The 72089-nt window shown below is 45.5% G+C and overlaps 2 protein-coding genes and 1 long non-coding RNA gene across 8 annotated transcripts; 2 read left to right on the top strand and 1 right to left on the bottom strand.

Annotated features, from left to right (window-relative positions):
* The first annotated feature begins 10134 nt into the window (after window positions 1-10134).
* LOC120711950 lies at window positions 10135-12441 on the top strand. Of its 6 annotated transcripts, none has more exons than XR_005690557.1 (6): window positions 10135-10244; window positions 10315-10493; window positions 10576-10771; window positions 10932-11478; window positions 11556-11674; window positions 11773-12441. It is a non-coding gene; the product is annotated as an uncharacterized LOC120711950 (long non-coding RNA). The 6 variants fall into 6 exon arrangements; XR_005690556.1 differs by having other exon boundaries at window positions 11781-12429; XR_005690555.1 differs by having other exon boundaries at window positions 10315-10458; window positions 10549-10771; window positions 11556-12429.
* A 46635-nt stretch (window positions 12442-59076) lies between these two features.
* Window positions 59077-60649, top strand: LOC120639121 (transcription factor MYB36-like). The gene is made up of 3 exons (XM_039915156.1): window positions 59077-59302; window positions 59446-59575; window positions 59688-60649. The coding sequence occupies exons 1-3, from the start codon at window positions 59167-59169 to the stop codon at window positions 60352-60354; spliced, it is 933 nt and encodes a 310-aa protein (XP_039771090.1). The 5' UTR covers window positions 59077-59166; the 3' UTR covers window positions 60355-60649.
* A 2845-nt stretch (window positions 60650-63494) lies between these two features.
* LOC120711948 (aspartate carbamoyltransferase, chloroplastic-like) lies at window positions 63495-70607 on the bottom strand. Its single transcript, XM_039997623.1, has 5 exons — window positions 70052-70607; window positions 69416-69555; window positions 65700-65873; window positions 65372-65608; window positions 63495-64205 (listed from the first exon to the last, which is right to left on the bottom strand). Exons 1-5 carry the CDS (start codon window positions 70494-70496, stop codon window positions 64098-64100), a joined length of 1104 nt encoding a protein of 367 aa, XP_039853557.1. The 5' UTR covers window positions 70497-70607; the 3' UTR covers window positions 63495-64097.
* Window positions 70608-72089: the final 1482 nt, after the last annotated feature.

Below are 72089 nucleotides of genomic sequence, written 5' to 3'. Positions count from 1 at the left end.
TCCGGCCGATGTGTCAATGATCCCCCTTGATGCCGTAGTGAGGCCTTGATAGAACTTCTGGACCACATCCTCCCTTGAGAACTTGTGATGAGGTACGGCGCGGATGTAGTCGTTGAAGCGCTCATAGGCTTCCGCAATAGTCTCCGTCGGGGCTTGCGCGAATGTTGCAATCTTGTTGCGCAGAATCTGGGTCTTGCCCGGTGAGTAGAACTCCGTCATGAACTCCTTCATCAAGGAATCCCAATTTTGCACCGTGCGCGGTGGTAGAGAATGAAACCATTGCAACGCTCTCCCAAGTAGAGAGAACAGAAAGAGCCTCGCTCTTATTTGATCTTGAGTCATCCCTTGCATGTCGAAGGTGCGCCATAGTTGGAGGAACGCTTGAAGATGTAGATTAGCGTCTTCTTTTCCAGTGAAGGGCGAGCTTTGCACCATCCTTATGATTGAAGTCTTGATCTCGAACGGAACTCCGATGTTGTCGAGATTTTGGATCGGCAAGTCCCGAATATCCGGAGTGCATAGCTCTCCGATCGTACGCTCCTGCTCCGGTAGCGCCATCCCTCGGTGAAGTGGTGCCTCCTTTGGACTTGTTGGTGGAGTCGCTTGAGGTGAAGACGATGAACCGTCGGCTTCGACTTTTGGATCTACTAGTTCCGGCTTCCTTGATCGTGCTTCTCGTCTCCTTTGCCTGTAAATTTTTTCTGGATCATCCACAAAATTTTCGGGTTTGTTGGAGAGGCTCCCGTCCATCTCCTGTTAGGGGTTAGTGAAAAAGAAAAATATATACCATATCTAAAAGATGAATATACAAGATCTAAAACATGAAAGAAAAATAAAGCAAACTCTAGATTAGATTGATTTTCGTGGAATAGATCCATTTTTTTAGTTAGCTCAGAAAAATAAGAGATCTAAAAAGGTCAAAAAGAAAAATCAAGAAAAAGAAATATTTACGAATGCAAGTAAGATTGGATCTTAAATCGATGGTTCCCCGGCAACGGCGCCAGAAAAGCTTGTTGATGCTCCTTAGCGCCCCCGATTTGTATACCACAAGCACACAGTTCGTGTAGCTTTTCCCTTAGAGTATTCCCCCAAGGTTTATCAATCCACGGAACCAAAGATACAAGAAACAATCTACTAGCATAGAGATTCCTTTGTGTTGAGATGGTGAAAAACGAATCTAATCTACTAAAAACAACAAACACCAAATGTAGCAAGAGAAAGTTAGAGATAACCAATCTAGATCACCTAGATCATGCATATGTTGTAGTTCCAGCTAGATGTAGTGAAGTAAGATAGATGTGAATCTCAATGAAAAGCATCTTTAAACTCAAAATGTCCAATCTGATCCCTCGATACCCCACCTACTCAGTGGCAATGCCCTGTCACGACGCCCCCCTTTGGATGAAAGTACCCTGAAGCAAGTCGAACCCCCTTTGGTAGTTCCGCCATGAACCTCTAGCCACCATGACTACAAGATCATGCTAAGCGATCTATCTCGATAATAGATCTAGGATGAAGCAAACCCAAAGAAAAGAACGAAATCGAAAGAGAGAACATGGTCGCTAAACATTCGGAATCACAAATAACTTCACCATGAATGATTGTACATCACAAGATCACAACCGGGGCCCTACCTTGATCTTGATGATCCTAGCTCCAGAACTCCGACGTGGTCTTCCTTGCAAGGTTCCCACATCGGCTAGGGCGAACCCTAGACAACTAGCACGACCCTCGGCTCTCCGAGAGGTGTCCCTCTATCTTCTCTGCTCCTTGGCATCGTCTCCCGAATTGATATCTGCGTGAACCTTGGGGAGGGGTCTTTAAATAGCCTCAGGGAACCCTAGGTCAAAGGGGAGGTCGAGCCGACCTAAAACAGGGGATAAAATGGATACTTAAGGAGCGCCAACAGGGACCACTTGAGATAACCCCACAAGCCCCACCCGAGAACCCTGAAAGGCCTAGTACCGCCGATGAAGGGGAAACTGCTACGCCACCCTTGGCAAATGGAAACCTAGAGGACGGCGAGCAAGGACTACTCGCACACTTCGCCCCAGTAGAAGGCTCGCCCCGCGAGTAGAGTACCCGACGCCATCATAGTGTTGTACCCTCCCAGCACCCCTGGCTTAAGTTGTACCCTGAAGTGTGAACTTGTACCCAGTCATGTAGTACGCATTTTAGTCTTGCCCCGTGTTGTACCCCCCCTTGCGGTAATAAAGTTGTATGTGCTTGTTGTGTGCTTGTTAGTTGTGTGCTTATCAGCAGAAGGTAGATTCTGCCCTTTTCAAAAATACGAACTAAACAACTTAAACATCACTTAATCCCAATCTCATAAGAACTCTACCCAATTTACAGATGGCTTCCCGAAGCGTTACAAGGGCCTCCCGCATTCGGAACCCTGCAGTCGCTGGTACGGGAATGCAGCCTAATGGACAGAACCCTCCCCAGGATGAACAAGAAGTGAGCCATAACCGAGGAGAAAATCAAGGCTAAGTGCCACTGCCACCACCTCCACCCCTCGGAGACCTGGCACAGATAATCCACAACCAGACCCTCATCCTAGAAACACTGGCCAATGCCCTTGTCAACAAGCGGCCACGAGAGCAAACCATGAACGACAAGCTGATGGCTTTTCTGAGGACCAAGCCGCCCACTTTTGCCGGATCCAGCAACCCCTTGGATGTAGACGACTGGCTATGTGAGATCCAGAGGAAGCTCGAGCCGTTTGAATGCCAGGATCGAGACAAAGTTCTTCTGGCAGCACACCAACTCACCGGGACTGCCTTGCCTGGTGGGAGAATTACTGCGCCGCCGCCGAAGATGCCTCCACCATCACATGGAAAGAGTTTGTGAAGGAATTCCGCCGATATCATATTCCCTCGGCCACCATGAAGCGCAAGGCGGATGAGTTCCGTGCTCTGCAGCAGGGAAGCATGTCGGTGGAAGAGTACACCCATCAGTTCATGGAGCTGGCCCGATATGCACCAGAAGAAGTGAATGACGATGAGAAGAAGCAGGATATGTTCAAGAAGGGACTGAACCCAGAACTCCGGACCTTGCTTACCCCACAGATCTACCCGGATTTCAACACCCTGATGAACAAGGCGATTCTTACAGAAAGAGCCAAAATTGATGAAAGGAAAGATAACAAGCACAAGTTTCTGGAAAGCAAGTCCCGCCAGCAGGATTGCTTCCAGAAACCAAGAAGCTTCAGATACACTACACCAAAGTATCAGGCCCCAATGCAGTATAGGACTCAACCTCAGGTGACAGGCCCACAGGCCTCTAACACACAGTTCCGGAGCCAGAACACCGTGAAGGCCCCGCAGAGCAATGCCAGTCAAGTCACCACCAACAACAACAATGCTAGGGTCTGTTTCAACTGCCGAGAGACAGGGTATTTCATTGCCAACTGCCCATATGCCAAGAACAAGCCTGCTACATCAGCCTTCTCCAATACAGTGAATGGACCAAGGCCAGTCCTGTCAGGTGCCAACTGAGTGCCCATCCGCAACAACAACAACACCAACAACAACAGTCAGCAGATGAGGCAGCCTCAGCAGTCATTTGGACGAGCCCGCGTCAACCACATCAACGCGCAGGAAGCTCAGGGAGCTCAGGGCATAGTGCTCGGTGAGTACCTAGTCAGCTCAGCTCTTGCAACAGTATTATTTGATTCTGGAGCATCACACTCATTTATATCCTCGAGTTTTGTGGAAAAGCACAACATACCTACAGTACTACTAAAAAGACCCCTAATAACCCGGACGCCTGGAGGAGACATCAAGTGTCAACTGGGTTGTCTACGGGTAAGGATCAATTTAAGTGGGGTAGAATTTTTAGCAGACTTAGTAGTACTTAAGTCTAAGGGGATAGACGTGATCCTTGGAATGGACTGGTTAAGCCGACACAATGGTCTCATAGGTTGTACTGACAAGGTGGTACACCTAACAAACCCGGAAGGAGTACGAGTGACCTGCCATACCCGGGTAAGTGGATCAAACCCAATGGTGTTTAGCATGGAAGCCAAGTCCTTAGAAGAAGTCCCAGTAGTAAATGAGTACCCATATGTTTTCCCAGAAGAACTCCCTGGAATGCCACCAGACAGGGACATAGAGTTTGTTATTGACCTTGTCCCTGGAACCGCCCCTATAGCCAAGAGACCCTATAGGATGGCAGCCTCCGAATTGGCAGAATTAAAGAAGCAACTAGAAGAATTACAATGAGTTGGCTTCATCAGACCAAGCTCGTCACCTTGGGGAGCCCCAGTACTATTTGTCAAAAAGAAAGATGGGAGTATGAGGTTGTGTGTAGACTATCGGGCGTTGAACGAAGTAACCATCAAGAATAAGTATCCCCTCCCCAGGATCGATGACCTTTTTGATCAGTTAAAAGGAACCAAGTACTTCTCCAAGATTGATCTAAGGTCAGGATATTTTTCAGCTTAAGATTAGAGAGAGCGACATCCCAAAGACAGCCTTTGTCACCCGATACGGGCAATTTGAGTTCACTGTGATGTCCTTTGGACTCACAAATGCTCCTGCCTATTTCATGAACCTCATGAACAAGATATTTATGGACGAGTTAGATAAGTTTGTCATAGTCTTCATCGACAACATACTTATTTACTCGAAGAGTGTTCAGGAGCACGAGCAACATCTGAGAGTAGTTCTGGAAAAATTAAAAGTACACAGGCTATATGCCAAATTCAGCAAATGTGAATTCTGTCTGGAGAAACTAGCTTTCCTTGGTCATATTTTGACCGCGGAAGGAGTAGTAGTAGACCCCGAGAAGGTCGAAGCAGTCTCCAACTGGCAGCAACCGACCAATGTCAGTGAGATCAGAAGTTTTCTCGGATTAGCTGGGTATCATCGGAGGTTCATTGAAGGATTTTCCAAGTTAGCCCGGCCCATGATAGAGCTGCTCAAGAAGGAGAATAAATTCACCTGGACAGAGTCATGTGAGAGGAGTTTTCAAGAATTGAAGAACAAGTTGACGACCGCCCCAGTGCTGACCCTACCGGACATTCATCGGGATTTTGTCATCTATTGTGATGCATCCCGACAAGGATTGGGTTGTGTACTCATGCAAGACGGGAAAGTCGTTGCATATGCTTCCCGCCAACTCAGACCTCATGAGCAGAATTATCCAACCCATGATTTGGAACTTGCATCCGTAGTGCATGCCCTTAAGATTTGGAGACATCATCTGATCGGAAATAAGTGTGAGATTTACACCGACCATAAGAGTTTGAAGTATATCTTCACTCAACCGGATTTGAATTTAAGGCAAAGAAGATGGTCAGAATTGGTTAAGGATTATAATTTGGAAATCCATTACCACCCCGGAAAAGCAAACGTGGTAGCCGATGCCCTAAGCCGGAAATCCTATGGGCCCAAGAATGATCATCTACGAGAGGAAATGGCACGATTGAATGTGCACATTGTTCCTTGAGGTTCCAGCCACGTGCTGAACGTTCAATCCACACTAGAAGACAGAATCAGAAAGGCTCAAAGTTCGGACAAGGGGCTGATGGAAATCCGGAGGCAGACTGGAGAAAATAAGGCACCAGACTTTAGAATGGATAATAGGGGAACCTTATGGTATAAAGATAGAATTTGTGTGCCCCAGAAAGGAGACTTCAGGCAAATGATCATGGATGAAGCCCATAACTCGGCCTACTCCATCTACCCAGGATCCACCAAAATGTATATGGACTTAAGACAAAAATATTGGTGGAATGGGATGAAGGCGGATATTGCACGATTTGTCGCCCGTTGTGATACTTGTCAAAGGATCAAGGCCGAACATCAAAAGCCAGCAGGGCTATTGCAACCCCTACCCATCCTGGTTTGGAAATGGGATGAGATAGGAATGGACTTCGTAGTGGGTTTGCCCAAAACACAGAAAGGACACGACTCCATATGGGCAATAGTGTACCGACTCACTAAATCGGCTCACTTCATACCCGTACGAACCAACTACGGCGGGGAAAAGCTAGCCAAGCTCTATGTAGAAAACATAGTAAAGCTGCAAGGTGTGCCCAGCCGAATTGTCTCAGATAGAGGGACCCAGTTCACCTCTAGGTTTTGAAAAAGTCTACATAAAGCCATGGGCACCAAGTTGGATTTCAGCTCCGCTTATCACCCACAGATGGATGGCCAGACAGAAAGAGTGAATCAGATCGTGGAAGATATGTTGAGAGCATGTGTCCTTACCTATGGCAAAGATTGGGAGCAGAGTTTACCCTATGCCAAGTTTTCATACAACAACGGGTACCAAGCAAGCTTGGGCATGTCACCGTTCGAAGCTCTCTACGGAAGAGAGTGCAGAACTTCGCTGATGTGGTCAGAAGTTGGAGAACGTGCTCTAGTCGGGCCCGCACTTATAAAGGAAGCGGAAGAAAGAGTTGCTGAGATTAGAGAAAAGCTAAGGCAGCCCAGTCAAGGCAAAAGAGCTACGCGGACAAGAAAAGACGGGAAATAAGTTTCAACCCAGGAGATTTCGTTAATCTCAAGGTGTCACCCATTCGAGGGACCCGAAGATTTCAGGTACAAGGAAAATTGGCCCCCCGATACATTGGACCATACCAAGTCCTGAAGAAAGTTGGAGCAGCAGCGTACCGTCTAAAGCTACCCGAAGAAATGTCGGATATACATCCAGTGTTTCACGTCTCGCAACTAAGAAGATGTTTGAAGGTACCCGAGGTAGAACACGTGTCAATAGAAGCAATAGATCTGCAGCCAGACTTGCGATATCAGGAAATACCAGTCAAGATTCTGGACACTGTCACCAGGAGAACCAGAAACTCCGAAGTACGAATTTGCAGAGTCCAGTGGAGCAGACACGGAGTGGAAGAAGCTACGTGGGAATGCGAAGATGCTCTGAAGGAGTTTCCCCATCTGTTTAGGAGCTAGCTGAATCTCGAGGACGAGATTCATTTTAAGTGGGGTAGGTTTGTGACATCCCGAAAAATCAACCAAATTAAGACATGCGATAAAAATAATTATTTGCAAAACTTTTCATCGTTGATCTCAAAACCGTCCTGACCCCCCCCCCCCTCCCTTTTCTCTTTTTCCCATTTTTTCTTCTCTTTTTCTCCATTTCTTTTTCCCTTTTTCCTTTTCTTTTCTCCTTTTTCCTTTTTCTCTTTTCTCTCTTTCTCTTTTCTTTCCCCTCTCCTTCCTTCCCTCCCTCTCTCCTTCCCCGAGCGCGGCTCAGCCCGGCCTGCCCCTGCTTTGCACACCGGCGCGGCTCCCCGACCTCGCCCACCCGCGCGCGTCCGAGCCACGCCGCCCGCCCCAGTCCCTGTGCGCGTGCACGCCTCGGCCTGCCCATGCGCACGCGTGCTCCACGTGGCCGGGCCACCCACTGCTCCGCCGCCGCTCCGCACGCCTGCCACGCCACGCACCGCAAGGCCGTCGTCACCGCCGCGCCGCTCGCCGCTTGCCTGCCTCGACGCCCGAGCCCGCGAGTAGAGCCCATGTGCATGACCCACCCTCGCTGCCGACTGCCCCTATGCACGCTCACGCACGACACGAGCGGCACTGCTCGCCGCGCCCTCCGCCGTCATGCCGCACAACGCCACCGGCCCCGCTCGCCGCCTGCCTGAGCGGTCGCGTCATCCTGTGGCTGTCTCGCCGCCCGCGCTGCCGCTTCACGACACCGCGGTAATGGCCAAGCACCATTAAGATCGGCCGCGAAGCTCGCCGAGCCGCCACCAACCCGCCACCGCCCACCGCCTTACCTCGCCCTTAAATAGACCCCTCATGCAGCATTCCGCCATCACCACGACCTCCACCGCCATCCCTAGCCACCTCCCCGAGCTCTCAGTGCCGTCACCACCGCCATAGCCGCCGAGCACACCGGCCACCGCGGAGCCGCTCCCTCGTGCTGCCTCTGCCCAGGGTAAGAGGTGCATTAGGACCTCCTCGCCTCCCTTTCACTCCCCCTCCTCACCTTGGCCGCCGGCAAGCCCCACCGCAGCGTCACCATGGCCGCCGCCGCATGCTGCCGCCCGCCGCCACGAATCCCCGCCCTGCGGGCCACCTTCCCCAAAATCGAGGGGGGGAATCGATCCCTTGAGCCTCTCTCCCTCTTTTCCCCCTCCTCCTGGCCGCTCCCGAGCCCCAGAGCCGCCGCTCGGGCGCCGCCGGCGACGCGCCGCCCCCTCCCCTGTTCCTCAGCACGAGGGGAGGAAGAAGACAGGGCACTTTTTCCCATAACCCCCTCCCCTCTATTCTATTTAATTAAGAACCCTTCCACCCTTTGGTTTCTTTCAAATAACACCCTATCCTTTATGATATTCACAAACAAACCCTTCCACTATGCAACATATTTATAAATAAACCCCTGACCCTTTTTAAAATGACCCAAATAGTTTCTAAAATACAAACCAAGCCCCTACCTTCTCAAATATAATTACAAACAAGTCCCTAGACCCTTATTTAACCCCTAAACCTTCCTGTAACCTATCATTTCATGCGCCAAACGACCTCGGATCTACCTAAAACTTTACCACGCCTCTCATGACATAGTTTTGTCCATGCCATTAGGAAACCACATGAAAATATTACTCCGAACTCCATATCTTAATTATTTCCGATTCGGGCTCAACGATAAAACTTTTATTTCTTTTCTTGATTTTGTGTTTGTTTGTATGCGTCGTAGACCACAGTGTGAACAAAGGAGAGCCTATTGACGAGTAGTACTGCGAACCAGCAAACGAGGACCAGTTCCGCGACCCCGAGCCCGAAGGACAGTGCTTCGACCAGGACCTCCCCGAAGGCTTCGAAGACGGCAAGTTCAATCCCATCCTTTGATGCATGTTTTGTCCCAGTTTTTATAAACACAACCTATTGGCCTGTTTTACAAAATTGCATATGTTTTGCCTGCTGAAAACATGGTTGGATAGCCACCCCTTGATTTGTTATAACCATTCCTTGACATCCTAGGTTAATGTCTGAATGTGTTGTTTGGACGTTAATCACTGCTAGAATGCTTAGGATCTCATACTCAATACAACTTGTTTTATAAAGAAAATGTGTGTGTGGGGGAAGGGATAAAAGTGGAAATTTTTGAAAGATGAGTCTAGACGGGATGGATGGCATTTCTATGTGATTTGCCGTTTGGTGTGCTTGTGCCTGTGTGGCAGAGCAAGGAAGGGAGATATCTATCTTGTCACCACTAAGGACCGAGTTGGTGTGTCATCTCACCTAACTCCACTATCGTGCAAACCACTCGACCGTTGTATGGGCAACGGCTTAGCATAAACCCCACTAGTTAGTCTGATAGCCATTAGGAGAGCTGAGAGCAGTGGGTAATCAAGGAGAAGGGATTAGCTCTGTGTGACTTATGCCCCGGTTACAACCTCTGTGATAGGTCAATGACCCCTTGGTGCATCCCGTGATGTCTAGTCAGGTCTAGCTAAGGTGGGTAATGGCTTTGTTGGGATCTGCACCGACACTAAGGTGATCGAGTTGTGGCACCGCGCTTGTGGGTAAAGTTGCACACCTCTGCAGAGTTAAGAATTTATTCGAATAGCCATGCCCACGGTACTGGCCGAGTTACGGTGTAGTCATATAACTAGTGTTTATTGTGGGATGGGCTGGCGTGAGTTGTTCTGGAAATGTGTCCGGCTGTTGTGCCGTGTGCTACGGCGGATGAGGAGTCCGGTAGCAGCTTAATAGTTGGATCCTGTGTGGATCAACCCCTCGTGTTACTCGGTTCAAGAAAACTGGTTTTGGAAGTGTTCTCTTTCAAAAGGAACCTTTGCATAAAATATTGCTTTCCGCAAAAGCAAACCCTAGCCTTATCCTTGAATTACCATGTGCATTATATTCTGTTTATACCCCCTCCATGGCTGTGGTTGGACTTGCTGAGTACGTTTGTACTCACCCCATTCTTAATTTTTACAGAGGAAGACCCCGACTTCGTTCCAGAGGACGTTGAGTAGGGTACCGTCCTGCACCCAGCCTTGCCTGTGGATTTGGGTCACCCGCAGGAGATTCCGCATGGCGCAAGACTCTGATGACCCTTTTTTTATATTTAATATTGTTGTGTGGGTGTGGGTTGTAATCCTCGCGATAGTGGCGCTTCTCTGCTCACTACCGCGTAGAGTTGTACGGTAATGAACCATCTGAGTTTTATGTTATCAGGGCCGAGCATGTAGTCGTTGTCCCGAAGGCGACAGGCGTGCCCAAGCTTCTAAAAGCGAAGGGCATTCTGATTCTGAAGCAGTTGATAGTGTAAGGCTTGCCTGCCTTTGTTATCTTCAACTATACTGAGTCAAATGCTGATTTAGTTTTTGGTTCACAGGTCGGCCGCGTAGTGCTGTGCCTGCTCCATCCTCTGCTGCTATCCTGCCTGAGGCCATCGTGGTCGATGAAGGTGAAGCAGGAGTCTGCGACTAGTGGCGTGAAGCTAGAACTAGTCGATGACCCTCTGTTAGCTGATGTTGAGGTGAAGAAAATGAAGGAGTTCTCCCACTTGTTCAAGTATGCCAATATAAGTTTTTCTATCCCCTTTGGTTTATGTTGTTCTATCTTGTAGCCACTGAGTGACTTGGGGTTCCTTCAGCAACTCGTGACACAGTCCAGGGAGAAGTCTGAATAGCTCAAGGCTATGTCAACCATCTCTGCAGATGAGGACGCCCGATTGATTCAGGAGCTGAAGGAGCAGCATGCCGAGGAGTTGAGTAATATCCAGGAGCGGCATGTGGGAGAGCTCCAGAAGCTCCATGATATCAAGAACAAAGCCCTTCAGGAGCATAGAGGTATGCTGTCTACCTTCTTGGTCTCTTTATCTGATCTGGGTTGTTTCACCTTAGAAAGTAGTCATGTTTCCTTGCAACTTCGATGCAGAGCTCAAAACTGTGCTGAAAGCTAAGGAGTATTTCATTATTGACTTGATGTTTGATGTGTACCGTTACACAGATTGCCATCAGAACTTGGAGAAGAAGCTGAAGGATGTGGACCGCTAGATGGTAGACTCCATGAAGCAGATCCAGGATATGACTGCTGAACTGCAGAGCTTCAAGGATGCCGCTAAGCTGGTGGTTGACCTGGTGGATCTCGTTGCTGGCGGAACTGCTGAAGGGAAACTTTACTGCAATGTCTGCAGGAGGCCGCCCAGAACTTCTTGGCTTATGTGACGGACACCGTTAGGTCCTATGTGACGACTGCTCTCAGTCTTGTGAGGTCTTGGTATTCTGTCACTAATTTGCAGCCGCCAACTGGAGGACTACCTTTGGACTGCTCTGATGAGCAGTTTGAGCAGATCGTGAAGGAAGTGCAGCCTATGGATGATAAAATTGTGAATGACATGGAACAATAGGAGTGAATCTCCTTTGTAACGAACATTGCACTTGTAAATCATGGGCCGATTGGCTATGACTTTGTTTGTGCCTGTATCAGGATTAGCAAGGGACATTTGAAAATGAAGTTGCAATAGGGCAGAGGAAAAACAAGAACTTCAATCCAGGTGAATAACTGAATGTTGAATATTATCTCTTTGCTGTCACCATTATTTAACTTATAAGTATTAACTTGTTTATGCAGCAAAGTGGTGGCTAGACCATGGTACGGACACACCAAACCTGAGAATATTGGCATCAAGCATTCTGAATCTCACCTGCAGCTCCTCAGCTTGTCAGAGGAACTGGTCAGTTTTTGAACAGGTAAAGTAAAAAATAGTCAACTGTCTATTTACTAATTCATCTATGCTTAATATGATGTAATAGCCCTCCTCTAAGGCTCTATCATTCGTACCAAAAAGCGCAACAGGCTGCTTCATGATAGGATGAGAGATTTGGTATTTGTGAAGTTTAACTCTAAACTGAGGAACAAGAAACAGAACAAAGACAGAGATCCTATTGAGAAAGAAGTAGAAGATGTCCAGGCAGATGATGATAATGAGTTCATTACCGGTGCTATTTATGCGCCAAGTGAACTTGCTGAACGGGAGCCACAACATGGAGCACCACAAAGACAAGAATCAATATCACAAGCACAAGGAAAAAGTAAGAGGCTAGTGCGTCATAGGGAAAAAAGTTAGGAGCCTGGAGTCTTTGATACATCAAGTTTCTGTGCAGTCCGGAGTTCCTGGAGCTCTGTCAGCTGACTTAGAAGATGGAGATGGTGACACTCAAATGTATTCTTCTAATTCTGATAATTCTCTTGGCGCCTCTGATTTTGATGATTAGAAATGCAGTACATAGTAGCTAGTAGAACCTTAACTCTGATTCTGATGAGTAGAAATTCAGTAGAGAGTAGATAGTGGAGACTAGATTTTGTTGTGTTAAGTCTCCTGACAACTGATCTGAACTCTATGTTGTTCTTTTGCTAATAGTCCTAGACAGGAGCAATGTTCCTATGGGCAAATGTCATGTCTGCACTATGAAATGCTTATGTTAAGTGTTCTCTATCTCGTAAAGACTAGTGGATATGTTAACTTTCAAGTACCTTTATGGTCTTGGTCTCCAGTACTGGATGACAAAGGTGTTTATTTCTAAATTTTTCCAAAACAGCTAAATGACTTAGCTGCAGCTATAGCCGGCTTTAGTTTTCCTTAGCTGCTGCAAAGGCTGTCAGCTAAGAGGCTTAGCCAGAGATTTTAAATATTGATCAATATACACCCTAGGTGATGTTTTATAATTTTGCAAGAAGAATCGAATTCAATTTAAATGTGGTCACATGAAATGATGAATAAAATCAAATCATAGCAAAACTGCTTCAAGAATAGTTTCTAAAATATAGCCCAAATGAACATTTGCCTAAAATCAAAGTTTTAGGGTTTCAAATGATGAACAACTTTCATGTTCAAGGTTTTCAAGTTGCTACACAAAAATTGAAGAAAAATTAAATTCAAACTTGAATATGACAATAATGCACATCCATCAAGAATTTAAATTTAACTCTTGACTAGTTTTCAAACGAGTTTGTTCCGGAAACAAAAGTTGTAGAATTTGAAATTCTCCACAACTTCCATGTTCAAATTTAGGATGAAAAAGAGAAATTGCTAAATATGCCGTAGAGTGTGACACTTGTGAGAGGGTAAAGGCTAGTCACTTGAAAGTAGTTGGTACACTTTAACCTCTGCCTATACCATCCTGAAAATGGGAAGACATCGTTATGAACTTCATTGTTGGCTTGCCAAATACATCTCAGAAGTATGACTCAATATGAGTTATCATTGATAGACTCACAAAGACAGCACATTTTCTTCCGGTGCACACCACCTATACTGCCAAGAAATATGCTAAAATCTATCTTGATCACATTGTTTGTCTACATGGAGTACCAAAAACAATTATTTCCGATCGTGGTGCTCAATTCATAGCATGTTTTTGGGATCAATTGCAAGAATCACTTGGTACTAAATTGATTCGAAGCTCAGCTTATCATCCTCAAACTGACGGGCAAATAGAAAAAGTGAACCAAATTATGGAAGACATGCTTAGAATGTGTGTCATTCATTATGACAAGAATTGGGACAAATACTTACCTTTACAGAGTTCTCATATAACAATAGCTATCAAGCAAGCTGAAAATAACACCATTCGAGGCCTTATATGGTTGAAGATGTCCAACTCCTTTGAGCTGGTCACAAACTGGAGAATGCAAAATAATCAAACCAGACTTGGTAATTGTAGCAGAGGAAAAGGTGAAAGTCATACAGGAAAATCTTAGGGCTGCTCAGTCTAGACAAAAGAGTTATTTCAATAAGAGGAGAAAACCTTTGCAATTCGAAGTTGGTGATCAAGTCTACTTTCAGGTTTCACCAACTAAGGGTGTACAACGATTTGGAGTAAAAGAAAAGCCTTTGCAATTTGAAGTTGGTGATCAAGTCTACTTTCAGGTTTCGCCAACCAATGGTGTACAACGATTTGGAGTAAAAGGAAAGTTAGCTCCTCGTTATATTGGTCTTTATGAGATCATTGAAGTATGTGGACCCATTGCCTTATTGAGTACGACTTCCTCCACCATTTGCAGCCATTCACGACATCTTCCATGTCTCTCAACTCAAGAAGTGTGTTAGAGTTCCTACTGAAATTATTGAATAGCAAAAAATCTTGGTGGAACCAGACCTCTCTTATGTGGAATATCCTATCAAAAGTCCTTGATCAAAAAGAAAGAGGTACTCAAAGGAAGGTAGTTAAAATGTACAAAATCCATTGGGATCATCACACCGAGGAAGAAGTCATATGGGAAACTAAAATCTATCTTAATCAAAAAATTTCCTCGGTTTTCTTGAATCTACCAAAGGTACACGCACTTTTCGCACTTCATGATTATCCGAATCTCAGGACGAGATTCTTTTTAAGGGGGACAGGCTGTGACAACCTGGGTATTTAAATTGCTAAACAAAGATCAACAACCCCACATTATGCACAAAAGATCAAGAAAAAATAAATAATGATCACATTTTGTTTTTGCAAGTCGATGCATATGTGTATTGCATTAAGAGGCAAAAGACAGAATAATTGTTACTTGCCTACGATTCTTTACATTAAGACCAAAGGAGTATCATGTCCAATCATCTCAGAGAATAAATCCATATTCTTGTGGGCTCCTTAGATAGCAATGTGACATGCATTATCTCCATCATTATCTTGATCATTCAATAACATAAGATTAAATAGTAATGCAACACTAAAGGGGGCACATCATATTATTTCCAAGCTAAAAATTTATTGTAAATTATAATTTGCCCCTTTAATTAGTAGATAATCAACACATTCTTCTGCACCAAACTTGAGTGCAACATGAAGTGCTGTCCCATTTTGACTATATCATACATCTTTACACCTTTTTCAATAAGAATTTTCCCAAATTATCTTAAAAATCGTATCATACAGAAATAAGTAGAGGCACAAGAATATTACATAACTGTAGAACCTTACACGTAGTGACTTTATGTCATTGAGCATGACAGCAATATGTAGAGGACTTTGACCCTCATTACCCCTTGGTGAAGGACAAGCACCACCATCAACAAATAACATAAGGTTAAACAATAACACAATATTAAAAGAAGGCACATCGCATTATTTCTAAGATAAATAATTACTTATAATTGTAATTTTCCCCTTTCTCTAATAGATACTCAACACATTCTCCTGCACCATACTTGAGTGCAACATGGAGTGGTGTCCCATTTTGGCTGTTTCTTAGATCTACATCACCTTATTTTTCAATAAGAATCTGTCAAAACTATCTTAGAAATCTTATCATATAGAAATAAGTAGACACTACTACAAAAAAGATTAACTGAGGCGGTTTACATTAGAACAATCGCCTCGGTTAATGCTTATTAACCGAGGCGGACATTTTAGACTTGACCGCCTCGGTTAATTAATTTTGCGAGGCGGTTTTCCTGAACCACCTTGGTTAATAAATAGTGACTGCCTCGGTTAATGCTTGCTATTAACCGAGGTGTTTTTTTTCCTGCCCGCCTCCGAGGCAATTTTGAAGCGCCTTGCAAAATAGAATTTTGTAGTAGTGAGAGACACTCTTACATAGAGTGACTCTCTATCATTGAACATTGGAACAATAAGGGGAGGACTTTGACCCTCATCATCCTTTTGTTTTTCTTGAAATGTAATCTCAAGCATTCCTCTAAGGATGAATTGGAACCATTGCTTGGGATGGTCACTTACAAGAATAAGAATGAATCATGAATGGAAGGTGACTCATGTCCACAAAAGTTATCCTTAACCTGCCATCAATAGTACCCATTATGAATTAACACACGACAAAAGTTATAACAAAAGATCAATGTCCTAAATAGCTGGTTATAGCCACCACTATAGCCTGCAATAGCCTTTGTGAGAAGCGTCTAGAAGATTAGAGAGTATACATGAACCATGGTTGCCATGCTTCATGGTGAAATATGGAATACTCTAGAAATTAGATATTTATATGGTTAGATAAGTATGAGAAATTTTTTAGGGTTAGATATTTTATAAAGAAGTGTGTATAAGATGAACACATGGCAAAACCATATGAGCCATGGAGTCCTATAAATAGTGGTGCTTCCCTCCTCTGTTGCCATACCATGGCATAAGAGGTCTCAAGTAGGAGATGTCAAGATTGTCATATAGTGTAGTAGTGTTATGGTATGATATCTACATAAAGAGTGCAAGGGTCATATATTTTATTAAGTTATAGTGAATAAAGAGTTGAGTTTCCATAAAGAGTTGGTTAGGGTCACCAATTTCTCCACACATGGTATTTACAAAATTGCTAAATGGGTTAGCTAGGTTATAGTCCGCTATAGCCTTTCTTAGCCTCTACAAACACCAACCACTAAATGCCTTAGCCACTATTTTAAACACTACAAAAGATATAACACTGAAATGTGGAAATTTAGGTGTGGATTATACATACCTTACAATGAGTGTTACAATTGAATATATCATCAATGATTTTATTACCCTCATACTTTTTGTGTTCCACTATTTTTTTCAAGTAGTAAGCTACATGCAAATACACCAACAAACATAGGCATAATATAGTGTTTCATTATAATTTGATTTGTATGATAAAAAATTATAATATCTTAAGAATCCTCCTGCATCATGATATTAGTCCTAATAAAATAACTACCAAAACTTTCAAGGTGGTCAAGAATCTTTTGAGGATAAAAAAGATTTTATTTCTTGTGCTATTAAAGTGGTATCGAAGGTCACAACATAAAACAAGTCACCTGCAATGCAATATTTAAATGTAAATACAAACTCATTTCTAACTAAAGAAAGAGAGTGTGTACTTAGCTTTGTAGTTCTCAAGCCCGCAAGATTGATGTCGGCTATGGCCTTGCTCTGGAAAACAAAGAAGATCAAATCAGGAAGCTAAATTAAATAAAACATTTTCAAAAGGCCTTTCAAATTCTAAGATACATTGTAAAGGTTAGAGACTTACTCTTCCCATTAACCACACACTTCTCTTTCTTCTGCAAATGTATCTAGGATGTAAATATATGTAAGGATGTACCTAAACATGCACATAATTAGTATTAAGATATAACTTGTATGTACCTTGGTAGTAATATCAGTGGCATCCAAATCTTGTAAATTGATATCCAAATTAATGTCCAATGATTAATGTGTGCATATGCTTGTGATGGCATGGCAAACCTGTACCTTGCCCGCAACCTCAACATAGAGCTCAATGTCTCCACCGCCTAGGGTTGCTACCACCAAATATTTGCTCGGCCCCACCTTTAACTGTTTGTGTAGTGTAGCTCTAATTTTTTGGGCATCGCCCCAACACACACTCTTTTGCAAATCACCAAGCAGCTTTGTCCATGTATAATCCCTGTAGTCAATAGTGTAGTCCAATTCCCGCTGCATGGGACCTTCTTCTTCACTATCACCATCAGTTTTTCCTGAATGCGCCCAATAGAACATGTAATGCTAACTAAGTGAAACAGAGATTTGCGTTAGGTGCATGTTGAGGTAGTGGTAGTGCTCCGATATTGAGTTTGCAGCATGAGAATCAATATGCAAAAATATTCTTTCCAATTCTCTTGGAACCCCAAAACCCTACTTATTCGGCACTGGAATGGAAGTTAGGTTGTGGATAAGATTCCTTCCAATTCTCTCGGAACCCCAATATCCTATTGCTTTGGCACTAGAGTGGAAGGTAGGTGATGGAACGGCTTATCGGATGGGGCATCCATGTGTCCAAGTTCTTCCCACATCGGGTTTTAGATGTCACTGCTGCCTGTTCTGTGGTCACCACTCATCCGCCACGTCGGTGCTCCTCGGTGTCCTCCCTGGCTCCCTCTCCCTCCCTAAAAAGGGTTTCCTGAGTGGACGTCGTGGACGAGACAGCATAGTCAAAATCATCAACGACTACGCATCAAGAAATGATAAAAAGATCTTTCAAGCAAATGTAAAAAAATATCTAATACGATTGTTTCTTATTTTTTATGCATATAGAATACTTATCAATATTATTAATATCATATTGGAGGGGGCCCAATGATTTACTTTGGCCTGGGGCCCTGATTCCTTAGGACCAGCCCTGTCGGTCTCCTCCCTCCCTCCTCTCTCTCTCTCTCTCTCTCTCTCTCTCTCCCTCTCTCTCTCCCCTCCCTAAAAATGGTTTTTGAGCGAACGATGTGAATGAGCCGGATGAATATCTCCGGCGAGCAGGATGAATATAATCCTAACCGGCCTGAGAGAATCTCCAAAAGCTTAGCTAAATCAGACTAGCCAAATTCCAATTTAGCTAGACATTTATCTTTCCAAGGCTATTGCAACCAACGACCTCTGTAAATCTTGACTCTGCTAACTCTATCCCCTGTCGTGTTCACAAGTGAGCCCACACGTCATACTCCCTGACCAACGGACGCCCTTCATGGGAGCCCATGCCGCTGCAGCTCCTCCCTCTGCCGAGAGCCTGTGCCACCGGCGCCACCCTCCTCCGCTCAAGCGCGCCACGCCGGCGCCACAAGCCCCGCGGTCTCCATCGCCTACCGATGCCTCAGCAGTGGGCGCAGCGTCGGCGCTGGAGGCGCCAGCGCTTGCACGTTCAGCCCCTCCATAGCGCCCAGCGGCAGCGGCACCCCGCAACTCCTTCCACTGCTCGAGTGCTGCCGGCGCAACCCTTCTCCGCTCAAACGCCTCCCACCTGTGCTAGTGTGGCCGCACCTCCTGCCGCTGGCGCGGCCCATGCCTCACACCACCGTCGCAGGCCTGCGCCTCTACATGGGGGTGACCAGTAATAGTCGGTCCCTACTGCTAGCTCAAGAAGCAGAGGATCTTGCAGACGCGCGGCAGTGTCCCGGGCTGCATTGCCGCCGTTGGGCGTGCGCCGCGTTGGGAGACAACGGTGAGGATGAGGTTGTGGCGAAAGCGAAGCTGCAGGGACAGGCGTGGGGGGAGGAGTGGGAGGGCTTGGGAAGAGACAGCGAGGGGCGCTTGCTCGGGACATTTCCCTATCGAGAGGGGCACGATACAGAGACAGCTTGTATAGCTAGTGTGTTGTATTGAGATTTTACCCTCTTTTTTCTATTTTTACCTAACCAACGGAGCCTCTTGCAGTTGCTCCAATGGGCCATAAACCATCCATTTGCCACTTGCGTTGAAGAGGACAAAGGCACCGGGAAATTGCATGGTAAAAGCTAACTCGCGTCCGGTCGAGCTCGTGCTGAGTGCGCGACCTGTCTGCGGCTTGCTGCAGCCCAGAAGGTGAGAGATGGGCTGCCGTGGCCCACACACACTTTTCTTTGTTTTCCTTTATAAAAAACGTGATTATTTTCTTATAGAGTGTTAGTTTTCAATTCTGTTCGCACCATTACGTCTCTTATGATTAGATCTATAAAATAAGACCCATGATGCATATATTTTAAATACTTTTATATATTGACAACTTATACTGAACGGTAGTAGCTACTTATTTATTAAGCACGTAGCAACTTATGTGTACACATGTTAATAAATTATGAGTATAAATTGCTATAAAAATATTTTACTCTCATGTTGCTACCTACATGATGTCCAGATAAGTTGACACATTGACAATCCATAAGTTGACGCTAGTTACAATATCCAAATTATCATTTTGTACAAACACAACTTGTCACATAATTCTTTACATAAGTTGATATATTTATTTCCTATAAATATCCTACTATGCAAGTATAAATGAGATTATAAGTTGTTATGTAGTCATAAGGTAACTTATGACAAAGTATTTTTGACATATAATATTATATTTATATAAATTGATACAAAATTCTACATAAGTTCCTAATACCGCTATATATAAATTGACAAAGAACATAAAATTATTCTAAAGATATGCAAAGTGGGTCTTGTTTTGTAGATAGAATTGTAAAGAATCTAACGGTGCAAATGGATTTGAAAACGAACATTTAGTGGCAAAGTTATTACCGATCAAATAAAATAAAACAATGTGTCCTCTTGGAATTTCACTGCATGCATGCAATTTGCTTTGGAGAGAGAAATGATTCCTTTTCCGCATGCATGCTGTACTGTTCTGCGGGGGGGTCAGCAGGGTCGCGCCGGGGTGTGGCTATTTTACGGTCAACCGTACGGAGGAGTTCCGTACGGTCGATTTTCCGATCGTTCGTTTTTTTTTCTATTTTAAAAAGTTTTATGTCGTTTTCTGATTTGAAGAAATTTTTTCAAGAAAAAAATTTTGAGAAAAAAAAAGACAGAAAATTTTGACGATAAAAATTTTAGAGAAAAAAATTTAAGATAGAAAATTAAAGAAAAAATTGGAGAGCAGAAAATTTTTTGAAAAAAATAGGAAACATGGAACCTTCAAGAGAAAAAAAATTTGCAGTGTAAAAATTTTGCAAAAAAATTTTGCGAAAAAAAAACTCAAACCTGGGGAGCTCCGCCGTGCCTCCCCGCCGGCGATGGGCCCGCCGGCGCCGCGCTACCATGCCGGCGGCGCGCCTCCCATCCATGCACGACGCATCACCGGGTCTTCTCTCCTCTCTCTGACTCTCTCGTCACCCACGCCACGCACGACACTTATGGAGTTCCAGACGCTGGCCTGCCACCCTCCTTGCTCGCCGCTATAGCTCCGCACCTCCTCTCCGCGCATGCTGCAGGCTGCCAGCAAGAAGATGGTCGCAGGAAAAGAATCCAGCAAAGAGAAGAGAGAGGAAGCGGAAAGGAGAAAAGAAAAGGAGAAGACTAGACACTGGATGAAGATGCGAGAAGATGGCGACGTGGGCGTGGGACCCTCCACGTGAATTGGTTTGCGCTTTGCGAACTGGACAGGTGCAGGTCGGATTGACCGTGAGGTGGCTTCCATCCTTGCGACTGTAGAATTAGTACTGGGGGCGGGAAAGAGAAATGAAAAGTAGCACGCCGCGCGCGTCGACCGTGAGTTTACAAACTCACGGTCAACCGCATATTCAGCATCCCAGTCGCGCCATCGCCTTTGATCGCGCGTTAACGTGGTCCAAATTGCATCAGGATGGGGCCACCAAACTCGTTCATCACTAAAATCTCCACGTCTGTTGAAGAATCGATCGATCGCTGCCTCCTGCTCGAGGATGTGCTGTTTCCGAACTTCTAGCAAGGAGGCTCAATCTTCTCAACTCATCACCGGACCGGACGCCTCTTGGGTATAGGATGGCAGCTGCGATTCGGCTCCGACTCGGCATCAGCGGCGGCATCAATTGGCAGTTCCCATATACACATCGGGCAGGGCCGCTGGGCTGGACGTAAATAAGCCGATTTATACCCATCTGCGGCCTAACAAAATGGGTTCGACTGGAGTGCAATGAGCAGTTTTGTGCAAACGTGCAAGCGGCAGCTACGGCACGCTCGATGCACATCCGACGGCGAGTCGTCATTATTCACTTAACCCCTCCCACGTGGTAATCGTTGGATAGAAAAACAAATGGTAATAACCCCTGGAAAACGAGAAATCTTACCGACCGTGCCTCCTCTCTCAGCAGAAAGATCGCGCTATCAGCGCCTGCTTCTGCGCCGTCGCGGTTTGGTGGCCATCGCCGTCGTTCGATGGGGTGATCTGCGGCGTCGGCGTCGGCGTCGTCCAACTCGTCGCCCTCTTCCTTGCCGACGCAAGTGATATGTGTTTTTCCGACGAGAGACGAGCCTCACTAATTGCTGCGTCTTCGGCCATCACCATCTCAACGTACGTGCATCTTGTCCGTGGTGCCGGCGAAGCGCGCGCCCATGAACAAGTACGCCTTCGCCTGCGCCCTGCTCGCCTCCATGAACTCCGTCCTCCTCGGCTACGGTGCGTTATGTTCGGTTCCAGTATAGAGCAGATCTTACTTTACCATTGCGGGTGCCCTTAGTGATTTCTTTTTCCCCTCATATTCTCACCTCCACGCCAGCTTCGAACCTAGTCAGCCAGCGATGTCAACTCATGTAGTCCTTTTGGAGGTGGTCTAAGAAGCCATAGCATGTAGCTGCTCGCGGCCGCTCCGCCTTGCCTCGCCACGCCCCCAGCCCGCGCTGCACCTCCGCCGCCGCCGGCAGCACCCATGCCCGCTGCTGCCGCCGCCGCGAAGGCAGCTCACCTGCGCCCACTGCCCGCCCGCGCCGGCCGTGCCCCACGCCGCCCAGTCCGCCTGCCCGCCGCTGCTGCCCCCACGAGGAGATTCGCGAGGCCGAGCCTGCGCGCGCCGGCGGTGTCCTCCGGCGCAGCGAGGGAGGCCGGAGGAGGCCCGCCGGCAGCGAGGGAGGAAGGCCGCCTTGCCCCCGCCGTGCGTGCCGCCTCGCCCCCGCCGCCCCACCTCTCTTCCTCTCGCGGCCGCTGCTCTGGGCCTCCAGCGCTCTGCTCGCCGCGGATGGGAGCGAGGCCGAGGCGACGGCGAGGCGGGCCCGCGCCCCCGAATCCTCCGCCGTGGCCGCCGGTCCCAGGCGTGGATCCAGCCGCCATGGCCACGGGGGCCACGCGGGGATCCACTGCCGCGCCGCCATGGCCACGGGGAGCAGGGGCGGGCACCAGCGCGGGCGCACCAACCCAGCGGCGAGGAGGCAGCAGCGGGGCCGAGCGGCTCGGTGGCCCGCAGCGCGCGGCCGAGCGGAGCAGGGCACGGCGCAGGGCCAAGGAGCTATGGCCGCCTCCCCGCCATAGCCATGGCCGCGCAGGGCCCTCCGCCACAGCCGGCCTGCCGCAGCCGGTGCAGATCCGGGCGGCACAGCCATGGATCCACCGAGGGAGGGGGAGGTAGGGGGACGAGAGGAGGGAGACGGGCGCCGGCCGGCGAGAGAGAAACAGAGAGGGGAGAGATGGAGGGCGCGGGGGAGAATGGGAGGGAGGAGAGAGAGAAGGGGGAGGGAGAGTAAAAAAAATATCTGACATATGGGGTCCCACCGTGGTAGTTGATATATGGAAGAATATAGAGGATGAATGAGTGCAGAAGAATATGGTATAAAGGAGAGAATCTCGATGACCAGGATAGATATATTCTCTTAGAGGATGGATATAGGGAAACATGAGTGTGAACAGCCTCACACCTTGAGCAAGGTACTCATCACTAATGCAAATCAAAATCGGGAAAACACTACTAAGATATTGTAACACATTCCTGTAACACATTAATCATTGTGTTACAGAGAAGTTTAACAGGAACACATAGATATGTGTTACAGATGAGTGTTGTAACACATAAAACTTGTTATGTAAAATTGTGTTATAGAAAATATTTTTTGTAACACAAACTTAATGTTACACTAAAATGTTACAAAGATAGTATTTTGTAACACATACAAAAAATGTTACAATTTAAATGTTACAAAGAAGCCCATACATTTTTTTTCCTTACACTAAGTGCCATGAATGTGATGACACTAGATAACATCATGAATAGACAATTGGGAATATCGAAGAATTTATATAAAAAAAGAAGTATTTGTGAGAAAAAGGACTCATTTATTGGCCACGAGATACATAATGTTTAATGTGAGGTCAGCTCAATATATGATAATAAGGCAAGGAGTATGTGTACAAACAGAACTCATTAAAATAATAAAAATAAATAAAGTATATTATACTAGTTTTATTACAAATATAGCTTTTGCACTGTCATCAAAACAATAGTTTTTCTTACAAATGTAGCTTTTGCATTGTCATCAAAACAAACTATGATATATCTGCAACTCATGGCTGTCTCCAAGTTTGATAGTTTTGCAATAAAAAAATAGTAATATCTCCAACTGTCACGCACGAAGGGAACTTGGTGATGGAGGAATATGAATTGTAGCCGATGAACTATAGAATTTGCAAAATTGTAAAAGATGAACATTAGCTTAAAAACTCTATATTTTGGCAGAGATAACTAGTTCATAAAAAGTTATAGAGGAATCTCACATTTCTTTTATACAAATGACTTTTTATGTTTGAATTGATACTACCATATGTTTTATATACCAAACTAAATTCTAGAGATACTAACATTTTTTTAAATAATGCATCTATATTCAGATCTTAGTATATTTTTATGGCATCACTAAGAAAGAGAATAACTTCTATAATAAAATAAAGAGGATAAATTATTGAATCACAAACCATTGAAGAAACAAACTATGATTGGTCATTCAATCCACTAGTGCTAGCATCCACCGTTGTTCCCTCAATGTCTGTTCTAACCCATTGTTGTCTGATCTTTGCATTATTAAACATCTCTCCAAGGTGTGTGACATGGAATGGCTTAGTTTTGATATCATCTTCCCATTCATCACAACCAGCATCATAAACATCTCTTGGTTTCATCTTCATGACCACGGGCCACCCAGGGTTTAATTTATCGTCAACATAAAACAACTGGTCATCTTGGTTAGGGAAAATGAAAGGTTCATGCCCAATCTTTTCTCCAGTATGCAACAGGTGTGAAAAGTTGACAAGTGTGTAGCCATATTTGTCCCTTTGTATTCCTCTTCCAGATAGAACATCAACCCATTCACATTTGAAAAGAACCACCGAAAAATTTCCAGAGTAGTTCAACTCAATAATATCAATTATCCTCCCGTAGTATGTCACATCGCCTAAAACTGGTCTGTCATCACTTGTACTAGAATAACTGGAAGTTTTCGCAGTGAGCACGACTCCACTATTTTGTGTAATCCCGTCCAACGGTTTGGGCCTGAATCGAAAACCTTGACTATTGAAAGTGCAGTACCTTTTTGCTGCTTCAACAGGGCCACGGGCTAGCCATCTGATGTCATATTTTATACCATGAATGTCATTTTCCCTCTCAACCTGCATAATCTAAACAGCCATAAAAGTTTAGTTATGTACTTTAGCGCTAGATGTAAAGGGTGTGAGATATGACACTTACGTGGCCTCTAAACCATTGATGGAACTTCTCATTTTGCATTTTCTCGACATCTCTATGGCTCGCTCGATGTCCATTATGGTTAAACTTGATTTGTTCAGCGTGAGCCCTGCAATGTACCTTGTAAGGGAACTTGTGTCATGAAAAAATTGAATTTATATACATATATACATATATTCATGATGTTGACTGGAGCTGGAATCTTTGCTGGCAAACCAGAAGTGTCGCCTGTCTTTTGCAGTTGGGCACTCGACTTCTTAGCCACCACTCCAAATATTGGTGAATCTAGGGGGCTTGGGGCATCCAAACAAACGGTGACTCAGCCGCAATCTCCTGTCTGGGTCGCTTCGGGTAGCTACAAAGACCAGAAAATGATCAGATATGGCTCACACAACTTATAGATCACAAACACCAATACGTACCTGATATCTGCCAATTCAGAAGCTTTTCTTTAATGCACAACAGTCCTAGACTTTGTGGGATGACTCTCAGGAAGAGCTGGAATATGATTCGGATTTTCATCCTATGGATCACCAGCTTTCTTCCTTCTTTTCAGAATAAAAGCAAGTGTCTGATCGTCATCAGACCCCGAGCTTGATTCCTCCGCAATTGGATCCCGGTCTTCACGAAAATTGCTAAAGGGTCAGTAGTCCCCTTAGCATTCGGCAATGGTGGCAGACTCTAATACAAAGCCACATCAAACTGTCAAAGCGAAGGATACAGTTTTGAGTTAGCAAGAAAGAAAGCAACTCAGCAACTACCCAATTATGACAATTCGAGTACTTACCCCTTCCTCTTCTTGACGGTGTTTTATGAAAATCCCGTTTGACACAAAAGGCATCTTTCTACATCATCGAGTATTCGGCATACTCGCTTTAATGGTTCATATCCACCAAGGTTTTCAGTAGAGAAGTGTGATGGATCAGACAGACCTTGATACAAGAAGCCTGGATGTTCTCGTTTTTGCAGTGGTTGTATTTGACGATGCATCCAGGAGTATACCACTGAACCACCAGTGACGCCGGAATCTTTGAAAGCCAAAATATTTCAAAGCAATTTCTTGACTTGTTGTCTGCTAGACCCGGCATCTGATCACTCATCACATACCATGGCTAGACCTGGGACTCGTTCTGGAAGAGAAGGCTGATGATTACCAACATAGAACCAGGAATTTTTCCATTCGGCATTCAGATCGGTGGGCGGATAGACAATGTATTCCAGTTTCTTTCCTCGGACGCAGGGAAATTACTGCACCCCCTATCTCCACAATTTTGCTCTTGCTTGGATAAGGGCATAGAAGGAACAGATAACGGGAGAGATTGAAATGGGGCTCGATGCCCAGAAATGCTTCGCAAAGATGGGTGAAAATGGAAAGATGGAGAATGGAATTGGGAGACAAATGATAAAGTTGGATCTTCCAATGATGCAAAAGACCCCTGAATAAATCCTAAGTAGGGATGGCAAGAGCGTGCTCTACAAAGGCCCGAAACAGAACAATTTCATTGGTACCTTCATATGGCCGGTCTTCGCCTTCAGCTGAACGCTATTGCATGATGGCTCGAGATTGCAGAAGATGATCATCTACAAGCGAACAGATCCCAGCTTCAGAAATCTTGCATTTCTTCCACTCTCTCGCTAGGGTTTCCACCATCTCTCCACAATTGGATTTCTTCGATGCCATTCGAAATGCCACAAGATGCTTCTCACGCATGCTTGGGGGCTACCGAATAGGCAAGAAAACAAGAGTATGGAGAAGACTGGTTTTTTTGCAAGGCTAAGGCGGTGGCCAGGAGGAACAGGGTAAACCCTAGAAAGTTACTGCAAGATTAAATAACTAGAGTCAATGGAATTTCCGTTAAATGGTGAAAGCTCAAGAGTCACAATCTGGCTGATTTTGCTACTGTAAGGATCACCGGGGTGTCCGACCCTAGAGGGGGAGGGGGTGAATAGGGTCGCTAATCGCTTTCTATCCTAGGGCTCAATCTATTTGCATGAGATAAACCTAACATGTCCTACACAAGCTAGTTATGACTAAGGTTTATCTATGCTACTCTCTACTTACCCCTAAAAGACTTGCAACCTATAGCCAATCCTAATCAAACTAACTAGGAAAGTAAAAGCACGCAAGATAGAGTAAATGCGGAAATGTAATACGGTAAGTAAAGAGGTAGGGGAGAGAATATGCAAACTCCCATGAAGACACCAAGACACACGATTTAACGTGGTTCGGTTAGGACACCAAGTCCCTCCCTACGTCCACGGCCACTTGTCCAACAAGAACAAGTGTGATGCCAAGTCTCTTCGCTTGATCACCGTCTTGCGTTCACCACCAAGGCTTCTGGCAAGCAAAGACTAAGTGGCGCCAAGTCACCAAGACAAGGCCACCGCCACCGTCTCTCTCAAGGCGTCACCAACGGCACCGTCGTCACTATTGGAGCTTCTCACCAAGAGGGGTCTCCTTCCCCGCACAAAGTGTCGTTGCCTCTCCACACCAAGTCGGAGGGTCACACGACGAGTACACAAGATGCTTGCCGCAGCAAGGTTTTCACTCAAGCTTACTCTCTCAAGAGCTAAGCCTAACAAAGCACAAAGCACTCTCACAAGTGTGCTTAAGCCTATATGATGTACAATGAAGCTCTATGGTGGTTGGAGGTGTTCTTCAAGTGTAGTAGGCTTCAGCAACTCCAGCACCATCAAATGACCCGACCTTGAGGGTATATATATGCAACACAAGCAAATATAGCCGTTGGAGAAAAGCTGCCAGAAAAATAATTAATGCCGGTTAATCCGACGCACCTCCAATAGCCATCGTCGGTTGCCTCAAAAACTAGCCGTTACGTGTATGGCCAATCAACTGATGCTGCGTCGGTTTAACCGGTGAGTGTATTTGTCCTGTGAACTCTGAAAAACAAACTCTCTGGACAATTGCACCGATGTTCACCAAGACCAAATCGTCGGTTCATCTAGTGTATAGACCTTGCCTCAGCTTCTGGGTCCATTGCACCGACATATTCAACTTCCCTAACGTCGGTTCAACCGGTGAAAATAAAATTCCTAGTGTGCTCCAAGTCAATGCACCGACGTATGTGATTTTCTCAGCGTCGGTTTAACTGGTGATACTAAAGTATCTCTGTCTTGATTTCTTTGACTCGGATTTCTTCACGGTCTCTTCAATTCTTGTCCTTTGAACCACCGTAGGGGCGGCCCTTCGGGCCTAGCTACGCCTATCTTGTCTTTGTCATCACTTGAACCTAAAAGCCTGATAATGGTCATCTTAACAATCATATTAGTCCAAGTGTTGTGTGTGTCATCAATCGCCAAAATATTATATTGAAATATGGCATGAGAGGCCATTTTTGCTACAGCTACGACCATTGATCCTAATTCCAAATCTTGGGATTTCAATTCAAGGCTCGAGGGCGGGGTATGTGCCATTAATGACCTATTTTTTCAGAATTATGGAAACATAAGAAGAAAAGAAGGATTTGAAACTCAGCCTGATTCTTCGATTCAAACTAAGACTCGGGGGCTACTCCATATGGAGCGTGAATTCATCGTGCGCTATATAAAAGAAAATGATTCAAGGCTTGAGCACCTCATTGACTCGATACAGCCAAAGAAGTACTCGAAAGAATACTCAAAGCACTCGATGTACTTCAAGAACACAAGATGGATTCCAGAAGCACTCGAAGACGCCTTCAAAAGTACTCGACGTCTGCAAGACTCGAATACGAAGAGCTCGGGGGCTTGTCAGACCTGGGGCACATTACTACTGTTGACGCTCCTTAGCGCCCCCAATTTGTATACCGCAAGCGCACGGTTCGTGTAGCTTTTCCCTTAGAGTATTCCACCAAGGTTTATCAATCCACGAAACCAAAGATACAAGAAACAATCTACTAGCATAGAGATTCCTTTGTGTTGAGATGGTGAAAACCGAATCTAATCTACTAAAAACGACAAACACCGAAGGTAGCAAGAGAAAGTTAGAGATAACCAATCTAGATCACCTAGATCATGCATATGTTGTAGTTCCAGCTAGATGTAGTGAAGTAAGATAGATGTGAATCTCAATGAAAAGCATCTTTAAACTCAAAATCTCCAATCCGATCCCTCGATACCCCACCTACTCAGTGGCAACGCCCTGTCACGACGCCCCCCTTTGGACGAAAGTACCCTGAAGCAAGTCGAACCAACTTTGGTAGTTCCGCTATGAAGCTCTAGCCACCATGACTACAAGATCATGCTAAGCGATCTATCTCGATAATAGATCTAGGATGAAGCAAATCCAACGAAAAGAACGAAATCAAAAGAGAGAACATGGTCGCTAAATATTCGGAATCACAAATAACTTCACCATGAATGATTGTACATCACAAGATCACAACCAGGGCCCTACCTTGATCTTGATGATCCTATCTCCAGAACTCCGACGTGGTCTTCCTTGCAAGGTTCCCACGTCGGCTAGGGCAAACCCTAGAAAACTAGCACGACCCTCGGCTCTTCGAGAGGTGTCCCTCTATCTTCTCTGCTCCTTGGCGTCGCCTCCCAAATTGATCTCCTCATGAACCTTGGGGAGGGGTCTTTAAATAGCCTCAGGAAACCCTAGGTCAAAGGGGAGGCCGAACCACCAAAAAAAGGGGCTGGGCCGGCCGGCCCAATGGACCCAGGCCGGCTGGCCTGGCCCATTTCTTCGCCGCCTCGTGTCCTCCTTTCTCCCCAAGTCTCCTGGAGTCTTCTAGAGTTTATGCCTTTCACGATTGCACCCCATTAGACGTCGTTATCTTCGAGATTTCTTCGAGGAAAAGGATAGGATGGAAAATCCTTCCTTAAATCTCTCTTTGCTTTGCTTAGCCCCGAAGTATCTTGATCTTATCTTGTGGGCTTTGTCCTTTGGGCTTCATTGGAGGGTGGATGTGCACGAACGGGCCTCTAATCATCATGGCCTTCGGTCCTTTGTTCGGGCTTTGGCCTTTGTCTTTCTTCATGTCATCGCGTGATCGTGGGCCTCGTCATTTCATGCTCCAAAATTGGTCAAAAACCTGCAAAAATGAAGTACCTCCAAAATATATGTGCAAATGCGAAAACAACCAATAATTGGGCCGAGGTTAGGATGGTTAATGATTTTGATATTAAATTCATGCCATTATCAAAGTTAAACAGGGGATAAAATGGATACTTAAGGAGTGCCAACATTCCCCCCATTCTTAAACCTTGCTCGTCCTCGAGTAAGTCTTTGATAAAAATCAGCGTTGCCTTTCAGTGTCCAATCCCTGCACTTGATCATACACGAGAAAACACAATGCTCCCAAAAATATTTTGCAGTTAATAGTTCAAGTTGTAACCAGCTTTTTCAATGTGGAAGGTAGATACAAGTTAAATGCTTCCCCACAATTATTAAGCACATACTCTCAAAATTAAACAAGTCTCAGAATTAAGAAAGTAAGTTCCATAAGTAATGCTAAACTAAGATCAATAATTTAAACCTCATTGCAATTTGCTCATGGAAACTCTCAGCTCATCTTGTCTCTCAAACTTGCTAGAACTTTCTCCTTTCTTTCTCTCATATGTATGTGTGAGGCTTTATCGGGAGCTCTAGAAAGGTTAGTCCTAACAAAAGATATTATAATCAAGATATTATCAAAACAAGAAATACTTCTTATGGATTTACCGAGACTCGTCAAAAAGACCATTGGAAAATAATTTCTTTATGGAGAGGGAGAGAATGGAACACACACTTTAGATGGTGGACATGTGCAAATGGCAACGGTTGATCCCAAGGCACAACTGAAGTCCTTGTTATCGGATTGCACATGGTTGGAATAATTGAGTATAGAATAATCTTCAAAGTACCTGGAGTTTAATGAAGCTAAAGGAACCGAGGAGCTTTTCATCATCATTCATTTTTTTCTCTCTCCCTTTTTTTTCTTTCTTTCTTTTTGCTCCTCAGAACCGTTGGCAACACAATGCACTTACTCCACCTCCCCCATGCTTGAACGTTTGCTTGTCCTCAAGCAATGAAGTGATGATAACTTGATAGAGTGAGTGCACAAAACCTTTATCAATTCTCTGGACTCAACTTTGGAATTCAAGGGAGCATCTCCTCGTGAAAGATTGAAGCCAACAGAGGAGGAAAAGGGGCAGGCAGGCCGGCCGGCCTAGGAGTGTTGGGCCGGCCTACTGCCTGTAGGCCTCCACTTCTTCGGATTTTTCTTCTACGAACTCTTTGATGCTTCCCAAGCTTATGTTTTACTGAATTTTGCTCTTGATTCCACTGTTTTGCCGTCGAAATAAAAATATATACTCAATATATAGGTTGTGGTCAAGGAGGTGTTTCACAAAAAGATGTTTTTGGTTAAGGGTGGATATCCAGCGAGGTTTGCGATGTTCCCGGTATAGAAACTCACAATGCATGGATAGAATAGCTAGCAAAAGAGAGGTACGCAAAAATACGGAATGATCAGCTTCTTAGTCTCGTACCAAAGAAGATAAATCCTGAATTAATTCACCTGAAAATAATTCTTGCTCTATGGTTTGTTATGATATATCATTTAGGCTTGTAGAAGGGTAGAGCAATTGCAAAAGGTATCATTGACAAGGTTAGCTCAAAATTAAATCCAAATTAAATTTTCCTTGACAAGCTTAAGTAAGCGAGCAACAATAAAAGATATGGGTCTTAATTTATCATAACCTCCACAATTGAATTAGCCGGCATTTAATTAATTTCTAGATCATGTTAGAGAGAGCATTAGTTTAATCATGCATAAACCAAGCACAAGAAAGTAGACAAGGCGGCAACGATCATCATATTTTATCATGGCATAAACTTTCTATCATCATTACTAACCATAACATTAAAGCGTGGGTGATGCATTTATTTATCATGGTGATGAAAATAAAAAAAGTAAATTGCACACATGCTGAAAAATAAATAAAACAGAAAATTGCTACGCACACACAAGCTTGCACACATGCTGAAAATAAATGAAAAGAAATAGAAAAATCCAAACCACACGTGCGAGCATTTTATTCATGGTCTTGTCGTCGATCACTCTCCTTGATTGGCTCTTGCGTTGTATCCTTGGTCATAATACTGCTGAAATGCTCCTCCATTAAATTGTTCCGGTGGCGCCAGGCCTAGAAGTCCCATTTGATATGCAATTCCTGCGGTTCCATCTTCTAGTTGGCTTGTGTGCCTCCGGATGGCGTCTATGTCTTCCATGTTTCTTCTTGCATAGGCACTCATGATTCCCATTCCTTGTTCCGGTCGAGGGAGGTCAAAGTATTGTGCTCCAAATGATGGGTCGGGCATCTCTCCTTGGTATGACGGGGGTGGGTAGCCGTAGTTACTAAATGGTGGGGGCGCCGCCGCAGCATGCCCCCATGCTTGATCTTGGTTCCCTTCCCATTGACTCGTCCATCCTTGCGGGTATCCTTGTCCACTTGATGCACCTTGAAATTCATTCCTCCAATAAGCGGAACTTGGCGGTGGAATGTCTACTTCCAAGTCTTCTTGTTGTGCCGATACCGATGTTCCTTTAATTAACCTTTCTCTTTTTGATTTCTTCACCTTTTTTCTAATATTTTCAACTCGCCAATCAGTCCTCCCACTTGCTAATAATTTCAGCCTTTGATCGGGGAGGGAAATATCCATCTCAGAAATAGTGAATCCCTTCTTTTCATCCCCTCCGATATAATGGCCTTGCCTCAAATGTTCAATCACAATATCTCTTCCCGGGACATAATATTTTTGGATCACTCGTAACCCCGGATTCATGGCTCGGGCTATCATTGTGAGATAACACCCCGAACCAACTTCTCCCGTACCGGATGATGCTTCACAAATCCACCTTTCAACCATGATGTAGGTGGGATCAATCACTTGCTTCTTCACCAATGCAGCATACATCCAATTTAATTCTTGGTCGGTGACCTTCGATTCTCTCATCCTCCCGAGAAATATTTTGCTCAACCAAGAGTGGAATATTTGGAGGGTCACATTACTTATATTCTTCCTTTGGCGGTTGACATCTTTTGCTATCTTTGTCCAAAATTCATCAAGCTCTCCATCTTCAACTCGCACCATTTCATATGCATTACTTTTGAATCCGAGCAAACTCCCTATTTCTCCATAGGTGATGACTTTTTCTTCATTCTTGAACCAAAATTTCAGACATGGAACTTCTTCATCATCCACCACTTCTGTTGTTTTCTCCAGTGTCATGAACATCTCCAAAGCCACTTCTTCTTGCATGTCTACCGTGACACCGTCGGAAAATAACTTCCAACCGATGTTCTCCAAGAGTTGGTAGATGTCATGATGAAATCCCAACTTCTCCAATGCTTCATCATCAAAATCATAATTTGCTCGCAGCCTTCCCTTCATGAACTTGAGCCTTTCTTCTTCTTCCTTCGACAAGATAATAAACTCATATTCTGAAATCTTGGGCTTGTATGGTGGTGGTGCGGATGACCTTGTTGAACGCCGTGGAGGAGGTGGCATCCCTTCGGTGAATCTCATGGAGGAGCTTCTCGGGTCTCTCATCCCACCAAGGAGCAACATGTCGCTCCTCGGTGCGGGGTTGTCTTCCTCCATGCTCCGCGGAGACTCGGAGACCGAGTGCCTCCGCGAAGAACTTGCCGATGCATCGGATGTCGATGAACGTGTCCTTCTCCTCCCGGTGACGAACCTCATGATGCCACTCATGGTGACACCTTGCTGCACACACTCAAAAACAAACACACCGGGGGTTTCTTGCCGGTGGGAGAACAATATATCGAAGAGTGGAGCAAACTAGGATTTGTGGCGAATTTTCGGAGATTTTTGGAGTAGATTTTGGTGGACGAATTTTTCAGGGCTCTAACTGATGTTTCTGGGTGAAGAACTTGAAGAACATAAGCAATGAACTGAGTGAGGAGCGTACCTGTCAAAGGGGAGCACCAGAGCACTTAAAAAGGGGCCAGGCCGGCCGGCCTAGGGCCTTGGGGCCGGCCGGCCTAGGGCATTCCTGGCCCTCCTTCACTTCGTCTTTCTCTGGTGGCTTCCTGGTGCAATTATTTGCTTCTGTCCAGTACATCTTTCATGCTTTGCATCGACCAAATCCTGTGAACCACTCCTTCTTTGCCTTTGATGTCCACTTGCAACATTATTTCTTCACTTTGTGTCATTCACCTTGTCCCATGCTTCATCATTCATCACATGGTGCCATCTTTGCTGAAAATCACATGTCCTTCCCATGTATGGCTGCTCCCTCCTTTGGATTATTTGCATGTGGTGGTAGGTACAGAGCACAATTCCTTCCCGTGAACTCACTTTGATCAATGGATGTTAATCAAGCACATAACCCTTTCCAAATCATGCTTAGATGTTTAATCCTCCTCTAACTTCGAAATTTTAGAATTGACTCAAAGCATGCAATGAGTTTAAATGAATAATCAGAGGGGAATTGAAACATCTTTACATTTGTAAGTCGAAAAATATTTCCCGACTACATTAATTTTGGTTGCACCGGAACCGTTCACTTTCATGAATTGATAGCGAACAATCTCGAATTCAACCGTGGGCCTTGGGTTTAGGTTCTAATTTTTTCCAAAATAAGAGAGAGATTTTTGAAAAAGAGAATAATTAAGGTTAGGAAAATTCTAGTCCTATGGTAATGAAACTAAAAATTCTCTCTATGTTTGTGCGAACCTACGCATCAAGAATTTAAATAATATAAACATAGCGCGGCTCTACTCGTGTGTTTTATCTCAACTTGGTCCGGCCGTCATGGACAAGACGGTCGCCAAAAATGGGTATGGAATTTTGGATGTGGCTTTCTCAAGAAGAGGCAAATAAATCATAGGATGGCTCATGTCATTGGTTTAAAATAAGAAACAACATCGAAATGACTGAGCGAATAAAATCCAAATCGAATTGTTCGACCGAACGCCCAATTGTTCAAAAGTATCTCATGTCCTTGCGTAGAAAAATTCTCAACTTACTTACCTAAACCTCTTGCGGGTTGTCCTCCCGGCAGCTTATTCTTGACTCGACGAACGGGTTGAACTCCCGGCAGCTTTATTCTTGACTCGACTAACGGGTTGCCTCCCGCAAAGCGCTTCGTTTATAGTCTATAGCTAGACTTTCTTCTTCTTCACTTCGGACCAACGCTCAGTGATGGCGCTGCAGTCTTGGGTACCCACTTCCGCACAATCCGTGGTGCGGGTTTGTCTTCTAGGTTAGTCGTCTTTTTGGTCTTCACATGCGGGCTTTTAGCTTTCTTCTTGACGGGTGCAGCGATTTTCTTTGTCGCGATGGACGCGACGACTTCTATCTCCTTCTTCGTTTCCTTCTTGTTCGGCTCCTCCTCTTTCTTTGGCTTCTCCTCTGTGATATGGCGGTGAGGCGGAACATATTTGACATTGATCATGTTGCATACCTCGAGGCGTGGACGAAACTTGAATTCGCTTGTGGTGCCATTGATGTCGAACTTTATCTCCCCCTTGCCAATGTCAATGTTCGCCCTTGCGGTCTTGAGGAAAGGCCTCCCAAGTATGAGAGGCACCTTGCTCCCTTTTCCCATATCGAGAATCACAAAGTCAATGGGGACTAAGTGTTCTCCAATCTTCACGGGCACGTCTTCGGCGATTCCCAAAGGATAGCAAACGGAATTGTTCGCTAACTCTAGGCACATGGCATTGGGCTCCGGCTCCGGTAAGCGTAGCTTCTCGAACACATTCTTTGGCATGACGCTCACACTTGCACCGAGATCACAAAGTGCTCTTTCGAACATAAGAGATCCAATGGAACACGGGATGGTAGGACATCCGGGGTCCCTCTTCTTTTCAGGAGCTTCATTAGCGATTGCCGCGCTACATTCCTCGGTTAGCTTGAAAGTGTTTGGCGGTATCTCGCGCTTGTTACCCATGATGTCTTTGAAGTAGCGAGAATACGTCGGAACTTGTAGAGCGTCCAAGAGTGGCATATTGATGCTCAACCTGCGTACCATGTCAACAAATTTATTGAATTGCTCATCTTCATGTTTACCTTTGCGGTATCGTGGCCTTGGCGGTAGAATCTTGGTGTCTATATCATCTATTTCAAACTCCAGCTCTTCGGTGACTATTTCTGGCATAGGAGTAGGCGCCTTCTCCTTGATGATGGTCTCCACTTCAACTCTTGGCTTAGGCTTCCTTGCTCCCGCCGCATGTTCGGGTTCTTCGGTCTCCTTTCCCGAGCGAGTTTGATTTGCCTTTGCCGTCTCTGGACCTTGAGGTTGCCCGGGCAATTTTCCTTCGTTGCTAGATAAGCGTCCGGCGAGCTGGGCTACTTGCGTTTCTAGCATCTTCATCATGTTGAGTACTTGAAGGTTAGAACTCCCGACCTCCGTCACCTTGCCATCAATGTTCTCCAAGATCTTGTCCATAGCCTTGAACTTGGTGACGGTGTCCTTGTTGATCTTGCCTTGCTCCTCCATGAACTCCTTCAATTGTATACGAAGAGGCACCGAGTTTTGAATGGAAGAGCTTGCATTAAAATGGGGTCTACCTTGCCCGTAGCGGAAGTTGGGTGGCGGAATCCATTCTCCCTTCTTCATGTAGTCGAGCATCTTGGCTTCCTCCGGGCAATTCTTTTGGACATGGCCATACTCTCCACATTCTTCACATGTAGACCTTGCTTCGGCCGCCTTCAAATCAATAGCTTGGGCTTCTTTCTTTTCCACTTCCATCTTCTCCAACCTTCTCATGAGCGAGTCGATCTTCCCTTCTAGCACTTCTTCACATTCCACTTGCAATACACTCTTCGCGGCGCCCACGGCTTGGAGTGGTTGTAGGCGCCCCGATGATGCCCATGCGTCATTGTCCGCCACCTTCTTCAATAGCTTGAAAACTTGAGTTGGCGTGAGCTCAATGATCGATCCTTCTGCCGATGCGTCAATAATCCCCCTTGATGCAGTTGTGAGGCCTTGATAGAACTTCTGGACCACATCCTCCCTTGAGAACTTGTGATGAGGTACGGCACGGATGTAGTCGTTGAAGCGCTCATAGGCTTCCGCAATAGTCTCCGTCGGGGCTTGCGCGAATGTTGCAATCTTGTTGCGCAGAATCTGGGTCTTGCCCGGCGAGTAGAACTCCATCATGAACTCTTTCATCAAGGACTCCCAATTTTGCACCGTGCGCGGTGGTAGAGAATGAAACCATTGCAACACTCTCCCAAGTAGAGAGAACGGAAAGAGCCTCGCTCTTATTTGATCTTGAATCATCCCTTGCATGTCGAAGGTGCGGCATAGTTGGAGGAACGCTTGAAGATGTAGATTAGCGTCTTCTTTTCTAGTGAAGGGCAAGCTTTGCACCATCCTTATGATTGAAGTCTTGATCTCGAACGGAACTCCGATGTTGTCGAGATTTTGGATCGGCAAGTCCCGAATATCCGGAGTGCATAGCTCTCCGATCGTACGTTCCTGCTCCGGTAGCGCCATCCCTTGGTGAAGTGGCGCCTCCTTTGGACTTGTTGGTGGAGTTGCTTGAGGTGAAGACGATGAACCGTCGGCTTCGACTTTTGGATCTACTAGTTCCGGCTTCCTTGGTCGTGCTTCTCGTCTCCTTTGCCTGTAAATTTTTTCTGGATCATCCACAAAATTTTCGGGTTTGTTGGAGAGGCCCCCGTCCATCTCCTGTTAGGGGTTAGTGAAAAGAAAAATATATACCAGATCTAAAAGATGAATATACAAGATCTAAAACATAAAAGAAAAATAAAGCAAAATAAAGCAAACTCTAGATTAGATTGATTTTCGTGGAATAGATCCGTTTTTTTAGTTAGCTCAGAAAAATAAGAGATCTAAAAAGGTCAAAAAGAAAAATCAAGGAAAAGAAATATTTACGAATACAAGTAAGATTGGATCTTAAATCGATGGTTCCCCGGCAACGGCACCAGAAAAGCTTGTTGACGCTCCTTAGCGCCCCCGATTTGTATACCGCAAGCGCACGGTTCGTGTAGCTTTTCCCTTAGAGTATTCCCCCAAGGTTTATCAATCCACGGAACCAAAGATACAAGAAACAATCTACTAGCATAGAGATTCCTTTGTGTTGAGATGGTGAAAAACGAATCTAATCTACTAAAAACGACAAACACCGAAGGTAGCAAGAGAAAGTTAGAGATAACCAATATAGATCACCTAGATCATGCTTATGTTGTAGTTCCAGCTAGATGTAGTGAAGTAAGATAGATGTGAATCTCAATGAAAAGCATCTTTAAACTCAAAATCTCCAATCCGATCCCTCGATACCCCACCTACTCAGTGGCAACGCCCTGTCACGACGCCCCCCTTTGGACGAAAGTACCCTGAAGCAAGTCGGACCCCCTTTGGTAGTTCTGCCATGAACCTCTAGCCACCATAACTACAAGATCATGCTAAGCGATCTATCTCGATAATAGATCTAGGTTGAAGCAAACCCAAAGAAAAGAATGAAATCGAAAGAGAGAACATGGTCGCTAAACATTCGGAATCACAAATAACTTCACCATGAATGATTGTACATCACAAGATCACAACCGGGGCCCTACCTTGATCTTGATAATCCTAGCTCTAGAACTCCGATGTGGTCTTCCTTGCAAGGTTCCCACGTCGGCTAGGGCAAACCCTAGACAACTAGCACGACCCTCGGCTCTCCGAGAGGTGTCCCTCTATCTTCTCTGCTCCTTGGCGTCGTCTCCCGAATCGATCTCCTCGTGAACCTTGGGGAGGGGTCTTTAAATAGCCTCAGAAAACCCTAGGTCAAAGGGGAGGCCGAACCGCCACAAAATGGGGCTGGGCCGGCCGGCCCAATGGACCCAGGCCGGCCGGCCTGGCCCATTTCTTCGCCGCCTCGTGTCCTCCTTTCTCCCCAAGTCTCCTGGAGTCTTCTAGAGTTTATGCCTTTCACGATTGCACCCCATTAGACGTCGTTATCTTTGAGATTTCCTTGAGGAAAAGAATAGGATGGAAAATCCTTCCTTAAATCTCTCTTTGCTTTGCTTAGCCCCGAAGTATCTTGATCTTATCTTGTGGGCTTTGTCCTTTGGGCTTCATTGGAGGGTGGATGTATACGAACGGGCCTCTAATCATCATGGCCTTCGGTCCTTTGTTCGGGCTTTGGCCTTTGTCTTTCTTCGTGTCATCGCGTGATCGTGGGCCTCGTCATTTCATGCTCCAAAATTGGTCAAAAACCTGCAAAAATGAAGTACCTCCAAAATATATGTGCAAATGCGAAAACGACCAATAATTGGGCCGAGGTTAGGATGGTTAGTGATTTTGATATTAAATTCATGCCATTATCAAAGTTAAATAGGGGATAAAATGGATACTTAAGGAGCGCCAATAACTACAAAATTCTATTTTGCGAGGCACTTGAAAATAGGCTCAGAGGCAGGCACAATTTTTAACCGCCTCGGTTAATGCCCAGCATACCGAGACGGTTATTTTATATTAACCGAAATGGTTACAAAAAACTGCCTCACAAAATCGATTAACTAAGGCGGACACTACTAATATAACCGCCTCGGTTAATATAACCGAGGCAGTCATCCTTATTTAACCGCCTCGGTTAATGGCTAACCGAGGTGGCCAGTGTAACTCAACCACCACGGTAAAAAAAGTCCAGCCCGCTAGCCCAAATGGCCCAGTTGCAAGCACAAGTATATATCTAGCTCTTAGGGTTTGGACTTCACATTTTCACTCTCTCTCTCCCTCTCCATCTCCATAGTCGGTGCCACCCCACTCCCTCTCACCCTCCCTCACCCAGATCTCCTCCTCCCCCCCTCCCCACCCGCGCCACTGGCGTCCATCCTCCTCCTTCGTCGCGCCGCCGAGGCCCCTCTTTGCCCCCACCCGCACTGCCGGAGCCCCTCCTCCTCGTCCCCTGCGACGCGCGGCAACCGTGGCGACCCACCAGTGCCCCTCCCCCCCCCCCACCGCAGCGGCACGCGGGCGCCACTCCTCCTCTCCCTCCGACGCAGGTCCGGCGGTGTGAGGCGGCACTGGCCTAGGAGCATGGCCCTCCGGCGCAGCCTCGGGCCTCGGCGTGGAGTGGGGCGCTGGGGCGGGGCCGGATCCGCCGCCGCCGGCCTCCTTCGGCGGCCTCGGCACGAGCGCGGCGTGGTGGGGCCGAGGAAGGTCGAGCAAAGTTTATCAAACTATTTACGATATCTTTAGCCAATTACTTCCCCGGCAACAGCGCCAGAAATGCTTATTGGAGTTTCTTATGCCCAATAGAATATAAATTCCACAAGCGCACAGAATCACCGTTGTAGCACTTCACCTTGGAGTATTCCAGGGTATCATAATTTTCCTTAGGGAAGCATTATGGTAAAGAGTATCGTAAATCGAATGATAACTGTACTAGCTTAATCAATCGACTAACTAGATGGGGGTAAGCCAAATATATGGATAGGATAAATGGCCAATCAAGGACCGACTGACACACGGAGGCTCAACTCCTTAGAGTCGTAGCAGCTGGGAGAACAACGAGCGAGATAAGACACCTGATACACTTCTGAACTATCGAGCTAGCCTCTCTAGATTAGACTAACTACCTAACTAATCTTCGGGAAGATAGAGCTTACTTCGGTGGCCTCAGGGAAGGACTTAGACTGGGATGAGAAGGGTGTCCAATGGCAGTCGGCACTACTGCTATGAAAGCACCCGAACGTGATGGATTACGAGGGACGGATATGGCTGTCACCACTTGCCACCTACCACAACGGTTCTGTGGGGTGGAACACACTTTCTAGATAACACTAAGCTCAGACACCACGTCTGCACTCGGTGTTAGGATTTCTCTCAGGGGCTTCGAGAGAAATCCCCCTCAACCTAAAGAACTAACTTGAGTTACTCTAGTCCGGGCGAGAAAACCCGTAAGATAAGATCCCGACTATTAGAGAGATAACTTAGCCTAAGCTAAAAGATACAACTTCCGCGCTTGAGCTGAACACTCAAACTCGAAAAGATAAACGAATGCGGAAAGTAGAGCTGACTCAGAAAAGTAGAGAAGATAACTTATATTAATAAAGTCAAAAGAAAGATACAAGAGCTATACCAGATTTTCGACGACTCCGGAATCCCGAGCAAGCTCGACTCGACTCTAACTCCCAAATTACTTACCTACTCTAGAAAAGCAAAAGAGAATGAGCTCCAATGGTGTGTGTTACAAGTGATGGATGGGGGTTCTATTTATAGTCTTCCAAGGTCGGTTCTGAGCAGGTGAAGCACGTGGCGTTAGTTGTAAGCGGTTGAAGTCGGTGTGCTTGTCTTCCACGCGAAGCTGGGGCACCAGAGGCTGCCAGGTGGGGCTGGCCGGCCTTCCCTAGGCCGGCCGGCCTTCCCTAGGCCGGCCGGCCTAGGAGTGTGGCCACATGGCCACCACCTTTGCGTGAACGTCTCTGATCATACCCTGAAGTCAGTGTAGCTTGCGTAGCTTCAACGCAGACAAGGCCAGGCCTACCGGCCTAGGGGAGGCCGGCCGGCCTCTCTTTGGCACGTGCTGACCCTCTGTTCCACCGACGTATGACTTGACGCTTGTGATTACTCCAGGGTGTTGTATCACTGACTTGGACACGAGTTCTCACTGAGTTGTGGGTCCTTTGATCCTTGTGCAAGCCTTTCGGTCCATTTGATTGAACCAACACTCAATCCATGGCACAGAGGTACTTGAATGTGTCAACTTGCATCAGGATCGAAGATATGACACGGTGCGTAGAGGTGCCAGGCCGGTCGGCCTAGGTTTTTGCCCAATTTTGGTACATGTTCACCTAAAATCACAACTCATCCAAAACTTGTGGAACTTATTACAATTAAATAGAATATGAATGGAACATAGTGTAGAGCTCAATTTATTCTCGAGAAGTTGATGGTCAGAATGTGAAATAATGGCCGTCAACAGCCGCCCACCTCGGAAAACTGTTTTTGCCCGCCTTGGTAAATGTTTTTTGTAGTAGTGGCAGCAAGACTGCTTATAGATGTAGAATATTCTAGAAGTAAGGGATAGCGCATGGGATATACCTTACCATATTATAACTACTCGTGCAGGAGCAGGACTAGTCGAATAGAAGGAAACTACCCGATAGACATTGGGAAGGACTTCAATAGTACTCGACTATGACTTTCCATATAACCATGCCCCTAGACTATATAAGCGTGGGTAGGGCCCATCCAAAACACATGATCATTGATCAACCCTCAAGGCAATACAAACAACCACACAGGACATAGGGTATTACGCTCTCGGTGGCCTGAACCTGTATAAATCTTTGTGTTCTTTGCAACATCACGTTCCCGATCTCAGCAAGTCCCTGTCAACTACCTTGGGATACCCATGGTAGGCTTGGCGGTAAAACACCGACATGGTGAGTGGACTTTACCCTCACCCTCTTAACTTCATTCCCATGGCACATGGTGAGTGCAAAGTAGGGCTCGAACTCTGTACACTGTACTCAGAGGGTGGCCCTAGTCCACAACCCAGGAAGAAAGGGAAAAATTTGCTTGGGTGACTCATCTGGATCTCCATGGGTTTGTTTATGTCTGCCTTGTAAGGTTAAGAAATTCGATTCGAATCATCTATTTCTCGCGGCCACTGAGACGCTTAATCCTTCTGCCACATTGAGTAAGAATTGGAACAATGATGATGATGAATATTGTTGGATGCTCAAATTAATTCTTCCACCATGTGTGATGTTGGACAGTGCCCACCTAGAATGGTTAACTGAACTAGAACATGATGCTAAAAACTGTAAAACTTGAAATTAAGGACTCACTTTTAGATGCTTTTCAGCCAAACAAACCCCTCGAACCAAAAGCCTTGCATGTCTAGAAGTCAGCTAAGTATATTTCACTAGTTGGATAAGTCTTGCTGAGTATTAGTATACTCAGCCTTACTTGTGGCTTTGTTTTTAGGTGATACTTTTGAGGATATGATTTTGTCCATATGTACTCTTCCTCTTGGTTTGTCGATGATAAGGGATGTGTCCCAACCAATGTTGACAACGCTGAATGACGTCATGTATGGGCATCATCATGATGTCTTCTATCATCGCTAGACTATCGTTTAATTTTCCGCTGCACTTGAACTCTGAAATACTTTTCTAAACTCAAACTCGATTTGTAATAATAATTCAATAGCATACTTTGTGATGTAAAATTTGTGGAATGTTGAAACTCTGGGCTCACCATCATGCGGGTTTTATGTATGCTTTGTTTCTATCAAAATTCCAGTGGCTGCATCAGGATTCCAGTGGCTCACACGGTGATGGTTAGCGCACTTGAGCCGAATTAATTTAGGCGGTTCTACCACAACTTTGGAAAACAACAATTCTTGTAGAATTCCGATGTTTTCCATTCCTATATTTTGCTACTCATTATATTCCTTTGTTATTCATGTGTTTGAGCACATTTGCATGTTTTCCCAATTCAGAATCTTTACTATCAGAAACAAAGATCAGGCACAATAGAATGGGTATGGCTTTCAATTAATTCAATCTGCCATGTAATCAATCCCAGCTATTGTGATCTGCCAGATTGTTTCTCAAGCAACAAGCGATGGGTGTCATTCAATATCTGTATTTTCCATTTGCAGTAATTTGTATTCGGCTCTTCTCTTATGGAACTCTGCTAATATTTCAAATACTGTAACTTAGTTCGCCTATTAGAGGAGGAACCATGTCACACATGACGCTGAGGACTTCTCAAAAATGCAGTTAAGAAGCTGGCTGAAACTAGAAGTTAATCCCCCAATCAGAGCAAAAGCTTTTGCATGTTTGGAATTAATCCCACAACCAGGATAAGTGTTTTTGGAAATGTCCCCAAATTACCTCTTTTCCTATTTCTAATATACTATTTAAAAAGTACAATTAAAATATGATATCATGAAACTACGAGACTATTCTACCTTTTAACTTTATAAATATCAAACCAAAAGTATAATAAAAATATCCTATCATGAAACTACTTTTCGAGACAATTCTATCTTTTTACTTTACATATATCAAATATCCCATTTTACCCTTATACCCAATTCTAAATATATATATATATACATGGGAGGTGCATTTGTTTTGATCTAACTATCTAATTTTTTTTCTTACGGACTTATGGATAATAATAGGACTATGAACAGGTGGGAAGTTGGATATCACATGCATGGTGGTGGAGATGAGAACCAGAGTTAAAAACTCATAAAAAACATACTTAGGAATTTGAACTATCCATAAAGCAAAAGTTAGGATTCAAACTTGAACTTGACATTTCAGGTTTAGTTAGATTTTTTTTCTAAACAATAATTTGGATATCAAAGCTATATGTGTTTGGTTGGGGTGGGGTTGGGGGTGTTCGCGTTTTTAGGGTCATGAGAAGGTAAAGAATATTTTTGCAAGAACCAACAAGGTGGAGGTGTGCACTAGATTAGAATGGTACCAAGGAACTAAGTATGCGTATCAATAAATAAAACCCATATGTCATAGACATAAAATTCATCCCCTCAATACCACCGAGTGGCATACAAGGGATGAGTTAAATTTTCTATGTCATTCAGAGAATTTATTCATAAATAAAATATACCTTTGATGGGGCTAGGGTAGTACTCCAAACAACCTTTGTTGTCATATAGCAACATACTTGAGTGAACAGTGACTTCATGTTACTAGCCATTTAGAGTTTTGCCATCTAGAGTTTTACTTAGAGTGACCATCAATCAATAAACCTTAGCTCCATGGCTATTCAACTTAATTGTCTCCAATCTCTGCATGTTGAAGAACTAACTCAAAATACTTCACCTAATAAAATCATATTATCAACGAATATAACAAGAGTAAATTGTTGGTGTTGCCCCTTCAAGCCAGCGAGCGCAAAAAAAGACCTCACTACCCCCACCTTATCCCTTCACAAACGTGGTACCCCCAAGCGCTCGATCATTCCCGCAGCAGCTACGACGAGCGCTGCTCGCTCAATCCCGGGGGTGGAGGCTCGAGGCATGAGAGCCTACTGGCAGATCGACGTCTGCTGATGCTAGATTGGTCTCTTCCTTGTCCGTACCGCGGCAGGGCCGCCAGATCGACGCCATCGTCGGGCCTGGGCACCGGCTGGGGAAGCCAGGGGCCTGCGGAGCTGGGCGCCGGCCGTGCTCGACAGGGGGCGTGCGTATGCTGAGACACCCATGGCGACCTCTGCACGCCTATCTTCTGTTTGTTGGTGCAATTGTTTCGGTGAAGCCCACATTTGCTTGTTGGTGGTGGTGTGTTGCTAGATGCTGCTTCTCGATTTTCGCGTTGTTCCTGGTTCAACAAGTGCTGCTTAGAAGTAGTGTGATTTTTCATGTAATTTGGAGGCCTCTTTTGAGGGGGTTTTGCCGCTCTTGTTCTTGGTTCTTTGCTTCCATACCTTTGTTTCTGTCCATTTAGTTTTGAAGGTCGATAGCCCCGATTGTGATTTTTACTGGGCTCTAATATTCGACTTCACTGCTCGTATGCAGTCACCATTCATTGCTTTAACCATCTTTCTTCGTGGTGTTAGGTCTTTAAGTTTGTTGCTGGTATAGTTTCATCTGGAGTCAGGGGTGAAATAGTCATTTCACATCCCTTTTAACACTGTTGGCTTGTCAAACTAACGGAATGGCCAAGAATCAAAATAAATTTTAATTTTGAGTCGGTTCAATTGAAAAGGAGCCAAGGAACTAAGCGCAACTTTTTTAGGCCAAAGAACTAAAAAAACCCATATAGAAATGAGCCACAAACCTTTATCAGGGATTCAAGATGTTTCTCATACTTATCATACCAAATAGTAAAAGGGATCTCAAATATAGTCAACTAGGTGATTCCTCTAGCGTTGCTGCGGAATTTGAGAGAGCTTTTCGATAAACTATAATAAAAAATAAAATAATTCTTTAAACAAAATGCTATGGAGCGCATGTAATAAGAATATAAGATAAATAAGCACATAGATCGAGTTTGCTGAAAAATAAAAAATGATAGATTTTTTAATAAAGAAAAGCTAGTAGTGCATTTGTAGAGATTACGCTGAAAGCCATATGAGAAATCTCTTGGATGAAAAATAATAGATTTTTAAGTTATTCTTTGGTTATAGAGAACAAAGAAATGAATAAGACATGCATTTCATGGATATAAGACATGCACGGAGTTGATTGTATGGTTACAATAATGAAGGTGATGTGGTTGATTCAGAGAACAGAGAAATAATAATAAATCCTTAAGGATCTCAATAGTGATGAACATGTTGACATGGCTGAATGAAGTAATTATATATATTCTAATTACTTTTGTAAATGAATAAACTATTATAAATTAATACTAGTGGATTGCATGGCATGTTGACGTGGATAACAAAATGCTAGTGTAGTGGGTTTAAATTGTATGTGATAGTGCATTGCTGAGGTGGACAACTTGCATATTGAGAGAAATCTCTAGTGGGGACCAACTATATAGGTTTAATAGATATGGTATTGGTAGCATCAAGCATCTACTTGCCAGTTATGGTATAACTAGTTCTTTTGTCTTTTGTCTTTGTAATAGATCCCTAGCATAGTAATACTCACTACTACAAAAACGATTTTCAGGCGGTTGAAAACGATTTTCCGAGGCGAACAACACCAACCGCCTCGGAGCCACCGTCACAGTAAATGTGACCTTTTTCGAGGTGGTTCCTGTTGCCTGTCTCAGTAAATCAAAAAAAATAAAAAAAACATGGATAAGCCCGTCAAGCCCATCCACGGGCCCACCAAGCCCACCCACGGGTTGCTGCCGCTGGATCCACCTCCACATCGCCGGATCCGGCCTCCCCACCACCAGATCCAGACTCGCCGGCCCCGGATCCGCCCTCGCTAGCGGCGGATTTGGCCTCGCTGGCCTCAGATCCGCTGTCCTCCACGGCGGGCCGCACCACCGCCGAGGGCCGCACCAGGGCTCCGCGCCAAGCCCAGGCTCAGACCGCCTCCGGATTTGGGCGAGGAGAAGGAGAAGGGCGTGGAGGAGGATGAGGAGGGCGGCGCTGCCAGACCTGGGTGAGGAGAGGGAGGAGGGTGTGGAGGAGGACGAGGAGGTCGTGGAGGAGTTCCGCACCGCCGCCGCCTTAGCCGTGCCGAGGAGTTCCGTGCCGCCGCTCCACCATGGCCGCACGCGAGCTCAGCCGCCGCATGAGCTCCGCCCGCCGCGCGTGAGCAGCGCCACCGCGGGAGCGAGCTCGACCCGCCGCCGCGCGCCACACGAGCAGCGCCGCCGTGGGCGCGAGCCCCGCCATTGGGCGGGCTGAGGAGGGCGTGGAGCAGGGCGAGGAGGACGTGGAGGAGGGCGAGGAGGGCGGCGCCACTAGATCTTGGCAAGGAGAGGGTGGAGGGTGTGGAGGAGGGCGGCACCGTCGGGTCTGGGTGAGGAGAGGAAGGAGGGCATGGGGGAGGGGCAGCGCTGTCTGCTGAGGGAGGGGGTGAAGGAGGTTGAAAAACCTAAGTCCAGTATATATAGATGTGCTCGTAATTGGGTTTTTTGGGCCAGTGGGTTTGGCCTAATTTACCGAGGCGGTTGAGTTAAAACGCCCGCCTTGGTTAATATATTTTGCGAGGCGGTTGTCGTAATCATCTCGGTTAATAAAAGATAACCATCTCGGTTAATACTGGGCATTAACCGAGGTGGTTATTTTTCCTGCCCGCCTCCGAGGTCTTTTAGAAATGCCTCGCTTAATGCAAATTTTTAGTAGTGACTAGTGTAAGAATGGTATAACAATTAGGAGAATGCATAATTGTGCTTAAAAAGCAACATTTCTAGGAATAAGATTATTGAAGCCTCCAGAATTGGGCATCATCTCAAGGGGTAGTGAACCCTTCAAATCTTTTTACGATGATATCCTTGAGATTAGTCTAATTTAAGAACTAAAGTCAAACTTTAGCAATGATTGGATGTTCCATTTTAAAAAAACTCAATATCGTATAATAATTCAAACTCTAGCAATAAATTGATATCTCCTACATATATTATGCATGTGATAAATTAGAATGTCAATTTCATGTAGTTGAGTGCCTCCAATGGTATGTCATCTTTTGTTAATTTGGTTAATTAAGCATGGTTTTAGTTCAAATCTAGACTCCAAAATAGATGAATCGATTCGAGTGCAAGTTAGAATGTCAGGTAATCAAATCTCTCTCATCTATGTAATAGTTGGAAAAGTTGTATATCAGTTTGCTTCTTTAAGTATATTTTAATTAGAATTTAGAATTTTAGGATATTCGAGTGTTACATCATGTGCGGTATGAATAGATGTTGCCTTTACTCGATATCCGAATAAACATCCTTGCCCGACATGATCTGCATCCGGTTCATTTGGTTTTCGATACACATCTATTCATATTCATAACCAAAGCAATCTGAATCCGTGACATGATCCGCATCCGGTTCATTTCGTATTCGATACACATCTATTCATATTGATAACCGAAACAATCTGAATCCGTGTTTGTATCCGATACTATCCGTGTTTGAATCCGAATCCGATAGAAAATATGAAAAAAAATTACAATATCGACAATATTTGTCTGTATCCGATCCGTTTACATCCCTACCAAGAGGAGACCGAGCTGCAGGAAGCAAAGTCCATATGCAACAAGCTGTGCTGGTGCTACTGCTTCGGACTGGGCAAGTTTAACCAAGAACCGAGGACCAAACCGAACTAACCGAGAACTAGAACCGAAAGAACCCAAACAGAGAATTTCGATTCTCTGTTCGGTTCAAAATTCTCAGGAATCAAAATTCAGTTCGGTTCAATTATTGAACTCGGTTAACCGAGAAACCGAGCCCATATGCAACTTAACCCCACAAAGCCCAATTGACCCAAGCCGGAGGCCCATCAAGTCAACATTCTAACCCTAGCCGCTCACATCCCCACCCCACTCCCACTCACCAGCTCTCCCGGAGCCAGCCCTCCCACCCCGTCGTCCCTGCCCTTCACCCCTCTCAACTCCACAGTCTCCACCCCGCCACCCCTGCCCTTCGCCCTCTCTCCACTCCGGTCTCCGCCCCGCCACCCGCGACCCCCACTGCTGGCCAGCGCTCAGCCGCTCGCCGCCGCGGTCCGGCTCCTAGCGCGGGCGCGCGGCCGTGCCCAGCTCTTGGTAGGGCAGGGGCGGCAGCGCGGTGCGCGGCTGCAGAGGCCAGGCGGCGCGTGGCCCCGAAGGCTAGGCGATGATGACGAAAGGGCGTCGCGCTGCCGCGGAGGCAGGTGGCGGCAGCGGCGCACAACAGCGAATCGAAGACGACGGCGGCCAACGGGCACACGACAACGATGACAGCTTCCTCACGATGATGATGATAGCAGCTTCCTCCATGGCAGCTGTAGGGTCGAGATGGCGGACTAGAGGGGGGTGAATAGTCCTTTCTAAAACTAATTGCGCCGGCTAACCGAAACTTATGCGGAATTTAAATTATTCGCTTAGCCAAGACTTCACCCCTCTAACTATGACTCTAAGGCACCTCCAAAAAGATCCTACACAAAACAAATGGAGTGCCAAGCTAGCAAGAGCTCTCCTAACAATTCTAATGCCAAGCCACACAAGTCTAAGCACTAGTACTTCACAAACCGGGGGAGCTCCTACACAATTCTAATGAGCAAAAGCACAAAGCCAAACCTAAGCTCACTAGATGCTCAAGGACAAGGATACACAATCCAAATCCAAGAGCTCAACTTGCTTAGCTACACAATCTAAGCAAGAGCAACTAATTAAGCTACACAAGCTAACTAGTTACACTAGAGAGCAACTACACAAGCACAAGATATAGACGAATGTAAATACAAGGCTTGTGATTTGGAGAATGCAAACCACCGAGAAGAGTAGACAAAATTGACACGGTGATTTTAATCCCGAGGTTCACTTGGTTGCCACCAAGCTAATCTCCGTTGAGACAAGCTCCAAGGTTGCCGCCGATCCTCTTGCTAGTGGTGACTCTCAAGTCACACTCTCCCACGTGGAGTGCTCACACCGAGCTCTAGCACATGATCCGGCCGAACCACTTGTTGCTCTTCACGTCTCGCTCAACTAGAGTTGCTCTTCGCGGCTCCCGCAGGGTGGGCACAATACCCCTCACAATCTCTTCTCCGGAGCACCGCACAATCTTCTTGTGGGCTTCAACGGAGCCTCTTGCCACCAAGCCGTCTAGGAGGTGGCAACCTCCAAGAGTAACAAGCACACCGGCTTGCAACACGATCACCTAGTGCCACTCGATGCAATCTCTCAAAGCAATCGCACTAGAATCCCTCTCTCACTCGATCGGATGATTACTATCAAGTTAGAGTGAGTAGAGGGCTCTCAAGCACTCTCACACATGGACACCAAGTCCCCAAGGTGCTCAGCAACCTCAAAAGGCCGGCCACACCCTCTATTTATAGAGGATGGCCCCAAACTAGCCGTTACACTAAAATCCCGTGAAAATAGAGTTTTCGCGGACTGTCCGCCTCACAGAGACCGGACCGTCCGCCATTCAAAACCAACGGCTAGAACTGCAAATATTATGTGTCAGAGTCGACGGTTAGAGCCCCGGGCGGACTGTCCGCGCCCCTGGGGCGGACCGTCCGCAGTTCAAAACTTCGAACCAACCGATTTGCAAACGTCTCTGACTAAATTTGGAAGTGACCGGCAGACTGTCCGCACCACAGGGGCGGACTGTCCGCCGTTCAAAAAGTGAGCACACACAGAAACCGCAGTGTTTCTGTCCCAGAATTTTCAGTAGGAGGCGGACCGTCCGCCCCCAAGGATCGGACGGTCCGCAGTTCATTTTGGACACCCAAGACAGAACTACCAAGTTTCTGCGCCCGTTTCAGCTTTTAAAGGCGGACCGTCCGCCCCCATGGACCGGACGGTCCGCAGTTCATTTTGGACCACCAACAGAGCCAAAAACGGTTCTGTTCGAGCTCATCCGAGATAACGGCGGACCGTCTGCCCCCCAGGAGCGGACTGTCCGCAGGTCTATTTCCAGCAGAAAAGTACCTCGGTTAAAACGGCAATAACTCTTAGCTCCGATGTCCAAATTTGGTGATCTTGGACTCTATGGAAAGCTTATTCAGAGGGCTACACAACCCAACTGAATACTTGATCCAAAACATAATGGATCAAAGCAGTATTCCACTCCAAGATCCAATCTAGCTTCCGAAGAACACCGTAAAACCTTTCTTGCTTTTCCAAGTTGATCAACATCATGTGCATGTGTGTTAGCATTTCACAAACATTTTCAAAGGATTTTCACTTTATCTCGCCACGCCACTCGATCCTAGCAACATCACAATGTTAGATCGCTCAAGTGGCACTAGATGACCGATATGCAAACAAGTTTGCCCCTCTTGATAGTACGGCCATCTATCCTAAATCCGGTCATGCACTTCTCTACACAACCTTTGACCGGTGAAATGAAATGCCCTACAAGTCATACCTTTGCCTTGCGCATTCCATTTCATCTTCCCAAATATTGATGCCACACAAGTACCAAACTCCATCAAGCCTTTTGATCATCATCATGAGTCAACACTTGGCTTGATCTTTCTTGAATGATATGATCCACTCCATATCATCACATGACCTCTTTAGTCCATCGATCTTGACCTTGCTCGCTCTTCACCGTTGCTTCGGTCCATCGGCGCCAAATCTTGCCCAAGCTTCACCGCCTCGCGGTCCCTCGCTTCAAAGCCTTGACTTGCCCTTCTCCATTGCAACCGGTCCATCAAGCCAAGTCTTGTCTTGATCTTCTCCACTTTGGTCACATAACTCCATGTCATGTCTCATATACAATGAGCTCCTCGATCACACTATATGAGCATAGCATCAACCCTTAGTCATTTCTCCTCCATGGCACATGTTGCTCATACTAGTGTCTTTGTGTGGACTAATCTTCTGTGTATCTCAACAAAAACACTTATTAGTCCACCTAAGTTGTCACTCAATTACCAAAACCAAACAAGGGCCTTTCAGCAACTCGATTAGTTCGGTTAGAACCGGAATCGAACCGAACTAACTGAGACCGAATTTGATCGGTTCTAAGAATCCATAGGAACCAATCTGTTCCAATTTTTAGGAACCAAAATTCTTAGCTCGGTTCAGTTCAGTTTCTGTAGTATCGAATGCTCGGCCGCTGCACCTTGTGCAGCTGGCCCATGCTACGCACACGCGGCTGCCGGCCTTGCCCCTCACCGCCCCTGGCTCGCGTGGCCTGGCGGCCTCTTGCACCGGGGGCACCTATCTATATTCCGGAAGATGCATAAGGTATATGTCGCACGGCCTGCTTACGGCCCACTACGTCGTTGCCGGCTTGCTATTTTTCTTTTAAGTGAGGAAGACACGTTGCCGGCCTGCTATTTTATACAATAGCAATAGTAGCAGCGGCAAAGTAATGAAAGTATATTATGCTTGTTTTTTTGTTATTTCTTTGAATCTGTGATTGTAATGTGTTATTTTGCTAGAGATTTTACGATCAGTTTGTTTAAAATATTAAAGTAATATAGTCAACATTTAAAAATACTGAATTCAACATCCAGGTAGACTTAGTTCAACATTTTAAATATACTAATTCAACATTTTATGAGAAATGTTGATGCAGTATGTCAAGAATGTTGAACACATAAACACAATTTGTTGAAATAATACATTTTGAATGTTAATTTTTGAAAAGTATTTAAAACATTTAAATATATTCATAATGGACCTTGATTTGTTGTATAAATTCTAACAAACATCATGGTTCAAACAGAATTTGACACGTATTTATGGTTTGAAGAAAAAATGAATCTGAAATTTTGCAGTCAAAAGAAAGTTCGTCAACCACTAACCTGCTACAGCTTGCTACAGCCAGCCATGCGCCACCACGTGTCCCGCTTCTTCTGATGCAACCATGTGCGCTGAACCAGCCCTCTTCCATCAGCTTTTGATCTGATCCGTTCATCATATTTTGCACCAATCTCAAACAATAAAAGATGAGTAGAATATTTTTTTGCGGAAGATATACAGGATTTCCGTCCTGCACCTCCCCACCAGGCCGCAAGCCTGCGTGCTTTGTGAGCCGTGCGCCAGCTCCGGCCTGCTAGGCCTGCTGGCCACACGCACGGCCTGTGCGCCTGCTCTGCTCTCGGGCCGCGCGTTTCTCGCTTGCTAAGCCGCCTCACCCTGCGGCCTATGTGCTCGAGCGCCGCAGGTCCCTTCCGCGCCGCGTCTACGTGCCAATGCCCGATCTGCTCATGAAGACAAAGAGCAGAGAACAAGAAGCAGGAGCAAGAACTGAAGAAAACAAAGAATGAGCGCAAGAACTTCTGAAACTTGAATTCAAAGATACTCTTTTCAAGGCACAACGGATTGAGACGCGATTCGTACTACAGCCTCGCTAGATCATATGCAATCCACTCCAACCGAAAACACTCAAGAAGATTGAACTTTAACTCCAATTTCACAAAATCCTGGGAGCCCTAAGAAATTCGAGGTGCTCGGTTAAAGATTTGATAGGGGAGCATCCTAAACTTGCTCACATGTCCTAGCGCCGAAACCCCTCAGAAATCCGACCCAAATTGCATAGACAGAGAAAAGTCACTCTTAACATCACTCAAAGCATGGATAGAGACCGAAAACCACCTAAAAATAGAGAGAAAGAAAAACACTCCGGATGAAACAAATGACACAATTTTGATCTTTGGATTACTTCACAATATCCGGTTATAAGTCACTCCTAACATCACTCAAAGCATGGATAGCACAAATGGCAAACAAAGTGCCACTCCTCTCTTCCTCTCTAACCTTACCCAAAACTCTCACACCAACAAATGACAGGACCTCCCCAAAGAGATGGTTTCCAAACCAGCCCACTCTCTATATAGACGGTTGGCAAGTGACTAAAAATGCCCTTTCATTAAGCACACAACCAAAATACCCTCCACAGGTAAAATCATCAAATTTTTTCTCTTGAGCACCAGACGGACACGCTGCCTTCACGACTTTTATTTCGCCTTGATACAAGTTTCGCAATGACATCATGTGGCCTCAGTCACCGCAATCCGGCCGCACCGGACGCGCCCCCGGTTGTAAGGTCCAAACCAGAAAACATGCCTGCACGCTGGTTTGAGGCCCAAACCACCCAAACCTTCCATCTCCACTTGGTCGCCACGCAACCCCGATGTCAACGCGTATCGAGCCTCAACCAAGTGCAACGATGCCTTCCAATCTTTCATACTCCCACCGCACGGGCAGCCTACTCAAAACTTTTCACCACCTTACTCCTTGACTTGACCAAAATTGTCTTCATCATGTTCCTGTACTCTTGCTCTTCCGTGCATCATGTGGATCACCCATGACTCTGCCCGAACTGCTTAGGTCTCTCAGTCCAAGCCTACCCTCGGTTCATCGGCATGAACTTTTTGTTTGACCTTCACCGTATGTTATCAGCCATCATGTTGCATCTTACATATGCACATCACGAACCAAGATATACATCAAATCCACACAACATTGTCACTCATCATCCAAGGATGACCATGATTCGTCCTCAGTACTGTTGCCAACAAATGTGCAGAATGCAAAAAAGCTGTCAAACCTTTGTGCAGTGGTACTATGTTTTCCCTCAAATAACATCAAATCAAATTTGTTAAAGAAATAAGTGCGGAGAAATCCGAGATTATGTCATGGTCTATTGACGGGAGATAATGAAGAAGAACACACTAGACACAATGAGTAACTGCACGGAGCCCCACTAAGCCCCCCCCCCCCACACACACACACACACACATACACACAATATTTTGCTATGGATGCACTACGAGGAGAGACTGAAATTGTCTAGATGTGCATGAAAACCCCCTAAGAATTATTCTGAATCCACCACTGCAGCCTGGGTATAGAAACATCGTTACTGCAGAGCTGCAGTGCCGTACGAAAGAAACACACACGAAGTCATGGCCATGACGAGACATTGGAGTAAAACAAGGCACCATGGAGGTAGAAGGGCGACAACGCAGGGCAGACTATATATAGCAGGGAGCCTCAGTCTTTCTTGGGCTGTATCCGGATACTTGTACCAACTTGTTAAGCCACAGGTTGTGGCTAATTGGCTGCAGAACAGCATGTGTTTGAAATGCTTACTCACTTTGTAATAACCCCAGCTCATGATGCGTTAATTTTCACCCTTTCCGAGCACCTTTTGGAACAACGGAACTCATATCACATAAATTAGATGAATTTTTCAAGAATCTTTGTGTACGTCACTGAACATTGTGCAACACTAAGCCTCTCATACAAATCAGCTATGTAAAGTGCTTATTTACTTTCTCCCAAAGACCAAGTAACCTGTAATTTTCTCACTTGTACCACTTTTGAAAAATTAGCAATCACTTCATTCAATATAAATCGAGTTTTCAATAATTCAGCACTACATTCTGAAAAGAATTCTTTGTATACAACACTCGAATTCTCTGTTGCAACTACTATGTTATTTGCAAGAATGTGCAAAACAGCTGTCGATGCTTTGTGCAGTGGTACTATTTTCCCCCCCTCAATGGCATAAAATTAGTTAAGAAGCTCTGTCAGAATAAATCCAGGATTACGTCATGGTCTATCCACGGGTGCAAGTACAATTACTTTTTTGGCACCCATGACTAAAGAATGGAGAAGAAAACACTAGTCAAAAGGCGTGGATATAATTAGTGTACATAATATTCTTCATAGAACAAAAAATGAGTTAATTGCACTGAGATATTAAAAGTCATGAAGTTTACTTGATCACCAGTTCACTACCAAGACCACTACAAAGCTTTATCTTACTCCTGAGATCCCTGAATAATATGGTCAACTCACCTTATCCAAAGAATCCTTAAAAATAAGCAGCACTGCATTACTTAATTTCACTGATCATGAGACTTGTGAAGGTCTAATGCCCTTATTTTGTAAGTTGTTTAGGTGAGTCTACTCCATGGTGTCAGATCATACAGCCAGCTTCTGCTTGGAGGCACCTGGAAGACTTGTGATACTCCATGCCTTCTACTAACATATCTGTTCTTTTGAGCTAGCACAATAGCAACTTGGCCGTGCAATCTTTTTAAAATGTTTCCTAAACATGGATTTTCAATGGGATGCACCACTAATTGCCACCTTTCTGTCTAACCTTTTGATATTTTGTTTAGGGCACAGTTTGCTTAGTGATGCTACTTCTTTTAGGACAGCAGGCATCTTGGATATACATCTTACTCTTATCCTGTGCAAGAGCAACTAACACCACTGAGATGTGTGCAAGCTGCATTATGTTCCTGATGGTAGTAACTAGTAAACATGCATCTACTCCAATGTGTAGCATTCTACTACATCTTGAGCTTCATTGTTTCTGCTTAATCATTTGACCAGACCGGTATACTATATGCATCATGCATGGACACTGAAGGAAGCTGCAACAACTTCTCATCCTGCAAGTCAAAAGTGTACTCGTTCGGATGTAATTTCCCAGACCTGCTTCGCTCTGACCAAGGAAGATCCTGACAAGACGGTATGCAGAACAAGTGTACATGCTTCCAATTAATAAGGCAGCCAGTGCTGGTAGCTCAAACGTTTGAGTATACATACGGGTACGTGTACTGTCCTTGAGCATACGGAAGGGGAAATGAAGAATCAGAAGACCAGAAAATGTGACTCGTGATCTATTCTCTTGCAGCTGAAACCTTCATAATAAATACTGGATGGTTGTGGAACTTCTGCACCAAAGATTTGATAATTATTAAAAAAATTATTTTACCGGTGCGCACGAGAATCCAAATTCTTGCAAAACTTAAGACTCAGCTTTTTAAAACAAAACTGCTGGTTTGTCTGCATGTTTCCTAAGAGCAACTCCAGTGGAGTGACTAAATTTGAGTGACTAAAACTCATTTTACTCACCTACTTTTCAAGTTTAGTCACTCAAAATGTAGTCTCTACTCCAGCAGCACCGACTAAATAGACTAAAAAATAGTGGGTCTTACTTTTGGTAGCCTAAGTAGAGAGTGACCAAATTAAGGAGGTGGGAGAGGAAATTTAGTCACCTCCTCATTTTAGTCATCCAAATAGAGGCCCTACTGGAGATGGAAATTTGAGCAAAATAACTAAAATGTGGGTTTAGTCACCCAAATAGAGGCTCTGCTGGAGTTGCTCTAAGTAGCACTCATGGTTTAGTTGGTTCCACGACTAACAGATCAGCTGGATTGTTCTGGGAGCTGCTTCTTCCCCGTTGATCAATCAGTTCTCTTTGTGCAGCTTAATTATATTCTCATCAAATTGAATTGAACGGGCATCATTATCATAATCTATCCAAGTTGTGGTTAATCACAATATTCTAAGAATCAATCTAAAACCAACCACCCCAAGATGCAAGGTCCCTCATTGTGCAAACAAAAAGTGCAAGCAGAAACCGCGAAAGGTCAATGATCTGGTAATATGAAACAAAAAGATGCATGCTCCAAAAACAACCTACTTGATCCTCATTGCCAATTGATGTTTTAACACCTTCGTTGCCCCAGCGTTTAATGCCAAATTTTGAACTGCATAACTCATGCTGATTTCCTGTGAAATTCTTTGAAAATCATGTTAACCTAAGTACATTTCTAACATGCCCTTAAGCAGGTCATGTCATATTCATCCATCCATCAAAACTGTGAGGGTTTTACACATAATTTTTAACATGACCAAAAAAAAAACTATGCAAACTGTGAGGTCATACGCCTCTCTGGGATGAACAAGTCTTGAGGGTCAAAACGGATGACACCATGCGTCCAGGATACTGCTGCATTTTCAGTTGCAACTGCCCATGGACTTTTGGCAGGTCAGCCTAGCTAGCGGATCCCCCAACGTTGGTTTGGTGATGCATCTCCTTCCTTCCCGCATGGTCCACCCTAAGTTAGGGTTCTTGACTTGGGATTCACAGTACAGCCGTAACTGAATGGAAGGACCTGGACTGGTCATCCTGACCGTGTTACCTCCGGTACGCTGTACGCGGCATCGTAGGGTACACTTGCTGTCAAAGTACTGGTACTCGAATTATTGGTGATGGTATTCCCTTACCAATTTGAGAGGAACCTTGATGACGCTGTATGGAGACTTGATTTGTTTGTCCAGTACAGCTCGAAATTGTGTGTGTGCAGACTATTCAGGTCCGGAATTGACACACCGTGGAACCTGATGAGGTGCTTACTGATGGTTACCGGGAAGATTTCACCCATTCCGTCGAAAGCAGAATTTTGGTTTAAAATGCTGCTTTCGACCGAAATGTAATGCATGGTTCAACTTGAACCTTTAAGGACCTTATAGACTGACCAATAAGCTGGGTTCTTTTAGCTCTGCTTGAGCCCTCTGGTTTTCATCATATCCGATGATTAACCCAAAGTCAATGTCAGCCATGCTTATCTCATGACAGTGAATCTAATGGATGGATGAAGACAAGAACTAAAATTGCACATTGCATTACGCTCTTATCCGTGACACGTTTCGTTGATTCAGTAAAGGCGCCATTCTACTACTCAGACCCTAAATCGTAGCTAAATTTAACTATGTTCACAGCAGTTGCCCCCAGTTTCAACGTACAGGTGGTGTACCAGCTTCGTCCTCTACATGGTTCGCCAGTCACTAGTCACTACATCTCTATGCACAGGTCATCAAGTTATGGTGACTGCAGAGTACTAACTGTTCATCGTGGCTCGTGCACTCCTCATCTATGCTAAATCCTAATGTATTTGTAAACATAGTACAACTTGAGAAAAAAAAATGATTCACCGACTACAGGTTTCTACTGAACTGGGGTTGAAGTTCTACTAGTAAGGCAAGAACCAGCCAGTTACCATCGATTCTCCCACAATTTTTGCCACTGAAAAAACAACTCAAGATAGTCATTAGACAGTTGCCAAAAAAATTAAACACTAACTTGTTCAAATAACTTAAATCAAGAATGGTCTTTTGAAGAAATAATTTCATTGAAGCATATTCAGGATTCAGCTGAAATTGTTAGGTAACAAAGTGTTGCTGAGACACCAATCCATGTTTCAGAAAGCAGGATGCATGGCACAGAAGTTCAGCAAAACACAGATCATAGCAGTACGCCTTTCTGCAGCACAGCAGGGCAATATACTAGTAGCGTAGGGTGGCCAGGGAAACAAAAAGCACTCTCCAAAGTACGCCGGAACAAAAGCTTGTGTCAGCATCAAGGTCAAACCATATCCGTACTTTTTTAAGCCCTCTCGCCTGCTCCTATAAATCCTGGGCACATACCACCCCATGACCAAACCAGCAGCTCCTCACGAGCACACCTCCTACACACAGGTAGACAGACAGAGCTAGAGAAAGAGAGACCAAGACTCAGGAGAGTAGCAGAGAGCAGAAAGAGAGAGAGAGATGGGAAGAGCACCCTGCTGCGACAAGGCGACGGTGAAGAAGGGGCCATGGTCGCCGGAGGAGGACGCGATGCTCAAGAACTACATCGAGGAGCATGGCACCGGGGGCAACTGGATTGCGCTGCCACACAAGATAGGTAATGAACGAACCAACTCTTGCTCATCTATCCATCCATGCATTTTTCAGGCATGTCTCATACTTCCTTTTCAGTTTATTTAAGTTCGTTTGATTATTTTCTCATCTCATGTGACTGATAATGATTCATGGAAACTACTGCAGGGCTGAAGAGGTGTGGCAAGAGCTGCAGGCTGAGGTGGCTCAACTACCTGAGGCCAAACATCAAGCATGGGGACTTCACCCCAGAGGAGGACAGCATCATCTGCAGCCTCTACATTAGCATAGGGAGCAGGTAGAGACAGACCCTGTTACCCACTCCCTCTCTCTTTACAACAACTGGACTCACTGAACCTCAGCTCCATATGCTAATGAGTTGCTAACCATTCTGTGCTCAACATGGCCAGGTGGTCAATCATTGCCGCGCAGCTGCCGGGGAGGACTGACAACGATGTCAAGAACTACTGGAACACCAAGCTGAAGAAGAGGCTCCTCGGCCGGCGCAAGGACCGCCAGAGCGCCGCCGCCACTGCCGCCACGAGCGAGACGTCCGCCGAGAACATGAACGACGCCGGCGAGCGGGCTCTGAGCGCGTCGGCCATGGAGAGGATCCAGCTCTGCATGCAGCTGCAGGAGCTGCAGAGCCCTCTCGGCGCCGCCCACCACAACCCCTTGGTGTGGCCTGGCACTGGCTGCAGCAGGGCCGCCACCCTGAGCAACAACAGCTTCAACAGCAACAGCAGCACGGTGACGGTGGCCGAGCAAGCAGGGCGGTCCAGCTCCATGAACGAGCACCTGATGAGCGCGCAGCAGCTGGACGGCGGCCTCGGCTCGCCGTCGAGCGCGGAGAACTCGAACGTGATCAGCATGGAGGCCGGGCTTGAAGAACTGCTCTACGGCGAGGGGAACGGATCAGGGAAGGCCGCCGGCGCGGTCGACGGCGGCGTGCAGCAAGGGGGCGTGGACTGGTGGAGCTACGACGACCAGGGGAAGTCGCCTGTGGGCTGCTGGGACTTCGCCCCTGAAACAACGAACGCGGTGTTCCAGGACTACACATCTGTTTACGACATTTGAAAGCGTGGAGTCAAGAAGAAGAAGCTGTGAATGTTAAGGTAGAGAGGTGATAGGAGTTGTGTCTAGACTCTAGAGTTGGTTCAGGATTTGTGACGTCTGCATAAAACTGGATCAAAGCATCGTGTAAGGAATTCGTAGTAAGATGTAAGGTATAAAATAAATGCATGTAAAAACGCAAGGTTCTAGGAAATGCTGCTGTGGCATCTTTCTGTCAACGAACAGATAAAGGAACCTGCAGTGATATGTTGATAGAAGAAGTGAGGTTGGCAAAATTGTTTAGGTTGCTTTTGTTGGATAAAACAAGAACTGGTGCTTACTGGAACCACATTGTCAGTTTCATAGCTTCTGGGTTTCTTTTTGGGCGTTAGAATCGTCATTTATGAAACTGACATAATTCAGGACTGGATGACACTTTTGTCTAAACCCAGTTACAGTGGCTACTGGGGATATAAGAAAGCATATATTCCACCCGTTTGCTGAATTATATGACATTTAGATCAAGCTAATTAAGCTATTCTCTGTGTACTAAATGTCGTATATTTTAAAAACTGAAGTGTAAGAAATTAGTTTTGGTGAAGTTAGTACTGCCATTTCTACACATTAAACTATATATTTTTTTACAATTCATGTCCAAATCGAAGTTTGATTTGTGCGTATTGTACCGTAGTACCATTTGCATGTAGAAACAGAGGGACTACGTTGAAAACCTGCCACCAGGCCTGAGGTACGTTGAAAAAAATGGCAACACCGTCCTTGAAAAAGAAAAACGGGAGCAATAGCATGATCCTGATGGGGTATTCTGTGTAAAGGCATGAATGGTGTGTGTCGGACGGTTTTGGCTGCGTCAATCTGTCAGCATGCTGACCAGGAATCTTCTTCTATCGCCAGGCTTCAGAATTCAGATGGGCTCATTCAACTCTTACCCATCAGCCAAAAAGGGAAAGGGTCAACCTAGATGTCATGTGTGACAGTATGAGTTCGTTTCACTTTCATGTGGCGCTACTAGTTTTTGTAAATCCTAAAATCAGTGCTTCGTTGGCACACTAGGCAATGTGTAGATAGCTAAAAGATTCCAGATTGTAGTCGATTTTTCAAATGATTAACAAGCTTGGTAATTTTTAGGTTGAGCCGCTCCCCCCCCCCCCAGGCGGCTCCAGCGGATCCCTAGCGCCGCCGCCGCTCCTCCCTTCCCCCTCCCTCCTCCACCTCGCCGCTGCCGGAGGGGCCGCCGGAAGTCCTGTGGGCCTCGAGGAGGGCGGCGGCGAGGCTTCCCCCGTGGAGGAGCGCGGGCGGCGAGATCTCGAGGGCTCCTCGGCGCGGGCCGGCAGCGGTAGCGGCACTGTGCCACAGATCCGGCGCCGCCCTGGCCGGATCGGGGGCCTGCGCGGCGGGGGCGCGCATTGGTGGGTTGGAAGGGCGGCTTCGGAGAGCACGGGCGGCGCCGGTGGCGGCTGAGGCTGCCGCGGGTCGGTGGCTGTAGCGGCGGCCGGTGCGGGGCGCGGGGTGGCGGCGGTGGCTGTGGCCGGGTCTCCGGTGTCTACCGTCCTTGGCCATGATGGCCGGGAGATGGTGGGGCTGGGGGTGTGCGGTGCGCAGGCGACGGTTACTGTTGTGATAGGTTGGTGCTCCCCTTCTCCTCTCCTCATCGGCGATGCTGGTCCGACGCCATCTTGGTGGTGGGGCTGGCTGGTGCTTGCTGGTGGCGCCGAGGTGGTGCTTTCGGGCTGCGCCGGGCTTCTTCCGGTAGAGGCGGTGCAGAAAAGACGGGGAGCAGGCTACTGCCATGGCCATGTGTGTGCGGCAGGCATGGTGTTGAGTCGTGCGAAAGCCTTCACTGATGTGTTGTCATTGGGCATGGTGGGGGCGTCGTTTTCCCTGCTGGGGGCACCATGCCGAGGCACCATGTTCTCTGCAGCGCGGGGCTCTCGGAGTGAAAACCTTGTCCCTCTATGGACGTGCGACGGCGGCGCCGTGGCGTCGTGCCCTCGTTGGAGGCATCGCATCTGGAGACCCGGTATGGCTTGTGGTAATGGTGGTGGAGGTGGAGGTTTGGTCGGTAGTTTCGCCTGTGTGCTGCAGGATATGCGCACGGTCCGTGTTAGCAGGAAGGTGCAGAGGGCCCATGGGTGCTGGAGGACTTGAGCTGGCGAGCAAGGTGTTGTGGTGAGCTCAATGACGGCTGGGCGGAGGTGGTGCTCTCTTTGCGGCTTCAGATATCTGAGTCTTTGGCAGAGGAGTGTGAGGCGGTGGGAGAGGCGAGGCCTCCACGCAGAGTGGCCAGGATAAGTTGTGTTCATTGGTGCTGCGACGGGAGTGTTTTGCTGACACACCACTGGAGTTCGGGTAGCCGCTCGGGCTTGCAGCGGGCTACGCCTCTTGGCGTGGCACAGCGTTGGCGACGACGGCGCAGTTCGCGGCGGCTTCTTTCGTTTCCTCTCCCAGTTTATGGGGGTGTAGTGTTTTGTTGGGTGCGTTGTTTGCGTGCGTTGTTTGTGTGGTGGTGGTGTTCGCTTCGGCGCGTTATGTACGAATGCTTCTTCTTCGTATATGATGTGACACGTTCTTGCCTTTTATTTAAAAAATAAAAAAAAGGTTGCAACCAATTTAACACAAAACAAAACAAAAATAGCAGATGTACGATTTGAAGTCACCATTTACATAATTCAGAATGTTAAAGTTCGACAAACAGAAATTTACTCTGAAGATAATTATATGTTGAGTACGTATGAAATATACCGAGTTAATTTTAAGAACATATGAAGCTATAATATAGCTCAGGCATAAAATTGAAATTAACAAAACAGTACATATACTGAACAAATAAACTATGAATCAGGCCGACAAAACAAAAGCCCATAAATTAGGCCCAATCAAAAAGGCCGCGAGCGAATACTGAAAAAACAAACACATACAGCCCACAAACCAAACCCCCAAAGCAAAATCCCTTAAGGCCATGATCAATCTCGAGGATCAGCCATCTTAATTTCTTATAGTTTCTTAGTTTCTCATATGTGATCGTACAGATATGATTGTGTATGAATAATCATAAAGGTGAGTGATCGTATCTGAACATCTGGGCCTGTGTTTCATGAAAAAAATCTAAACTAATATTTATATACAGTTTGACTTTTACAAAAATAAACAAAATACACGATTCCAAAACAAACATATACAAGCAGTTCGTTGGTGTGCGTTGGGTTTACATCGATGTGCTCATCGTCGTTCGTGTGCCGCTGGGCTTACATGGATGAAGTTCAAAATCGGGAACAGGATTTGCAGTGCCAAGCAGGTCCAGATTCAGTCAGGTACGTAGTACTCTGCCAAGTGAACACCAGTTGCTAGTTTTATTTGCTGTACTGCTTTGCCGTCTCTAGCACAAACGCAGCACATGTCCGATACGTCCAAAACCCGGACTGTATTAGCCAGCAGTAGACTGGTAGCCTGAAGCGAACATTCAGAGGCAGCGCCGCAATACTATCCTACCGAAAAATCACTGCGCCCGTAAATTCTGTTGCAAATACTACTAAGCATGTGAGGAACAACCTTGCTAGCAAAGCCTTGTTACAAACACCGTTTGTACATTAACATTGGGCATGCAAAACTTGGCTGCTGCACTCTCGCAAGAATCCAGCCTTTTATTACCTGCCCAGAACTGGCAACTTGAATTTCCATTGGGGCCCCTGATTATTAGTACATTTGCTGATCCCTCCGACGCAGCGCACCCTCATGCATTAGGAGAAGAGTCAGTGACCAACAAGTAGAAGTTTGAGCAACGCCATCCTTATGTAGAGCCCATTCTTAGCCTGCCTAAAATAAGCAGCTCTCGGGTCACTATCGACATCTACTGTGATCTGCAAAGGAATTAATATCATTTAGATTTCTTGGTCAGCACCGGACTGCACTGAGAAACAGCACCGACATCAAAGAGCACATCAATTGTCAAATTATAACCAGGATTGCTGAAAACTACCATGGTTATTCATCAGTTATGGTAAAACATGAATAATTCTCACTGATTTTACATGAATTCTGTATTACTTTGATGTTAAAAAATAAATAAATAAATAAATTTGCACAAAAATGCTCCTAAGAAAGTGAAAAGGTTCCAAACGACAACTTCAATATACTTTCCAGCCAACTTCCAAATAGACTGATGCCAATTATACTAAAGATCCATAATCAGACATCCATTGGAACCAACTGCAGACAAGAGCTGTGGCTAAGCATATTTACAGGAGATTTTGACATTGTATGATTGGAACATCATATACACACTTAAGGAAAACTAGTATTACTTACCATCTAACTGGAAGTTTTGACATTGGATGATCGGAGGATCATATCTATACTTAAGGTAAACTAATACATCAAGTGAGGGCATGTACGCAATTGTTCCGTCAAGGAAAACTGATGCATCTACCTACACAAAGCCATTTCATTTGGTACAGTAACTACTAACTAATCAAAACAGAAAAATCCTAGCACTTCCATCCACAGATTCACCAAGGGCCAGTTTGTGGTAGTTGCGCTGATGTGCTATGCTGGATTTAGTTCTAAAGTTGCTAGGAAAGCAGTCTTCAAAAGCATATTGTTCGGAAAATTATAGTTTTACCTAGTTATGTCATCTATAGTTGATGGTTGCCTATTTTTCCTCACATGAATAGTTTATATAATTATTTTGTTTTTTTTCCTCCTTGCAACTCAACAGGGTCTGCTTTCAGCAAGAACAAACACCAAAAAAAATGTAAGTAAGATTATCTTTATCCACCATAATGCCGAACAGAGCCTAGTGCTCAGATTTAATGTTAGATTAAACTGTGGAGTGCTAACACTTGAAACATTAGATGAAACTGTGAAATGTTCATGTAACACCCCGTGACAGCAATAGGACAAAGCCAGCTACCGCAGTTAATTCCTAATGTCAAGTACAACTAATTATATTTCATTGGGAACATTGACAGCATGGAACAGTATGAATACTGTGCAAACTATTCCATTCATAAGGATAACTTCTAACCTCATCAAGCCTTGGAAGGGGATGCATGATCACAGCATGCTTTGGCAGCACATCTAAGACCTTCTTGTCTACGATGTATTTGCCACGAGCTGCTTCGTAAAGATCAATCCTCTCACCAAATCTTTCTTTTTGAATACGTGTTTGATAAATAACATCACACTGGGATGCTACCTCCAACAAATCTGAACTTTCTTCCCATTCAACACCTTGGGAATTTAAGTAGTCCTTGATGTCATCCTTTGGACAGAAAGGGAAACAAACACCATTTAGGGCTAAAATAGGGAATAAAAGAAACAAAAGTCAAGATGTTGGTTTACAAGAATAGTACCTTCATTTTAACAACATCAGGAGACACAAAGTATATCTTAATGTTCTGGTATTTAGCAATCAAATAAGCCAGGGAACGAACTGTCCTCCCATTAGCAAGGTCACCAACCAAACCAAGTTTTATTCCATCTAGTGCACCAATTTCTCTCTTTATTGTGTACACATCCAATAAAGCCTGAAGAAATAATGAAATTATCAATTAGAAATGACAAAATCCTCAAACTGAAAGATAGATGCAACATAAAAGGTATTTTAGAAAGTTGTTACATAAAAGTACACTCCGATGAGTACTATATGACTTTACTTATCAACATGATGCCACAGAATATGTTGTTTGTGGCAACAGATTCTTGCTGGTGCAGAATATACGTAAGGAAGTTGCCAAGACAATGAAGTCCTAGTCAACTTACAAATACAACAACAACATAGCCTTTTTTCCCAAACAAGTTGGGGTAGGCTAGAGATGAAACCCGAAAAAAATAAGTTCAAGGTTCAGGCACATTGATAGCTAGTCTCCAAACGCTCCTATCCAAAGCTATCTCTTTAGAGATATTCCAATCCTTAAGGTCTCTCTTAACCGACTCATCCCACGTCAGTTTAGGTCTACCTCTACCCCTCTTTACATTGTCGACCCGCTCAAGAACCCCATTACGCACCGGCGCCTCAGGAGGCCTTCGTTGGACATGTCCAAACCATCTCAGCCGATGCTGGGTAAGTTTCTCCTCAATTGGTGCCACTCCGACCCTATCCCGAATAACTTCATTCCGGACTCTATCCCTCCTTGTGTGCCCGCAAAACCACCGCAACATCCGCATCTCTGCTACACTCAGTTGCTGGACATGTCGCCTTTTTGTAGGCCAACATTCAGCACCGTATAGCATCGCCGGACGAATTGCTGTCCTATAGAATTTGCCTTTTAGCTTTTGTGGCACCCTCTTGTCACAAAGGATGCCAGAAGCTTGCCGCCATTTCAACCAGCCAGCTGAAATTCTATGCCTAACATCTTCATCAATGTCGCCATCCTTTTGTAGCACCGATCCTAAATACCGAAAAGTATCCTTCTGGACCACCACATGTCCATCTAAACTAACGTCTCCCCCCTCATGCCTAGTCGCGCTGAAATCGCACATCATGTACTCGGTCTTGGTCCTACTAAGTCTGAACCCTTTCGACTCTAACGTGCGTCTCCACAGCTTTAACTTCCTATTAACTCCTACCCTACTCTCGTCAACTAGCACCAAATCATCAGCAAAGAGCATACACCAAGGGATCTCACCTTGTATATCCCTTGTGACCTCATCCATCACTAAAGCAAATAAATAAGGGCTCAATGCTGACCCCTGGTGTAGGCCTATGTTAATAGGAAAGTCAGTGGTGTTGCCATCACATGTCCGGACAAACGTCGTCGCATCCTTGTACATATCCTTAATGAGGATAATGTACTTAGTTGGGACTTTGTGCTTCTCCAAGGCCCACCACATGACATTTCTCGGTACTTTGTCATATGCCTTCTCAAGGTCAATGAAGACCATGTGCAAGTCCTTCTTCTGTTCCCTATATCTCTCCATCAATTGTCGTATTAAGAAAATCGCCTCCATGGTTGACCTTCCAGGCATGAACCCAAATTGGTTTTGGGTCACACTTGTCACTCTTCTTAGGCGATGCTCGATAACCCTCTCCCAAAGCTTCATCGTATGGCTCATCAGCTTAATCCCACGGTAGTTAGTACAACTTTGAACATCACCCTTGTTTTTGAAGATGGGTACTAATATACTTCTCCATTCTTCCGGCATCTTGTTTGACCGAAAAATGAGATTAAAAAACTTAGTTAACCATACTATTGCTCTATCTCCTAGACATCTCCACACCTCAATGGGGATACCATCAGGGCCCATCGATTTACCTCCCTTCATCCTCTTCAAAGCCTCCCCGATCTCTACCTCCTGAATTCTCCTCACAAAACGTCTGTTGGTATCGTCAAAAGAGTCATCTAACTCAAGGGTAGGGCCCTCACTCTGCCCATTAAACAACTTGTCGAAGTACTCTCTCCATCTATCCATGATCTCCTCATCCTTCACTAGCAGTCGATCTGTCCCATCTTTAATGCATTTGATTTGGTTGATGTCCCTTGTCTTCCGCTCGCGGATCCTAGCCATCCTATAAATGTCCTTCTCCCCTTCTTTTGTGCCTAGCCGCTGATACAGTTCATCATACGCCTTACCCTTTGCTACATTCACAGCTCGCTTTGCAACCCTCTTCGCTAATTTATAGCCCTCGATGTTGGCTGCACTCTTGTCAAGGTGGAGACGCTTGAAACACTCCTTCTTCTCCTTAATAGCCCTTTGCACCTCGTCATTCCACCACCAGGTGTCTTTCCCCTCCTATTTGCCTCCCCTACTCACGCCAAACACCTCTGAGGCCACCTTCCGAACACATGTTGTCATCTTTAACCACATGTCATCTGCGTCTTCTCCTTCTTCCCAAGGCCCCTCACCTAGCATCCTTTCCTTAAACGCTTGTGCCGCTTCCCCTCTAAGCTTCCACCACTTTGTTCTCGCAATCTTGGCACGTTTGTCCCGGTGGACACGTACCCGAAAAACGAAAGTCCGCCACCACAAGCTTGTGTTGAGGGACAACACACTCCCCAGGTATCACCTTACAATCTAAGCAATCACGTCTATCCTCCCTCCTAGCAAGGATAAAATCGATCTGTCTCGAGTGTTGTCCACTACGAAACGTCACAAGATGGGATTCCCTCTTCTTAAATACGGTATTCGCTATCAACAAGTCGTAGGCTAACGCGAAGTTCAACACATCCTCCCCCTCTTGACTCCTGCTACCATACCCAAAACCCCCGTGCACTCGCTCGAACCCTACATTAGTTGCACCCACATGGCCGTTGAGATCTCCTCCTATGAAGAGTTTCTCGCTGGTAGACACGGTACTAACCATGCTATCTAGATCTTCCCAGAACTGCATCTTGGTGCTCTCACTAAGGCCTACCTGAGAGGCATAGGCACTGATCACATTCAAAACCGAATCTCCAACTACCAACCGGATTAGGATAATCCGGTCGCCTTGCCTTCTAACCTCTATGACTCCATCCTTAAGGCTCCTATCAATCAAGATGCCTACATCATTCCTACCCGGAGTTGCTCCCGTGTACCAAAGCTTCAAGCCAGTATCCTCAACCTCCTTCGCCTTCTGGCCCTTCCATTTAGTCAACTTACAAATAAATAATACAAATTATATGCCAGTACATGATCTGTTTGAAGGAGATCAAAATGGTTTATTCCGTTACAGTAATTTCCATTCTTCCAATGCTACAACCATATACAGCCAAATACTAAATGAAGCATCAGACAGGTTCAGAACCAGACATAAACAATGTGAAGAATTGCCTCACAGGCTAAGGCTTAAGTGCATCGTCAAGTCCAAGTGCACATCATTGTCCCTTTTCACATACTAAAGTACCCAAACTCCAAAATGGCCATCAAAGAGTTCATTGTCGCTTGTGAATAATTTTGAAACATCGCAACTAATGACTAGACCATCGTCCACTCCAACACAGTTTTAGCTCTTGTCCCCGGATTAAAAAAAGAAACTGAAAAACCATTGTCTCAGGAGCTACCCTCCATGGTCATCTGACAGACGATATTATTTTTTTTAATTAAGAAAGAGGAGACTAGGAGAGAGGGACAGAAACTGAATACTAACCTGGGTTGGGTGTTGCCCTGGCCCATCACCTGCATTAATAACTGGAATGATTGCAGTATCGGCAGCCCTCCTTGCAGCACCACTTTCAAAATGTCTCAGAACAATAATATCAGAATAACCCTCAACGGTCCTTATGGTATCTGCAGCACGAATAGACATGATTACTAACCTTGAGCGCACTCAAGAAGATGTAGAAATTGATATAAGTATACCGATAGGAAACTTAAGGATTTATTCAATTTTACATTGAAAAAGTCACCCCGATGCATCCTTACTTTTTTCTTTAATTAAATTCATGTCAAACATGACAAATTCAGAATTGAAATTTAGTGGGAAGTCAAAATCCACAATAGTTAACTAGAATTGAAATTCATTTCAAATTTCACTGACTCAGAATTGAAATTTAGGGGCAAATCCAAAATTGTCAATAGTTGACCAGCAGCCAGTGGCAATTGCTTCCAGAAAGCTTGAAACCCGTGTCTCTTCGCCTACCCGCTACGCTCAGTCAACATCCATTCTCAACGGCACCCAAAATTACTCGACTTTCTAATAGAGCCACCGACCGCCCCACTCCAACCACTCCTCCGTCCCCAACCCAAAACCTCACCAGATTCTGACAGACAGCCGAAAGCCCACCTTCCAGTGTCTCCCCCTTGGCGGCCGAAGAGAACTCGCGCGCGTTCTCGGTGGTGAGCACCTCCCCTCCGAGCCTCCGCATGGCGGCCTCGAAGGAGAGGCGCGTGCGCGTGGAGGGCTCGTAGAAGAGCGTGGCCATGAGGTAGCCCTCGAGGACGCGGCTGGGGGCGCCGTGGGAGCCCCGCTCCACGGCCTCCATCTCCCGCGCCACCTCGAAGATCTCGCTCAGCGCGGCCCGGTCGAACTGCTGCGCCTCGATCACGTCGCCCAGGCGCGTGGTAACTTGCAGCTCCGGCGGCGCCGCGGCGGAGGCGGCGCCGCGGAGGCCGGGGAGGGGGGAGGCCGCGAGCGAGACGCTGGGGCTCCGGCGGGCGGAGGAAGGGAGGGCGAGGTGGGGGCGCGGGAGGGCGGCGCGCGCGGAGGCGGCGGCGGCGGCGGCGGCCATCGGCGGGGGGCGGCGGGAGGGAGGTGGGGAGGGTTTAGGGTTTTGCCGTTTTGGGTGGAGCAGGGGAGGGGGAGTGACGGCCGACGGGCGGCGGGAGCTCGCTAGATTTTGCCGCTGTGTTGTTTCGTGGTCATCGTTGGTCAAATCTTGTGGCCTGTCCAGGAATCAGGAATATTTTCCTCAAGATAGCTTTGTAATTTTCGCAGCTTTTTTTAGATTATTTTCGCAGCTTTTACGAGATATAGTACAATTACGAGCATATTCATAATATTTTGATCTTGTTCTTCTTTTTTTTTGAAAGAGTATTTTGATATTGTTCCCTTCTCGTTCCGTCGTTGTGCTAAGGATATGAGTTAAGTGTTTAGGTGCAAGTAATTTCCGTATTTACGAGTCATGACACCTGAACAATATCATAAAACAAAATGAGCAATTCGCATTATCACATATCTTCGTATGGTAGAGTTGTGCGCATGCCCGTGGAAAGGAGATCAGCACACAATTTCAGCACTCTTCCATCAAATTTTGTAAAGATATAAATCTATACCTTTCTTTTGTTGACTGCCACTGTCTTCTTATTTTTGAGTTACAAATGCTTTTTCTATACTTTATTTTCCTTCAACTTAAAAAATCCCATGAGTAAAGTATACCGCTGAAAGGACCCGGATGTCGCCTAAATGGAAGGTGAATAGGCGTTACAGCAAATTCTACAATTTATAACACTCAAATAATTTATAGTACACCGACCGGTCAGATCGGTCCAACGCTTACAATGCTGAACAAAACCTTCAACCGGTCAGACCGGTTGGGGTGACCGGTCACATGTAGAACCTGCGCAAATACCAGAGTACTCCCCCTCCTCAAACTCTAGCACAAATACAACTTGGTGTAAAACTTTTACGAGTAATACCAAGTATGTTTCAAGTCCCCACACACAGAAACAACACACCAATTCATTTTTGAAACTGTGAAGCACCCACACATTGTCTAATTCATTTTTGAAATTAATTAGGCACCCTACCTTATATCTACAATATCTTACCCATCCAAGCTCAAATTCCGTTCATTCTTTTTTCAAAATTCTTCTAAAATTATATACTATCTAATTCTCCTATTTTTATCTTCTTTTGTGCTCATTTTATTTTATGTTTGTGCTTACTTGTGTTTGTTTGTCGTGTGTGCCATCGTCGTCGTAGCCGATGGAGTAATCGAGGAAGAGAATGCCAAGAAGTTTGGAGACTAGTACCGTGAGTCGGAGCCAGCAGACCCGTACCGCGAGCAGGAGCTCCTGGAAGACTTTGAGGGCGGCAAGTCCAATCTCATCCTTTGATACATATTTAACCCAGTTTTACGACCACAACCTATTGGTCAATTTATAAAATTACATATTATTTTATTGCTGAGACATGGTTCGATACCCACCCCATAGTTATGACCATTACTTGATAACCTAGATTTGTCTCTAAATATGATATGTTCTATTTTGATGACAAACACTGCTAGAATGCTTAGGACCTTGTTACTCATTTTATTACACATTAAATATGATTACAATTTGTTTTATTAAAGAAGAAATGTGTGAGTACATTAAAGTGA

This window comes from Panicum virgatum, chromosome 6K, assembly GCF_016808335.1.
Source record: "Panicum virgatum strain AP13 chromosome 6K, P.virgatum_v5, whole genome shotgun sequence".
Classification (NCBI taxonomy): Eukaryota; Viridiplantae; Streptophyta; class Magnoliopsida; order Poales; family Poaceae; genus Panicum; species Panicum virgatum.
The sequence above is the reverse complement of the archived record's forward strand: the minus strand, read 5'-3'. Positions and strand labels throughout refer to the sequence as shown.

Bases quoted from the DNA above. Each gene is read 5' to 3' on its own strand.
- LOC120711948 (XM_039997623.1), bottom strand. From the start codon at position 70,496: ATGGCCGCCGCCGCCGCCGCCGCCTCCGCGCGCGCCGCCCTCCCGCGC. The intron at 65,609-65,699 runs GTACTATTCTTG...TTCTGTCCAAAG, and splicing joins CTGATGTTGTTAAAATGAAG to GATGACATCAAGGACTACTT. The intron at 64,206-65,371 runs GTTAGAAGTTAT...ATTCCTTTGCAG, and splicing joins CCCTTCCAAGGCTTGATGAG to ATCACAGTAGATGTCGATAG.
- LOC120639121 (XM_039915156.1), top strand. From the start codon at position 59,167: ATGGGAAGAGCACCCTGCTGCGACAAGGCGACGGTGAAGAAGGGGCCA. The intron at 59,303-59,445 runs GTAATGAACGAA...AAACTACTGCAG, and splicing joins TGCGCTGCCACACAAGATAG to GGCTGAAGAGGTGTGGCAAG. The intron at 59,576-59,687 runs GTAGAGACAGAC...CAACATGGCCAG, and splicing joins TACATTAGCATAGGGAGCAG to GTGGTCAATCATTGCCGCGC.